This window comes from Acomys minous, assembly GCF_964271855.1.
Source record: "Acomys minous genome assembly, chromosome: 4".
Taxonomy (NCBI): Eukaryota; Metazoa; Chordata; class Mammalia; order Rodentia; family Muridae; genus Acomys; species Acomys minous.
The window spans coordinates 28,904,506-28,976,594 of NC_140486.1; the positions used below are offsets into that span (position 1 = coordinate 28,904,506).

The 72,089-nt window shown below is 41.6% G+C and overlaps 1 protein-coding gene across 1 annotated transcript; it reads right to left on the minus strand.

Annotated features, from left to right (window-relative positions):
• Positions 1-24,421: 24,421 nt before the first annotated feature.
• On the minus strand, positions 24,422-48,349 carry ISOC1 (isochorismatase domain containing 1). Its single transcript, XM_084778805.1, has 5 exons — positions 47,999-48,349; positions 38,250-38,369; positions 37,905-38,108; positions 36,002-36,118; positions 24,422-27,092 (listed from the first exon to the last, which is right to left on the minus strand). The coding sequence occupies exons 1-5, from the start codon at positions 48,302-48,304 to the stop codon at positions 26,946-26,948; spliced, it is 894 nt and encodes a 297-aa protein (XP_084634931.1). The 5' UTR covers positions 48,305-48,349; the 3' UTR covers positions 24,422-26,945.
• Positions 48,350-72,089: the final 23,740 nt, after the last annotated feature.

Genomic DNA, 72,089 nt, shown 5'->3' on the forward strand with positions numbered 1-72,089 from the left:
TACTGATCAACTGAATCTATTAAACTATATTTAGAAGAAACATAATGATATGTCATCATGGCCTTGGGTCAAGCCATGATTTCTTAGGTATGACACCAAGATGACAAATGAAAGAGAGAGCTTGAATAAAGTGGACTGACTCAGTCTAATTGAAAAGCTTTTGTGCCTAAATGGATATCATCAGGAGAGGGAGGAAATGATAGAAGATATTGACAAGATGTATGCCTGAAGTAACTTGTATCCCAAACATATGAAATATAGAACTCAATCATAAAATGGCAAACATCCAGTTTAAAGATAGTCAAAGGATTATGAGCATAAGGAGAATATACAAGTGGCCAATAAGCACACAAAATGTTTTACATGATTGGTTACCAGGAAATAAAAATCAAAACAATGAGACACCACACCCACCAGAATGGCAATGCGTTGGCAAACCTGGAAAAACTGGAACCTGTATCCGTTGCTGCTCAGAATGTGAAGTGTTACAAATAATTTGGAAAACAGCAGAAAGCCCTTTAAAAGGGTAAACATAAACAATTTCATTGCCATGTATATCATCAAAAAGAATTAAAAGCCTGTCCACACAAAGACTTGCACACAAATATCAGTAACAGTGTTTTGTACAATAGGCCAAAGACATAAAGAGCCCACATATCTACCATCTGAAGAGTAAGTAAATGAACTGTGGTATCCGCATGCAGTGGAATGTTACTGTGCTCAACACAGAATGAAGTGGTGACATACGCTATATGAATAGGATTTTTAAATATGTTAAATGAAAAATGCCCAGTCACAAAGCAATCACATACTATAGGCACCCATTTGTAAGAACTTTCCAGAATAGGAATTTCCTTCTTTTATGGATGAAGTGTCTTGTTTATGGAAAGAGAAAGTAGTACATATAGGGACAGAGTAGGGAGGAGGGGGAAATGAATAAAAGGCTTCTTTAGGAGCTATACTAATGTTCTAAAATTAGATAATGAGGCTAGATTCACAACTCTAAGTAAACTAAGTTGTGCACTTACACAGGTGAACTCTTTATTATATAGATTATAGTATAACAAGAATGTTAAAAAAAATTAGGGCCAAGGAGATGGCTCAGCAGGTAAAGGTGTTTGTTGTCAAGCCAGGTGATCTGAGTTTGATCCCTAGATCCCACATTAGAAATAGAACTGACATCCAGAAGTTATCCACTGACCACTACAAGCGTGCCTGTGGAACACCTATACATTCATACTCATGTGAGCATTTTCACACAATATAAACGAAATGCATATATGTAATATATAATATAGTCATAAGAACACACCCATATACCATGCATATTTCCAGAACAGATAATCAATTGCTTTAAATGCATCATACTTTATTGAAAATATAAAAGAAAGTAACTAAAAATGCTGTTGAGTAAGTATAAAATTGCTGAGTGTGTAGGTAGATCCGATTATTCTCTATTTATATGTTAGGAAACTAAGTCATGGCTATTTTCCAGTTTTTCAGATACTTAAGAACACAGAATAAGAATTCAAATTGGGCTGGAGACGTGGCTCCACATATAAGAGCAGCAGCTGCTCTTTCAGAGGACACAGGTTTGATTCCTAGCATCCTCATGGCATCTTATAGCCATCTGAAACTCCAGACCTAGGGGATATTACATCCTCTTCTGGCTTTTGCAAGCATTTCACAAATGTGGTGCACAACATACATACCTATACACATATAAAAAAAAAACTAAAATAAAGTAAGAATTCAGAGACAGTTTCTTTTAGCTTTTATGAAAATAGATCTGTTTCTCACATAATATACCGAATCCAGTTTCCTCTTCCTCTATTTCTCCCAGTTTCTCCCCACCTGCCCTTCTACTCAAAACATGAGAGGAAATGGAGTACACTTATAGTGTTTTTAATCAGTACTTCCTGCAGGCTTCCTACCCTTCCTTTATAGTAAGAGAGAAGTTGCTATCATTTCAAAATTGCTTCTCATAATCAGAATATTGCTTTCACAAACTCAGTGGTATATACAAACATTCACAAGACATATACCCAAACTCTAAAGCAACAGAAGAGATGGCTCAGTAGTTGACAGTGCTGCCTGCTCTTCAGAGGACTCAGGTTGGATGTCCCACACTGCATGGCAGCTCACAACTGTTTGTTGCTCCAATTCCAGGCACTTTGACCCCATCTTCTTGCCTCCAAGGGCACCAAGCATACACATGGTGCACAGACACACATGCAGACCAAGCACCACACACATTACAAAAAAATTAAAAACCAAAAGACAAGGGATCTAAACACAAGGATACAAATAACCTCAAAGGAATATTATGAAACAAAGCATAAAATGAGCTATAAAGGAGCATTATATAGTGGAAAGAGCTATACAGTGGCATCAGGGGAAAAGATGACCACTTGGTGAAGAATAAATAACAATTCTAAGTTTGTATGCCTCACTACTAGACTGCCCAAATATACGAAGTACTGATAAACATAAAGTGGGATATAAGCCTCAATACAGTCATAGTTGGGGTCTTTGACACCCTACTTTCAGCAGTGGTAAAAATCACCCAGAGTCACTAGCAGAGTTAAACTGTACGGCAGACTCCTTGGACCTAAAAGACATGACAGGACATCCCCTCAAACAGCTACAGAAGACACAGTGTTTTCAAGACCACACAGGAAAGTAATCTAGACAGATTATAAAGTTTGTTTACACTGTTCCCTTCTATCTTGGAAGTGTGATTCTTGGTGATTTTTACAGGGACTCACAAGCAAGAGTGCCTTAAGCCTCAGAAGGGACTTTGAATATGTGCTTTGGGAAAACATTGGAAATGCTGACTTTGGGAACTCTTGGACTACATGCTATTTTCAGTATATACAGTGCTGTGGTTCCCTACTGAGGGCACTACTTTTACAAGCTCTGAAAACTTTAGGAGGTTACCTGGAGGTATCTTGTTGCCAGCCCTTCTGCCTCCTATGTCTTTCATTATTTCCTGTCTGCCATGATGTGAAACCTTTGACTACAGAGGGTCACAGCCATGACGCTCTACCCAAGTGCATAGGATGAGCAAAAGAAAGACTGACTCCCGGATGAGGAAAAGAAAGACTGACTCCTCTGAAACCCTGAGCCAAAACAAGACCTCATAGTTGAACCTCAGCAGCCTTGGGTATTTTGGGTCTACTGATAAAGGGCTAGTTAACTGAGATCCTGTAGTTATAGACAGGACACTGAAAAATACTTATCTCCAATAAACATAACTGTACTGACAATTCTGGAATTTTGGGTTTTTTTTTTTTAAACACAGACATATTATAAAAATGTGTTCTTGTTTTAATCCCAAGTATGGGAATATGAAGCTGCTTCCTCATGCTCTAGCAAAGGCATGGTTTTGCCAGCTGCAGATAGTTTCTCTGATTGTGTGATGTTTGGGATTCTGGGAACATTTCAGAGGGTTTATAAATGTAAGAGCCCCTCTAGGTGAAGTCGGTGGTTGTTGGCCATTGGGTGAGGTCGGAGGTTGGTTGTGATTTGTTAATAGTCACGCTCAAAGAAAAAACAAGTAGAAAGAAATTAGATTCGGAGATCTCTATCTCTCTTCTACCTCTCTATTCTTATCTTCCATGAAACCTTGAAGATGTCAGGGAAATACTAAAATTCTGAATAAAGTGTGGTGACCAATAAAAGCAGAGGTGGCAATAAGATTGCTTAAATATGCACTGCAATTTATATATAAATATATTCCCCAGTTATACATTGATAAATTAATAAATTGTTAAATGCCAAGAATAAAATAAATAAATAAATAAATAAATAAATAAATAAATAAATAAATATGCACTGCAGGTAAATTCAATTTAATTTTTAGACAAGAGTATCCTATGCAGACCAAGCAGTCTGTCTTCAAAATCATGATCTGCCTGCCTCGGCCTACTGAATGCTAGGATGGTAAACACACATCACAACACTGGACCACACAGATGAAATTTAAAGGCAGATTGTAGGCAAAATAAATCAGGCACAAAACTGTATAACTCTATCAATATGAAGTCCTAGAACATTTTAATTTAGTTGAATGAGAAGTTGATGGTGACTGCCAGTGACCAGAAAAGGGAGAGATGCTTGGGGTACAAAAAGGCAGTGTAGGCAACTTTTAAAGGCACAGAAATGTTCTATAGCATGACAACAGCCGGGGAACAGCTGCTATGACACCACTGATGTATATTTTTCCCTGACACCTCTCTGTGAGGACCAGTGCTTCCCATTTCTACTACAATAAATCCAATTCTCAACATCCAAACTTCACTGCCCTAAAACTATTCTCCTGTATTTCTCACGTATCTCAGGAAAATCAGCTTACTGTTGCTACATGGGTAAATTGGTACTTTTTGTTTGTTCTTTAGAGGCTGGTAATGCTGCCTTTGAAATTATTGTCTTTAAACTCTTCAAGGATCACAGCCCAACGTGAAAATATGATAAAATGATGTTGCAAACATGTGGTGGAAATAATTGTGACATATTGCTCCAACATTGTACCTCACAGACCTCAGGAAGTCTTCCCCGAGGCCCTGGGAAGTATTTCTAATCTTTTTTTCCCCCATGTTTTATGGGTGGTCAACTTGTTCTGGAGAGAAAATCCACACATTTTACATTGCAAACCTCATTTAACAGAAAGCGAAGTGCCTGCTTTTGTCATTACTCCACATGTTCTCAGCCAGATATTAATTTATTACATGCTGGCAAGAGGAATTTTCTTTTGATTCCACCATGACATTGTTAAGTAAGGATGGAGCTTTAAGGACGTGGGAAAAATCTCTGCACAGGAAGAGGAAGTTGCTCTTCCAAGTTCATATACACAGAGTTTGGCTTACTGTGACACTTGGAAGTGTTTCGCTGTCCAAATGTTCCTATCAGCCCTCGGGATATTTTTTTTTCTTGGAATCTTTTTATATGGTTTTCTTCCCTTTATTCCACTTTCCCCTAATACCTTTAGTAAGAAGCAGCTGGTTTCAATGAGCATTTTCAAAGTCAACAGATTATTCCCAACAGAAATGCTCACCCTTGATCTTGGCCCTTTCTGCCTGTTGCTTTGTGTCTTCTTACTGGCTCTTTCCCATAAAATATATGCATTTGCTTTCATCAGACATATTAAAACAGCAGCAGCAGCAACAACAACAACAAAACAAAAACCTTTTGCCAGAGGTACAACCACCCTCCTAGTCCCCCAGGCTCATTTTGCTAGAACTTTAATCTTTCCTTCCTCTTGTTCTCATCCAATTTATAATCGTCTTTCCAAATCCCCTACCCTAGCCCAAGCTCAGATTACCTCATCTCTGTCCTCTTGAGATTGCTTCCTCTCATGCCTCCATTCACGCCGTGTGGAAACAGCCTGGGAACAACTGCTAAGACACCATTGATGCATCTTTTCTTTTCCTGACACCTCTCTGTGAGAACCTGCGCTTCCCACTTCAGCGAGAATAAATCCAATAGTCAACATCCGAACTTCGCTGTCCTACATCTTCTCTTCTATGTTTCTCACATATGTCAGGAAAATCAGCTTGCTCTTGCATTTCTAAGAGTTTTGCTGTGCACTAAATTTCACATTGAGTTCTCGGTATAACCTTAACAACTAGATTGCCACTGTTTTCACTGTCTGGATAAGGCAACCATGAAACAAGACAAATCGAAGTAACTTGTGCGTTGTTATGAAACAACCTAGATGCTTCAGTACTCTGCCCTCCCACCTCAGCTTCAGATGTCAGCTGTCGGCACACTCTCCACCAGAGACCCTCCTTTGCTCTCTGCTACTCGCACCTCACAGATGATGGTTTCCAGCTGGGGTATACTCAAGGCTCCCTTTTCTGGCCTGACATTTTATGCACATTTGCTTGTGCTTATAGATTACTGAGAAAAGCACTGCTTTAAAACTAGTGTGTGTGTGTATGTGTGTGTGTGTGTGTGTGTGTGTGTGTGTGTGTGTGTGTGCGCACAGTGCCTGGTCTACTGTTTATGATCAATAAAGCCTGTTGAACAAAGAAAAAGTCCCTCATTTTTTAGCAGCCGCTGGCATTACTTTTTTTTTCAATTCTCTAACCAGTCACCTGCTTCTTCTCACTGAGTAAATAGTCAGTAACTATAGGTGCAGCTCACTGTATTCATGTACTGCAGATACAGTCATGTAGAGATGAAGTTTTCTTCTGCAAAATACCTTAAGGATAGTATTTGAGTTCTCCTTCTGTATACTAAAGTTTTCCCCTTTAGTGCGCAAATATGTACAAGTTAGTTTACAACATAAAGCCTTCAGAGCATGGGACGATTTTTCCTCAGATCAAATGAAACCAGAGTTCTTAACATCTTGTAGCGTATGGAAAAGGGACAGGCTTGAAAAGGTACTCAAAGATGTTAATATGTAAGCAATAGAAAATCGTTTGACATTTCTAAGTATACTCTTTAGAACGTTGTCCCTAATGGAACTATCAATGAGAACATGTGTATAAATAGAAAGAAGTAAATAGGCTAGGGAAAGGGTGAGGAGAGAGAGGAGATGGCTTGCTCTAGACAGCACCCCTTTTCATGTCATCTTCCAACAATCTGTTCTTCCTATTGGAGGGTTCCTGTGTAAAGCTGACTTATATCTAAGCACCACATGATTAAGTACATTTTTCTTTTAAAAAATGATGACTATATGTAACACAGCTGGGGTCAGGGATCTGGCCTGTCGAGTCCCACGTCAAAATTCTGACATAGTAGAATGTTACTGACCTTGCAGCCAGGAACCCACTCAGAGCTGCTTTCTTTGTGAACTGATTGCGTATTTGTTAACTGGTGCTACCACCTGCTGGTAAGTTTTCCAATAATTCACATTATAACAGCCTAAAATACCAAAACACTACTCAATAATATTCATTATTGCATGTATATTCATCATCCACATTTTCAAATTATTCTTGTGTGTGTTTTATCTGATTACAAAGACTTTTAAAATTGCCAGATGAATCTTGCAAGGTTAAGTGTCTAAACATTTATGTCCCCTCTTGAGAACTTTGCTTACCATCCAAACTGTCTATATCTGAGAAAACATTTTACTAATTTCTAAATATACACTCTAATAGTATATTTGAATCAATCAATACCACAAGTCAATAATCTACAAACCTGTGCACATAAGAATCATCTGGTAGACTTATTCTTAGACCTGCTTCAGCTCGCCTGCCTGCTCCCCTGCTCCCCTGCTCCCCTGCTCCCCTGCTCCCCTGCTCCCAAGCTTTCCACATCCCTTAGGTACTCAGCCTCTTAGTGAGGACGCAAGGCCACTAGTTCTTCCCTGCAGCATTGTAGCATTTCCTTCTATCCTATCTCCAACTCTCTGTAACTCCACAGACCAAAACAACCTCTCTGTATCAAGAACCCATCGCTGCCACATGAGGTTGGGACTCAAGTAGGGTACCTTCATCCTCCTTCCTGTTCTGACATCTCCAGGTTTACTCTGAGTCATGCTGTGGACCACCAGCAGAAGCCCCTTCTCATAGTCCACAACTACCCTCTAGGGACTCAGCTTCTTCGTCAGATTCAAAGACTACCTCTTTCCCAGCAAATCTTTTAAGCCCATCTCCTTTCCTTTGTGGCTCCCTGTAAACCTGCAGAACAGCTCTTAACAGGGACCTCACTCCTCTAACACATGGCTGGGTATAAGAACTGCTCTCTACCAGAGATCCCATGTGTACCACACTTAGCTGGGAATCAGGGATCTCACAGCCACCACATTTGTCTGGAATCTAGAGTGGGAAATGGTAATCAAAGAAGGGAACATCCTCCCAACAAAGACAAGACCAAATATCTAGACCAAGAAACACTTCAAATGTTGTAACTCTAGATGCTTGGATCCCAGGGGGGAAAACACAAACCTGGAAAACAAAAACACTATATCTCCTCCAGAAGTAAACAGCCCTATTGTAATAGGCTGAGAGAAACGTAATTTAGCTGAATGGAAGAACAAGAGGACATTGAAATAAGAATTATGAATATGTTCAAAGATCTTAAAGAAAATATGAAAAATAACACCTTCATGAAGATCAAGAAAACACAAATAGTTGAATGAAACAATGAAAATGAAATCATAAAACTAGAATTTTTAGAAAGGAACAAAATCAATAAGAAAACCCAAACATAAGTAAAACTACAAGTTAAAAACTCAGGAAGTCAAACAAAGCCCACAGTGGTAAGTCTCAGCAGCAGACAAAAGGCATGGAAGAAAGAAGTTCTGGTCTTGAAGACAAAGTAGAAGAAATGAGTAGTTTGGTCAAAGAAAACATTATGTCTAAAAGACCCCATGCACAAAATCCAGGCAATCTGAGACTATGAACACACCAAATATAGTAATAATAATTATTATAAGTATAATAATAAGTATAGAGGAAAGAGAAGAAACAGGTCAAAGGCACAGAAAATCTTTTCAATAAAATCATAGAAGAAAACACTCCCAATCTTGAAAAGGGTATGCCCACCAGAGTTAGTTTTTAAACCTTTGGTATGTACAATACCCATATTAGTATCCATAGAACCACAGAGATTATATACCTAGTAAGGGACTAGGAGGGAGGAAAGTTCTCCCAAAATAAAGGAAAAATAGAATATATAATCATGGGAACAGAAGGGAAGAAGAGAGTGAAATGGTTAAAATGGGAGGAGAATAAGAGAGATGGAAAAAGGAGGGAATCTGGAGAAGAGACAATTAACCCGAAAGGTTACTTTACAAGTCATATGGAAACCTGCTGTAGAAGCTTGCTAGAATATATACATATAGGAAAAATATAAATAGAGTTACCAAAAAATGGGGAAGGCAATGCATCAACCATAGCTGTCTTTTGTCACAAAGTAAATGTCCAGTGCCAGGAACAAGTTACATCTAGTTGAATCATTGGCCAAAACGGCCCCATGGATATCCCCAAACATCTCATCCAATGCCACGGCTATTGCTTGCTCTCCACAAACTGAAGGTAAGGCTCTATTGCTGAAGAGAGCACTTACATATCCTATTGATCATTGAGAAGCTGAACTGGTGCCTAGCAAGAGCCTTCACCTCTACTAACTAGTGCTCATAATACTAGATTCAAAGAGACAGGAGCTGAGACCTTTGGAATACAAATTACCATCTTCGCTTGGGGAAAAATTTACCTTCCGAGATTAGGGTGATGATAGTGAAGGGTACAGTTCTCAATGTTTTGCAAATATTCTGTGGACTCATCTTACAAAGAATAGGGCAGGAGACAGAAGAAACTGGAATTTGTAGAGCTGATTTATGAAGTGTGATTTATCCCGCCCTTTTCTAAGGCCCCTTAGCTGACAGACGCTTTACTGTAGCCCTTGGGGAGAAAGAATGATCCCTTCATGGGATCTTATTTGTCTCTTGACTTCTGAAAATACAACCAGAGTGGGTGTCTGCATCCTGACCTCATTTTATTTTTTTAAATTTTTAAATATATTTTATTAATTTATTCATATTACATCTCAATTGTTATCCCATCCTTTGTATCCTCCCATTCCTCCCTCCCTCCCATTTTCCCCTTACTCCCCTCCCCTATGACTGTGACTGAGGGGGACCTCTCCCCCTGTATTTGCTCATAGGGTATCAAGTCTCTTCTTGGTAGCCTGCTATCCTTCCTCTGAGTGCCACCAAGCCTCCCCATCTAGGGGACATGGTCAAATATGAGGCACCAGAGTTCGTGTGAAAGTCAGACCCCATTCTCCACTCAGCTGTAGAAAATGTCCTGTCCATTGGCCTAAGCGTCCCTCAGTAGAAGAATGGATAAAGTAACTGTGGTACATTTACACTATGGAATACTACTCAGCTGTTAAAAACAAGGAATTCCCAAAATTTGTGGACAAATGGATTGAACTAGAAATGATGATAATGAGTGAGTTAATCCAGAAGCAGAAAGACTCAAATGGTATATACTCATATCTGGGCACTAGCCCAAGGGGCATGTCCCAAGAAAGTCTTCACTTATCAGGAAAGTGGGACAGAGGAGAGGGCATTCTATTGGACTCTAGGTGAAAGAAGCATGGGAGAATGGGGAAACAGAAGGATCCAGAGGGTCCTGGAAACCTACAAGAAGAACATTATGATAGGTAGATATGGACTCAGGGGTCCTGCTCAAACTATGGCACCAGCTAAGGACAATATGTGCAGTAGCTTCGAACCCCTACCCAGATCTAGCCTGACCTCATTTTAAAAAGAGGACCACAGATTGTAGTGTAGCGAGCTTGAAAAACAGAGTGAAGAATTACCTGCTTAAAGATAAGTACCCACTAACTTGTAAGTACACCTGAAAGAATTGTGGCTGGGGTGAATTAAAATAGACCAGGAAACATATAAGATATAACATGTTTTCTGGCAGGCAGAAAGCCTCCTGTGAGTTTTTCCAATTTGGAACAATGACCAGATGACTTCACAGGGAAAGGTTCACTGGATGAAGAGAAGTCCATAGAACACAGACTGAGGAAAACTGAGCCATTAGTAATCATTGACTTCAATCCTGGCTGTGTACTAGACTTCCCTTAGGGTAGTTCTTTGAAACGTGCATGTCAAGGATAAGCCACAATTAAATCAGGGTCTTCTGGGTAGACCTAGGTATGGGAGATTTTTAAGGACTCTGATGAGACCCTATTGTGTATCAGTGGTTAAGAGCCGTTATCCTGGACTGGAAAGATTGCTCAGTGGTTCAGAGCGCTTGTTGCTCTTCCAGGAAACCTGGATTGGGTCCTCAGCACCCATATCAGGCAGCTTTCGACTGCCTATAACTCCAGCACAGGGGGTCCAGTGCTCTCTCCTGACCTCCACAGACACCCACCCAAGTGCTGCACAGTCACATGGGTAAGACAGCTATGAGCACCAGCAGCACGGAATCCTGGACAAACTGGATGCAGGAAAAGTCAACGGCCGAGCTTTGCAAGGACAACATAGGAAAGTCCTTCATAATACCTGCTTCACAGAAAAGTCAATCAGATATTCTGTCCCAGGAGGCTCCAGTGTTATAGAGAAATCTTGAGTGATGGTCCAGGGGGCTAGCAGTATCTGTCATTTCTATAGTTTTGAAAACTGCATGCTCTATACAACCTGTTTATTCAAATAATATTTATCCTTTTTGGGTCTCTAATAAGGTTGGAGAATAAATAGTTACAGTCTTACAATTAAACTTATATAGTTTAGGATTTAAGAAGATATTTTATGTCTAAAAAGATGTTTTTTGATTGGTAATTCAAGTGAGTTAGGTACAGAACTTTGGACTCATCATGATAGAATAAATAAAGTACTTTCTCCAAGTTTGCCAAATACTAATGGGCTGGGCATTATGAGTGTATTTTTACCAGATAGTATATAGTTTATTGATGTTAGAGAAAAGACTTTTTACTTAGATAAAAGGGAGAAATGTTGCAGGATATTTAATGCCATTGTGAACCCGAGACTGTGAACTGTAAAAACCTGTTTTTTGTTTGATGTGGTTCAGCCCTAACACACACCCTTAATCCAAGAGTGTTCTATGCAGAGGATTTAATGAAGTTAACCCTAGGTCAAGAGGCAGAGCAAGTAACCAGCTGACAGGGACTAAGTAGAAAGAGAGACTTTGAGAGAAGGGTATTTAAGACAGCCTAGAGAAGAAGGAGATTTTTTTATCTCTTTGGCTTTTAGGCTTTTGGCTTTTTTTCTTTCTTTTTTTTTTTTTTTTTTTTTTTTTTTTTTTTTCTTGGGCTGTAGCTGAGCTAGCAAGCTTTTGGTTTTTAACGTTTGGCTTTTTCCTTTGAGACATAAGCTGAGTAGGAAGGTGAGCTCTGTGCTTTCTCTGCCTCTCTCAGCTAGGAGGTTTTCACCCCAGCATCTGGCTCCTGAATCTTCCTTGGTAAAAATCGAACATTTGGGATTATTATTTTGTCATTAAAACAACAAAAGAGAGCACTTGTCAGAAGTTTCCTGTTTCCAGTCAGGTGTCTGACAGAAGGAATGTCATTATTATAGGCCACCAGCAAATCAGTACTGAGGAAATGAACAAGCAAACCCACGTACTGTCGGCATCGATTCCAGACAACCCTCAGTCAATGATGTTTGTCTGAATTTTACCCCTTGTCCTAAAATTCTTTATCATTATTTACGTGTCTGTGGGAGGGTGTTGGGAGGGGGTTCATGAGTGAGCTCAGGACCCACAGAAACTGAAGCACACTTGGGGCTTCTGGAAAAGTAAGACGGGCTCTTAGCTGCTGAGCCATCTCTCCAACCTCTAAAATCCTTTGAAACCTACTGTACTGTGCACTGTTCATGACAAAGCATCTTGTGTCACCGGATGATGGAGATATAAGTATCTTTAAATGAGTTACTTATTTCCACATTTCAGTTAGTCATAATAAATTATACTTTGTTGAACCAAAAATGTTATCAAATATTGACAATAGGCTTGTTGGCACTTTTTTTTTTTCATTTTTCTGTTTTTCAGAACTGTGGCTTGCATCTTAGCTACATAATGTTTTTCCTACCCAAGCCTTCTTTACTTCTATCCGTATTAAGTTTTCCAAAAAAGCTGCTTTTTCAGGGTTAAAAAGAAAATGATAAAACTATTCTGAAAGATATCAAGCTGACCTACACATAGTATAATTTGGAAAATTTCTATGTTTACAGAAATTATAATTTCTTTTTTTAAAATCTGTAAAATATGCTTTAAGAAGTAATGATCACAGGTTCTTCAGTTAATGCAAAGGAAATGATCTCAGAACATGTAGCCCATCTAAAATGGCCCTAAACTAGAAAAAATACTCCAAAAATATAATTTTTAAACTGGCCACCCCTTTGTGTGTGATATTTTTTCTAAGCAGAACAAAATGTACCATCAGCCTTTCCCAGCAGTGCATCTGCCATTGTGACTGTGTTTTGCTAAAACAATTCTGTCAACAGTGTGAAGGGTTCACTGAACAATTACAGTGATCCAGCTTCTCTCCCAAGATTCCATCAACCCCAACAGTAATCAGCCCTGTGGTGATGCATTGCTTAGTTATATGAACGTTCTGGGGTAACATCTTCAGCCTTAAGCAAGGTTTTCCAAAGACCATGCCACTAGCAGTTTTTAAGTGAAGGGAGGGGGTTGTCAACTCATGCAGTAGCCCAGTGCTACCTCAGGAAGGTCACTGCAGCATATACTGGAACCAGAACTCTGCCCGTCACTGCGCGTCTGCTGGACGTCACTTCTCTGTAATCCTTGTGGGTCTGTGGCTCTTGATAGGAGAACCAAGACATCAAGGCTCTGAACACTTTCTACCCAAGTCTTTTCTCAGGGCTGATCTGGTCACTTTGATTGTGCAGGTGACAGCTTCTTTGTTTATTGCTTGGTAAAAATAAACCTCAGTGTTAACCTACTTTCCAGAGGGCATCTGTCTGGCACACAGCTTCACCGCAGTGGATGTGGGAGCAAAGCAATCAGCAGAGAGCTGCCCACTCTGCCCACAGAAACATGCATAACCAGGTCCTTTCTTTTCAATTCAGAAATGCCATGTGTACTGTCAACTTCCACGAAACAGTGGCAGGCTGCGTGATGAGTTCATAAGAAGAAACGTCAAATCCCAGGCTGTCTCGTCTTAGCTTGAAAATACAGAGTTTATCGTTATTAGAAACTGATTTTATTTTAATCACTCAAAACAAAGCACACTACTTTGTGTGAGAAGAAAACACGGAAAGGGCACGTAGAGGAATTTTAATTGAGAACATGGCTGCTCAGGTAAGAGACCACATCCAAGGACCTTCTAGGTTTGCGTGTTCTGTCTGGAATACAGACATGCCTTTAATCCCAGGAGACAGAGACAAGCAGATCTCTGACAAGCCTGGTACAGAGCAAGTTTCAGATAAAGAAGAGCTTATGTCCAGGCATGGTGGTACACACCTTTGATCCCAGCACTCAGGAGACAGAGGCATGCAGATCTCTGAGTTCTAGTCAGTGCTGTCCAGGCGGTTAGCTTGAGGCCAAGTCAAGAGGCAGTGGAATTGAGTTTGTGGCAGTTCAGTTTGTGGAATTCGGAAGCAGTGTTACCGGGACAGTTTTACAGAGACAGATTGAAGAGACAGCAAGCTAGACACAGGTAAAGACAGAAGGAGGCAGAGAATGAGAAGGAGGCAGAAGGCTAGAAGAGATTGCTAAAGTTAGAGGCCAGGCAGAGCAATTCAGTCAGAGACTGAGAGAGAAGCCAGCTTGAATCTGTCAGCTTGAGGAGGAGTTTCAGCCAGAATAACTGAGTTGTACCAGCTATTATGGGTTCAAGAATAGCCTTACACTGACCACCCCAACACAAGGCTCAGATTGATGAGAGCGTTAACACTGAACAAAAACTGAATATAAACCGGACATAAACGGAACATAGACTGACCATAAACTGGGCATAAACTGAACATAAACTGACCAGTCAGAGCCATAATCTGGGTTCGGGAGCCAGACTATGACACTGGCCTGTTTCTAAGGCAGGCTTTTTATATGAAAAACTGTAACCAGGGAACAACCAAATAACCAAGTGGGAAGCAAGCAGCAAGGCAACATTATATCATTTTGATTAGCTAAACACAAGAAGAATTTATTTTATTTTGAGCACAATGTCTCCAGGTGGCTAGACAAAGCATTGTAAACTGGTTGGCTGGGTTTTGGGTAAGGGAGCTCTTGGGGGCTTTCCAGCTCCCTGGGAGTAAGCAAGATAGCAGGATGTTGCAGTGTTAAGTCTCATAGAACATACATTTATCTTTAACCCAAGAATAACATGCATTTATCATCTATTGTTTTATTCTAAGCAGCAAGATTGAACTTCCCTGGTTTCAGGCACATAGGGCCTGAGAACTTGAACTTAATTTCACCTTATAATCAAAATGGAGAATTGGGAGTAAAATGGCTTCTCATATGCTAACAGCAATAGTTGGTGTTAACAGAGGAGCCACAGTTAAGCTAGGAACTAAAGTAGTTCTCAACAGAAGGGCTATAGAGTTTAAGCAAGTTACAACAGCAGCCAGTTTTGAAAGAACTAGAAAGGGTGAGTTTATTCCGCAGTAAGTCTCAGAGGCTGGGAACATTCAAGGCTTAGATTAGATTGTATGGAGGCTAAGTTAGGAGAGGGATGCAGTAAGCCTCCAAGATGACATTTAAAACAGGAGAATAATAGCATATTTTACAGAGGCATAGTGCACACTTCTACTGCTGTTAAGTCAATAAACCCATTATTATTTTGGTCAGAGTTATGTATGTCACTAAATAATCTCACTGACCTTAAACATAATATATAATATATTGAGATATTCCAAAGAACTAAAGGCTTTCAATTTTAGATAAGCATGGAGCTATTAAAAGATAAAATATGCATAAAGTAATTTGTCAAAGCCAGTGACTATTAAAAAGAGATAAAATGAGCTTCCACCACTGAAAGGTTTGAAGTCAGAGGCTGGATAAGTTGAAGGCACTGTTTCTTGCTAAGAAAATTACATGTTTGAATGCAATTCTAAAAAAAAATTAGGAAGTTTTAAATGAGTGACATACTTGACATGTAGCATGTTTGTTTGGCATTTTTGAAAAATTCTCAATGAATTCTCTAAAGAAATTAATGTAAAACTGTAAGTCTTGAGAGAGCAACCAAACTGATTTATCTGAAATAACAGCGAGTGTTGTCAAGTATAACAAGAAAAATATTGGAGGTAATGAGCTCCCACATTGCCCCTGCTTCCAGCACCATTAAGAAAGACTAGCTCAAAAAGTTTCTCCAACATTTGACAGGCTGTGTGGCTCCCAGGCAGGCAGGGTCAGGGAAAATACCTTGCAATAACAGCTGAAAGTCTAGAGTTAATATTTTAACCTTTCTACTTCCAGCCAGCTGGTCAAAGTCGGGCCACCTATTCATTCACTTTAAAGTTTTACTAAATGCCAGACACCCAAAGAACGTTTCCTAATATGAGAACCACTTGTTAGACCTGTTAAGATAAATTTTATTGTTTACAATTTGGTGCATAGGTATTATAACCTCAGTGGAATTTAGACGTGATAGAATTTAATCTGCTTTCTTCATCTTGAGGATAAGAAATCCGCAAATGTAACACTCAGTCTTAAATGAGATGCTTCTATCAAATCCTTCCTTCAGAGCAGGGAACCCCACAGAGGAGGAGGTGGAAAGATGGTAAGAGCCAGCTGGGGTTGGAGGGTACCAAGGCAACAAGGCTGACTGACACACCATGTGTGAATCGTGAAGACTGTGGCAACATGCGCAGGTTCAAGCCAGATGGAGGCCACAGTGCTGAAAGAGGAAATGGACAGAAGCCCCATCCATAACCCAGATGCTACTTCCAATGGATAAGCACTCTCAATGGGAAATTTTTCTCTAACTGAGTCTCATTGGGTATGCAAACCACACTTAAGGACAGACCCCATGGCCAGCAGAGGATGGCCAACACAAAATGAACTCAGTGTTATTTTTGAATGTCCTTTGTCTCATAATGCTTTGTCTGGGCATTATTTTACTTATTTTGTCCTCATACATCTTGTGTGTATACAGTATGGTTTCCAGTGTTGTGATTTCAGTCTGTGCGAGTGTGAGTGTCTCTGTGTCTATGTGAGATGTGTGTGTGTATGTGTGTGTGTGTGTGTGTGTGTGTGTGTATTTTCTTTGGATCTTTGTCTCCTGGTAGGTTGTTTGCTTCACCATATTCCAGTTTGTTTATTTTTATTTTATCTGACTTTATTATCATATTTTGGAGGATGTTTTCATTCTAATGAGAGGATGAAAGACTATGGATTGGGGGGCGGAGTTGAATCAACATAGAGTTGGTAGAAGTTGGGGGAGGGGAAACTGCAATCAGAATATATTGTATGAAAAAAAAATCTATTTTCCATAGAAGTTGAAATTCCCAAGCATTTAATGCTATCAAAAATGATCAGCAATTTTAATGCTTTCAATTAAAATTGCTTGAAATGGCCACTGGAATTTTCTCCAGGTTGGGAAGGGAGATCTCTCTTGCTTGCCTTCCCTATCAAGTCCTTCAGTGATGGAATTTTTTTATTTTGGAGACAAAGGCTGTTGCTAGCCTTTGAAATGCGCTCTTGTTCGTTATTCAGTATTCTATTTTAAATGCCCCTGACTAGCTGGAGGAATAAATTGCTTACTTCACACAGGGCAAAGAGTTCTTGTGTATTATGAAATTACTTGGAAGAATAAAGACTTATACATATGATGAATAATTTGAATTTGAATAGTAGCAAACATGTCCTCATCCTTCATCATCTATCTCATGTACCTAAGTCTTCATTTTTAGGAACAAGGCCTCCAGATTTCCAATATTTCAATGTATAAACAATTTATATTTTTAGTTGGGATTGCCAAAAAAAAAAGTTGTATTTCAAAAACAAAAAATTTGCATTTTGCAGGAGCTCAATTCAAAGCCCCAGGAGGCCAATGTATATTAGCAATGGAAGCCCGTGTGTTAACTATAGGGTCTACAACGCACCACTTCGTTTCTTCCACGCACTGTCTGAGGTGGGAGGAACACGTCAGCAAGGAAACAGCTGCAAGAACAATGAAGAGATCTGAAGCCAGTAAAGTATACAGTGCAACCAACAATTACATCAAGACGTGGAGCTTCATCTATGGCAGGTGTGCTCCGAGTTGACTGCTTGATGCGAAGAAGACTACAGAAAGCTAGCTTAAGGGACACGGGCTGTATTATTAACAGAACAGGCTGTGGGACTCCTGGAAACACACTGGTAGTTAATGGAGAAGAGGCAGGCTTATTCTGCCAACACGGTGCTTTTCGCTTCCTTCCTCTTTTTCCTTCATGATTACGGGATCATCATAATAAGAACATCAGCATAACACTGTCACCACACTATCTGCCAGGCTTTTTTTTTTATGTTAATGATTCCATGACTAACAGGGCAGATGGTCTTAGAATAATTGCAGACATTGCCGACACAAAATAAATGAGGAATGCATGTGTTTATTTATTACTTCATAAACCTGACTGGTTATTTAAAAAAAAACATAAGGACCCCAAGAGGAAAATCCAAATCAATGTATACAAGATACTTGAAGAAAAACTAAAACTGCAAAAACTTTCCTTTCAGAGGGCTGCAGAGATGGTGCAGTGGTTAAGAGCGTAAACTGTTCTTACAGAGGACCTGGGATTGGTTCCCTTATGGAGCAGCTTTTTCTACCTAGAACCAACTTGAGGAATCTAGACCCCTTTTTGAACTCCCCTGACACAATGTGCACATACCCACCGTTGCTGAAGTTCCATCCTAGAGGGAAGCAATGTCTACTTCTCTTCCTAAAATCCCCATCACAAGAAGGCACAATTTTACCCAAAATTCACTTTGGAGAGCCAATGACTTCATTGGGCCTTCTTACAGGGCACAGGAGAGGGTTTATTTACAGTGGTGTGGACAGGCTTTCCCCCCCAACAGGCTACACCTGGAAATCCTTTTGCTAACACTGTTATACCTTAACTGTTAGCCCTAACAGTGTTTGGCCCCTTCTCTTAGTTTTTCCTTACCCTCTACCCTCTTCCTATTGCCTGTTGGATGCCTTGATTGTACAGGGCCTGAGAGGGGTTGGAGTATAAAGCTAGGCTCCAGGATAATTTCACATCTTCCAAAACTCCCAAACTGAATCTGACTGAGAAAGGCTGGATGATATCCTTAGGTTTCAAAAAGGAGAACCAAGGTACCAAGCAGACCCTGCCTCCTCTTTCTGGTCTCCCAAGACAAACTTCCATCTGAGTCCTTTCAGGAAAATAACGATGTTGTGGGTTTCAACAGATGACACCCCCCTACATGTAGGGCACTACCTATGTTTTCTTCTAGAAGTTTCAGTGTTTCTGGTTTCACAGTTATCCCAGCATCATTTATTAAAGATGTTCTTTTCTCCAGGATCTGATTTAGGCATTTTTGTCAAATATTATATGACTGAAGTTATACGTACATATGGTTAAGTATTTAATTATGTTCCATTCATGTATAGGGCTGTGCCAGCATTGTATTGTTATTATGATGATGATTTTGCTTTATATATTAAGATCTGGAATGGTAATGGTTAAGATATGGAATGGTAATCTGGAATGGTAATCCATTCTTCTTTTTTCTCAGGATTGTTTTAGCTATCCTGGGTCTCTTATAGTTTTATATGAATTTTAGGGTAGTTTTTTTTTCTTTTTCTGTTAAGAATAAGACGGGGATTTTTCATTGAGATTGTACTGGATCTCTAAATAGCTTTTGGTAAAATGGTGTTTTTCACAATATTCTACCAATCCATGAGCATGAAATAGCTTACTATTTTCTCACATCTTTCTGTATGTCATTCTTTAGAGGTTAAAATTTTTTATTGTACAGATCTTTCATTTCCTTGGTAAAGTTTATTGTTACATATTTTCTTTAAGGCTATTGTGAATAGAAATATGTCCACGACCTCTTTCTCTGTATGTTCTTTGGTGGTTTATAGAAAAGATTGATTTGTGCACATTGATTCTGTATCCTGCTACACTAAAGAATCTGTTTATCATTTCTAGACATTTTCTGGTAAATTTTAAGGATCTCTAGTGTTTAATATGTCATCCATAAATAGGAATAGTTTTACATCTTTTTCTATATGTATCTCTTTATTTTCATTCTCCTACCTTATTGCTCTAGCTAGGGTTTCAAGCACAATATTGAGAAACAGTGAAAATAATGGATAGTGTTCATTCTTAATTTCAGTGAGATTGTTTTCATAAAATTTCCATTTAGGTTGATGCTGAGGGTGGGTTTCTCACATCTAAATTTTTATTAATATATGCTAGTTCCACATTCTCTAGGACTTTTTCCATAAATACATGTTGGATTTTGTCAAGGCCTTTTTCATATCTATTGAGATGATTGCATGACTTTTAACTTTAAGTCTACTTATGTCTTTAAATTCAATTATGTTTATTAAATTTATTGACTTGTATGTATTTATTTATCCCTACATTTCATGTATAAGGCCAACTTGGTCTCAGTGTATAATTTTTTTGATGTATGTTTGTATTTTTTAAACATGTTTTGTTGAGAAATTTTGAATCTATGTTCATTAGGAATATTGACCTGTAACTTTCTTTTATGTGTGTCACTACCTGGTTTTGGTACTAGAGTACTAATGGCTTCATAGAAGGAGTTTTGTTTTTCTCCTTTTGCTTTTGAATAGTTTAATAAATATTGGCTGTGGATCTTCTTCAAAAGTCTTGTACTATTTTGTGGTGAGTCCTTCTGATCTGGGCTTTGTTTAATTGTAAACATTTTATTACTCTTCAATCCTCCCATCTATTGAACTGCTTAGGTTGTTGATCTCTTAGTTTAATTTTGGTGGTTTGGCTGAATCTAGTAATTTGCCAGTTTCTTTTAAATTTTCTAACTTCATGGAGTATGGTTTATAAAGTATTCCCTTAAAATGCTCTGAATTTCTCTGGTGTCTGTTGATTTCTGATTCTGTTCATTTGGGTCCTCTTTTGCTTAGCTGAGCCACAGGTCTGTCAATGATCTTTATCCTCTCATAGAACAAGCACTTAACTACTTATTTTTTCCCCTAATTTATTAATTTCTATTCTGATTTTATTACTTCCTAGTGTGAATTGGGCTTGGATTTGGATTAGTTTCCAAATTTTTGAGTTGCATCATTAACTCATTTCTTTGCACTCTTTCTGATATTTAATGTAGACACTCAGAGGCATATGTCCTTTTAATATGCCTCAGAGGTTTTGTTGTTGTTTTCCTTTCTATTCAGTTCCAGGCAACATCTTACTTCTTTCTTGATTTCCTTTTTGATCCATTCATCATACAGTAATGAAGTTTTTAATTTCCATAAGCTTGTAAAATTATTAGAGAGTTTTTGCTGTTGATTTTAAGTTTTATTGCATTGAATATGAATATTTCAATCTTTGAATTTATAAATATTTGTTTTGTGTCTCAGGATGTGGTTTATTTTAGAGAAGCTTGTATATGATGCGGAGGAGAATTACTTGGTGTCTGTGTGGGATATGCTATAAATATCCATTAAGTATATTTGATATATGATATAATCCTGATGTTTCTCTTGTATTAATTTTTGTACAAATGACCTGTGTATTGGAGAGTGAAGTGTTGAAGCCACCTGTCTTTAAACCCAGTAGCACACTTTTTATGAAACTGGGTACACACTGATCTGATGCAGATATGTTGGTTAATATCATCTTGTTAACTGTTCTCTTGACTAGAATGAAATGTTCCTCCTTATCTCTTCTGGTTAGTTTTAGTTTGAAGTCTATTTTGTTAGAGATTAAGACCAACACCTGCTCGCTTCCTGATCCTATTTGAGTATTTTTATACTTTGAGACAGTGCCCTAATCTTTAAAGCTAAGACAACATATAGATGGATTTTTGTTTCTTGATCTATTCAATCTTTTGACTATAGAATCGAAGCCATTAGCATTTCAAGTTATTACTGAAATGTGTGCATTAACTGTGGTCGCTGTATTGTTGACTTTTGGTGTTGTGTATGTTCCCAGGGGTCCTTTGTGTCTTAGTAACTACGTTTCCACATTTCATTACACGGTCTCCCGCCTTTGCTCATTCCTCTCTGCAGCCTGATATATTGCTTCCTCTATTTTCTTTAGGTGTGGTTGGGTGAGTATAATTTTTTTTTTAGGTTTTTTATAACATGAGGTTTTCTTTCTCCTTCAACTATGGTAAATTGTTTCACCACATACATTAATGTAGGTTGGTATTCACTGTCTTTTAACACTTTGAACGTACTGACCCAGGCTCTTCTAGTTTTCCAAATTTCCTTTGAGAAATTGGCTGTTCCTTTATATGTGACATGTTTTTTTTTTTTCAGCTTTCAATACACTTTATTATGTGGACTTGTTTTGACTATTATATGCCTTTAGATCTTGCCTATTTTATTTTCTGTGTGTTTCTCACATTATATTTTCTCCTCATGATCTTGTTGAAGATCTGGTCTATGCCACTTGGGATTCTTCTCCCTATGACTGTAATTCAAAGGTATGGTCTTTTCATGATATCTCACCTCCATTGTATGTTCCTTTCCTGTGTTTTCTTAAAATTTTCACATCCCTTGCTAATTTGTCTAGATTCTTTACTTTATCTATAAAGTCTTGATATTCTATCTTATTATTCATTCATTCTTATTGTAAGGCTTTGATTTTTGTTGTTGTTGGTGGTGGTTTTTTGTTTGTTTTGTTTGTCTGTTTTTGGGTTGCTGGGTTTTTCAATTTCATCTTCATTTCAGCTTGAGTTCTTCAGTGTTTCTATCTCTTTCTTGAATTTTATTTTCAAGTCCTTGAATGTCTTCACTATTTTCATGGGCATTGTTTGTGTTTTCTTGGCATCATTCAGACACTTATATTCCTTAATTTCCTGGAGCTCTTGGTGTTTTCTCTAAACTTCTTAAATTCCTAGATGAAGGTTGTGTTTGTTCTTTTAAGTTCTGTGCCCTGGGCTTCATCTAGGCAATTCTTCTTGGCAAACCATTCTACGGGACTGGTAGGTTTGGGGGGGGGGCAGGGATGTTGGGTTACTCTTTCATATTGTTTGTTTATTTGTGACAAGATCTGAGCGTGTGAACTTCTCAGTTATGTGTATGGTATGGACAGAGGAGCTTGGGGTGGAAGAGACGCTGTGTGGGGTTAGGTCTAGGGACTAGACACAGCTTAGGCTGAAGGATGTCAAGTCGAGTGGACAGAGAGGACTAGGCTGCTGAGCAGAATATTCATCCAAGAGTATAGAGGTAGAACTTGTCTATGTGAAGGGCCTGTTGTCAGGGAAGTCAGGGTGGGTCTTAACAGAGTCAATGAGCAGGGCAGAGAATAGGTCTGGACTTCCTGCCAGCCAAGGGAGGAGGAGTCAGGGGAAGAAGTAAGAGGAGTAAGCCCACCAGGAGAGGTCCAAGGAAGATCAGGAGGAAGGAGCTAGAGCTGAGAAAAGCTACAAAGCGTAAGCATTGCTGGGAAGTTTGCTGGGAGTAAGACAAAATAGCATAGAGGGTTAAGAACAGACAAAAACTGCTCAGATTGTGTTGTGAAGCCTTGTATTATGAAAGAGTCTCAATTATTTGTGTGATAGCCAGGTAAAGAAATAAGCTAAAAGAAACAACCTCAGTTTTATATAAATAATTTCAACAAGTGGTCCTTGTGGTCTTTATCCCATGAGACACAATATACATGAAAGAAAAATAAATATAATACTCACTATTTCTCACATATGTATATATGATAAGTTCATGTAAGATCTATTCTCAGTGAAGTTCAAGCATCTGTCTTCTAAAACTAAGTATGCTTGATAAGATGGTCTCTTATTAAGCCATAAACAGTAAATAAAAATAATGTAAAATATAAACAACACATATGTAAGAATTTTATGTGTCAATTCCAAATATTTAAAAATTCATCTCAATTCTACCCAAGTAACTGATATATATATATTGTGATAATTAGTATGTTGATATTTTTAAATCAAGAGTTTAACTGCAACAGAAGTATTCTGTGAGGGCTAAGGCAGCAGTCATATTTTTTACTTGAGGAGAGAAAGAGAGATCTATTTAGAATTATTTGATAATGAAAATAATCACTATTTTCATACTGTTATTCTTTCCCGCAAATCAGTTAGAAAAATATGCTTTAGAGAAAGCTATAGAGAAGATCAGAGGCAGCATGCCTATAATGCCAGCACTCTAGGAGGCAGAGGCAGGCAGATCTTTGTGAGTTCAAGGCCAGCCTGGTCTACAAAGCCAGTCCAGGACAGTCAGGGCTACACAGAGAAACCCTGTCTGAAAACAAAACAAAACAAAACAAAACAAAACAAAAAAACAAAAGACCAGACACTGTTGAATACACAGTGCACAGCACTAAATAGAGAGCACCCCCAAACTGTCAGAGAGCAAGCATACCCCAGGAGCTTTGCTCATCAAAGCAGAACGAGGTTATAAGGATGAGCACAGGCCTTTTCTGTGCTTGACTATTGTTCCTCCACTCTCTGATAACCCCTGGTGTTGCCTAGTAACAGCCCGTAGTATCACCGATGAAGTCACAAGTACAGGACATGGTTCTTCCCCTCCTGCAGGAGTTTGGAAAACCCACCTCTGCTGTAAAACCTGCAGTCGCAGAACCAAAATGATCCCTTTGAGTGGGGCCTTTCTCTCTCCCCAGCTATAATGCCATACTTGCCCAAATCATTTAGAAAGGGTGAAATTAATCCACCAAAGTAGAGAAATATGCTATTTAAATGGCCATAACAGAATATCCAGTTCCCTGGAGGGATAAGTTACTAGTATAATTTTAGATTAAGTTTTCACAGACATTGAACATTTCTATAAGGATCCTCTTGCTGCTCCCAGGTCCCTGGAGAGTCAACACACTGGACCTCTCTTGCTTACATTATTATGTTCTTTATTTATGTCAATGAAAAGAGCTTCATCATCCTACAAAGTCATGGACACTTCCATTTCAAAGCTTAATGTATTACAATCAATTCAGTTTTATTATAATCATAAAGTAAAAGCCTTGCCACCTTCTTGGCATGATTCACAAAACAGAAGAGAGAAGGCAGAGTTCACAATTATTCTGAGCTTCCATGTATTTACATTCCTAGGCCGGATACAATTTAATTCAACGCATATTTACTAACTGATGCCTGTATGAAGAGAACATTCTCTGAAGATACCCATGTCTTAATCCCTGGAGCCTGGAACCGAGCTACATGGCCAAAGGGCGTTAAGGCTGCAGGTGGAAAACAGTTGCTAACTAGGGACCTTAAATCACATGAGATCTTAGGCCAGGCAGAAGAAAGAGAAGTCAGACAGGACCTAAGGACATGACCCACATCTGCCTGAGAAGATGGCAATAACGGGACAAAACAAACAAATGAAACAGCTCCAACCCCCACCCCCGCCATGAGTGGATTCTACAAGTGTGGAACTGTTGGGTACAGATCATCCCCTACAGGCTCCACAAGAAATCACAGCCTTGAAATCCAAGCTTTCATCTCAGCAGTGAGCCCCAGACCTCTACAGAGTTGAGATGAGACAGTGTTGTTTTGAGACATGGTGTCTATGGAGTTTCATTAGGGCAGCCACAGGACACTAATCCAAGGTCACAGAGCTGCCTTCAGCTATGAGAAGGTTTCGTTCTCTTGGTGTCTCACTGAGATGGAAGAGGCGTGGATATAAAAGGAGGGAAACCATTCTAAATTAAATCTTTACTTCATCCAAGTGGCAATGCCTTTTTTTTTTAAATGAAGGGGAAAAACAAAAAACAGCTAGAACCTGTATTTTAACAAGCTTTCCAGATAATAAAATTTTGAAAAACACTAGATTACATTTATTAGAAATTACTTGAAAATGTAGAAAACTATGTGTGATGCTTCTGCTTGGACTCATCTTCTAGGCCAGTTTTCTCCAAATTCCCCATGCTGTGACCCTTTAACACAGCTCCTCATGTCGTGGTGACCTCCAACCATAAAATTATTTTCATTGCTACCTCATAACTATAATTCTGCTAGTGTTATTAATACTAATGTAAATTTATGATTTACATGATATCTGATATGTGACCCCTGTGAAAGGGTCATTTGACCACCCCCAAGGGGTCACAGACAGCATGTTGAGAACAACTGACCACACCAAGAACAGTAGGCTATGGTGTTTTACCCAGGCTCAAAAACAAAACACATTTCTATAATACTAACAGGAAAGCTCTGCAGGAATTCCACCAGTCTGGCGATGAAAAGGATTCTCCTGCTTTTAAAGTTCCCATGAATTGTAAGACCATATATATCAAATCTGTTACCTTTGAAAAATCATTAGAATTTGTTGACTAGTACTTATGGAGCCATGGGAACAGTTTCACCCACATAATACATTTTCTTTAATTTAATACAAAGAGTATATTCCACACAACAACATACTTTAAAAAGTTCTTAAAGCACTAGTAGGTATTAAGTGAAAATAAACTCATTGGTGACCACAGTATTATCCCTATGAGTCCTGTTGATGACATCAGCAGTAACAATGTTTGAAAGGCAAAGAAAAAAAAATACAAAGGGAACTAGGAGCATTTTAAAACTACATTTAACCTAATGTTCACTTCTCCACCAACACTTGTGTATCCCAAAAGATGCACCCAAAAAGACTGTAAAGGCATGATGTTAGGGCATACCTCTGTCAATTACCCAGCACTGCAAATCAGTGCCATGTTTACAAAACTAAAATAACCAATGAGGATATAAGACATTAAGTGGAAGAACATTAGCATAAACCATTAAGCAGAGGAAGAACTCCACAAAGGTGATAACAGAAATGAGAAAGTTAATGCAACTGAGACAGACACACAACATTTGAGATAACTTTCTCTGGTTAAATCAATGCACCTCACTCAGTCAGCAACTCCAACGCTGTGAGAGAAGGAGATACACATCCAGACTCCTATTTGCTAATCCTCATCCAGAACTATTTGCCGGTCAGCCTACGAAATGAAAACACTGGGTCTACACAGACATCACAACAGATGTTTCACAACGATAGAAAAGTCAAATCATTATGGTAGATTTAATTTTATTATTATTATTATTTAAAGTGCACAATTTAAGAAAACTTCACCAGAGGGAGTGCACTTTGGAAAGACACGGTCAGAGTATACAGTGTAGACAAAACAGGCACCTCCATGGTAATTCGTCTTAGTAAATAAAAGCCCATTAGGAAACAAAGAAGAGAAGCAGCACCTGAGGCCTTGACGCTGTCACTAAAATGCTTGTTTGTACCCAGTGGTCTAGCTGGTTAAGTGTTACTAAGAGCTGCAATGGGGGAGCTGCTGTTACTTCTAGTAGAGACATGAGCTTGTCTGGCTTGCAGTCCCATCACCTGGAGGGAGGGCGGATCCCAATCCTTCAAGTAGCCTAGACTTTGGAGAGCAGACCAGACTCTGGAGCGCTGGCCTTAATTAGGTTCTGAATTTCCTTGAATTTCGGATGGTCTTTGTCAGCCACCAACTGGAGGAGAACAGCCTCACTGGTGGTCACAATGATCCCGGTTCGAGCAAGTCGCTATGGGAGAGAAACCAAGACAATAGGTGAGCCAGAAGGTGGAGACTTATTTTAAAATAGCAGAAGCAGCCAGGACAATTACCAGGGTCTTCATCTACAACAATGGTTCTCGGCCATAGCAATAAACTCAGTGATGGAGAAAGGTTTCAAAACCATCTGTATCACAAACCCATCATGGGTATTTCTCAGTATCAATAAAGGGCCAGAAACATGTAAAGGGAAAACAGGAAGCCAGTGTCACCATCCTTAGATGACCAGACTAATCATGGTAAAACATAAGCAAAGAGAGGAGAGAAGATAAAAATCAGATCCCCAAGGGTGTGTGTGAGTTTTGTCATCTTGACACTCAAGCCGGGGTGGGAGGAGGGAAACTTAATTAAGAAACTGCCTTCAATTTGGGTCCAAGGTTCCCACTCAAACTATGGCACCAGCCAAGGACAATACGCGCAGTAAACTTCAAACCCCTACCCAGCTCTAGCCAATGGACAGGACATTCTCCACAGTTGAGTGGAGAGTGGGGTATGACTTTCACACGAACTCTGGTGCCCCATATTTGACCACATCCCCTGGATGGGGAGACCTGGTGGCACTCAGAGGAAGGATAGCAGGCTACCAAGAAGAGACTTGATACTCTATGAGCATATACAGGGGGAGGTAATCCCCCTCAGGAACAGTCATAGGGGAGGGGAGTAAGGGGAAAATGGGAGGGAGGGAGGAATGGGAAGATACAAGGGATGGGATAACCATTGAGATACAATATGAATAAATTAATAAAATAATTTTTTAAAAAGGATAAGAAACTGCCTTCATCAGACTGGCCTCTAGGCAAGTCTGCATGGGCATTTTTTTTTTTTAAATTAATGAGTGATGTGGGAGAGCACAAGCCACTGTTGGCAGTTCCACCCTGATCAGGTGGTCCTAGGTTATGTAAAAAGCAAGCTGGGCAAGGCACTGAGCAGTATTCCTTGGTGGCCTCTGCTTCCGTTCCTGTCCTTGAGTTCCTGTCTTTGAGTTCCTGCCCTGACTTCATTCAGTGATCAACTGTGACATGAGAGTTAAGATGAACTGAACGCTGTCCTCCTTGCTTTTGGTCATGGTGTTTGTCATAGCAACAGAAACCAAACGAGAAGAGTGGTGCTCCGCATGTGCAGAGTTCTCAGAGCTGTAAAACTCCACCTCTCATTCCACGCTACCAAATGGGGACTTCTTTTGGCTTCCAGGTTTTTGTTGTTATTGTATTTTGTTTGGGTTTTTTTGGTTTTGTGGTGGTTTTTTTTTTGCTTTTGGGTTTGTTTTTGTTTTTCAAGAAAGCATTTCTCTTAAATAGTCCTGGTTGTCCTGGACTCCTTTTGTAGACCAGGCTGGCCTCAAACTCTCAGAGATCTGCCTGCCTCTGCCTCCTGAGTGCTGAGATTAAAGGCGTTGGCTTCAAGTTTTGATAAAAGCTTGAGTTTTTATTTCTAACATATTTACCCTGTGCACTGTAATCAAAACAGGATATCACCGAGAATATTAACACTTTTGCCTGGCATAGCTGCCACTTGGTACCTATTTTTTTAAAAAAATTTATCGCTACTGGTGATATAATTAAAGCTATCCAGACTGTTTTATTACTAGTTTGCTATTCAACTATATAAAATAGAAGTTTAATTGCATTCAGAAAATATGGGTTCTTAAATTTTTTTTTTTCTGACTCCAAAAGCAGCACCGGAGGACTTCCTCATAATCTCAGCTCTCTGGTCTAGGAATGACTGGCAGAAGAGAGAGTGGCCTAAAGTGAAGGCTGGGAATCTGCCCCAGGGAATACCGGAACCACCACCTCTTCTGCCATTACCAATTCTTTTAGAATGACTAAATAAGGTTATAAAACCAAGAGCTGTGTGAAGCTCCCCAACAGGACTTCTCCTAACAGAAAGACTTTGCCAAGGTGCTGCTGCAGAACCATAGCAATGCCAGTAGATATCTCAAGGAGGTTGTGGGATGGGGGTGGGGCAAAGGGAAAGAGAAAAGCAAAGCGGAGGAAGTCAGGAGGGCGTGGGCAAAAGAGAATCCAGCAGCAGCGTCCACTCCCTTTGAGATATCAGAAGAACTAACATTGGATTTCAGGGTAAGTGGGACAAAAGTTAAGAAACAGGCCTACAGGAGATAATCTGGCCAGTTGCAAAGAGCAGCACCCACAAGAGATAACATTGCCTAGTGACTGACCCAAAGGGTCCCACTGGAGATAGAGTTGATAAGAGACCTAGTTTTATGGCCACATGCCTTCCTGCTCACCAGAGACAATGGTACCTAACAACCTACCCATCCCATTGGGGAGAACAAAAGAAGTGAAGCCATGGGTGGTCTTGGCGCCCTTTTCTGCTTAAAGACATTGGAGAAGATAAAGGGACCTCAGATCACGGCCTTTGGGGGATCTGGTGCAACCCAGCTCAGAGCTGAATTAAAGACTCCTCTTATATTTTACAGCGGTTTCGTGTGTTTTCTGGTTCTTTTTTTGGTTCAATCTGGGCATAGCACCTTCATAATCAGTTGTCCCAAACTCTAGGGTAAAGTGCAAATACCTATCCTAAGAAGCACCTGCCGCAAGAACCCTGGAAGAGGGTAGGCCTTTTTCTAGTGCTGTATGGGCTTTTGTCCATCTACCCTAATAATTTGTGGTGATGCTACAAGCTGGGTCACATGGGGGTGCAGAGTGTCACTTACCTCAAGATGGAGGGTTTAAAAATAACTGAGCAAAGAACCCATGTGAGAAGGAAGGTGCGGTACAGAAAATGCAAAGCTTTTAGAATCAGACTTGTATGTGTTTGCATAGCCTGCCCTCGCCGACATGGGTGGGAGTGAGCAGGGCAGATAACAGCAGCAGCTTCTGGTGTTCTGTGCACTTCCTGATTGTGTAATCTTCAGCCTAATTTCTCTCCAGAGTTACAATGGGACTCCTTACACTTACACAGCCACTCCAATGGGGCCAATGAAAACAATGCTTGATGTACACACCTAAAACTTCAAGTCAATGATGGCATTCTTAACACATTTCATACACGGACAACATGAAAAACTACCCATCCTTATGGGGCATCAAGGTCAAGAGAGGACATACTCCATCTCTTCTGCAATTCTTCTTCTGAGATCAGACAAACTCAGCCAGGGGCAGGATGCTACAGCAATCCATTATGCAATTTTGGACAATTATTAATTCAAAATGACACTGCCAATAGACAGCAAGGACACAACCAGCGAATAAAGTCCATGCCACAGGCCTGATGCTTGCTAACTTTACTTCTTGCAAGTAAAATAAATTTAAACAGGCAATGTAGAAAAGGATATTCTGACATAGTTCTGCTCAGAGGGAGGAAAGAATGGGAGACAGGCATATTGCTGTTAACTTTCATTTCATACATAAAAAAGTATTTCTGCAAAAACTTTACTGTATGATCTCCACAGGGAGATACGACAGAGGAGCAGCCTACAGCCTGGGAGGCACGGCACACCCTCACCTCACCTCACCTGCAGGCACTGCACACCCTCACCTCACTTCACCTGCAGGCACTGCACACCCTCACCTCACCTCACCTCACCTGCAGGCACTGCACACCCTCACCTCACCTCACCTGCAGGCACTGCACACCCTCACCTCACCTCACCTCACCTGCAGGCACTGCACACCCTCACCTCACCTCAGCTGCAGGCACTGCACACCCTCACCTCACTTCAGCTGCAGGCACAGCACACCCTCATCTCACCTCACCTCACCTCAGCTGCAGGCACTGCACACCCTCACCTCACCTCACCTCACCTGCAGGCACTGCACACCCTCACTTCACCTCACCTGCAGGCACTGCACACCCTCACTTCACCTCACCTCAGCTGCAGGCACTGCACACCCTCACCTCACCTCACCTGCAGGCACTGCACACCCTCACTTCACCTCACCTGCAGGCACTGCACACCCTCACCTCACCTCACCTCACCTGCAGGCACTGCACACCCTCACTTCACCTCACCTGCAGGCACTGCACACCCTCACCTCACCTCACCTCAGCTGCAAGCACTGCACACCCTCACCTCACCTCAGCTGCAGGCACTGCACACCCTCATCTCACCTCACCTCACCTCAGCTGCAGGCACTGCACACCCTCACCTCACCTCACCTCACCTGCAGGTACTGCACACCCTCACCTCACCTCACCTGCAGGCACTGCACACCCTCACCTCACCTCACCTCACCTGCAGGTACTGCACACCCTCACTTCACCTCACCTGCAGGCACTGCACACCCTCATCTCACCTCACCTCACCTCAGCTGCAGGCACTGCACACCCTCACCTCACCTCACCTCAGCTGCAGGCACTGCACACCCTCATCTCACCTCAGCTGCAGGCACTGCACACCCTCACCTCACCTCACCTCACCTGCAGGTACTGCACACCCTCACCTCACCTCACCTCACCTGCAGGCACTGCACACCCTCACCTCACCTCACCTCACCTGCAGGCACTGCACACCCTCACCTCACCTCACCTCACCTGCAGGTACTGCACACCCTCACCTCACCTCACCTGCAGGCACTGCACACCCTCACCTCACCTCACCTCAGCTGCAGGCACTGCACACCCTCACCTCACCTCACCTCACCTCACCTCACCTGCAGGTACTGCACACCCTCACCTCACCTCACCTGCAGGCACTGCACACCCTCACCTCACCTCACCTCACCTGCAGGCACGGCACACCCTCACTTCACCTCAGCTGCAGGCACTGCACACCCTCATCTCACCTCACCTCACCTCACCTGCAGGCACTGCACACCCTCACCTCACCTCACCTGCAGGCACTGCACATCCTCACCTCACCTCAGCTGCAGGCACTGCACACCCTCACTTCATCTCACCTCAGCTGCAGGCACTGCACACCCTCACCTCACCTTACCTCAGCTACAGACACTGCACACCCTCACCTCACCTCACCTCACCTGCAGGCACTGCACACCCTCACTTCACCTCACCTGCAGGCACTGCACACCCTCACCTCACCTCAGCTGCAGGCACTGCACACCCTCACCTCACCTCAGCTGCAGGCACTGCACACCCTTACTTCACCTCACCTGCAGGCACTGTACACCCTCATCTCACCCCACCTCACCTCAGCTGCAGGCACTGCACACCCTCACCTCACCTCAGCTGCAGGCACTGCACACCCTCACCTCACCTCAGCTGCAGGCACTGCACACCCTCACCTCACCTCAGCTGCAGGCACTGCACACCCTCACCTCACCTCACCTGCAGGCACTGCACACCCTCACCTCACCTCACCTCAGCTGCAGGCACTGCACACCCTCACCTCACCTCAGCTGCAGGCACTGCACACCCTCATCTCACCTCACCTCACCTCAGCTGCAGGCACTGCACACCCTCACCTCACCTCACCTCACCTGCAGGTACTGCACACCCTCACCTCACCTCACCTGCAGGCACTGCACACCCTCACCTCACCTCACCTCACCTGCAGGTACTGCACACCCTCACTTCACCTCACCTGCAGGCACTGCACACCCTCATCTCACCTCACCTCACCTCAGCTGCAGGCACTGCACACCCTCACCTCACCTCACCTCAGCTGCAGGCACTGCACACCCTCATCTCACCTCAGCTGCAGGCACTGCACACCCTCACCTCACCTCACCTCACCTGCAGGCACTGCACACCCTCACCTCACCTCACCTGCAGGCACTGCACACCCTCACCTCACCTCACCTCAGCTGCAGGCACTGCACACCCTCACCTCACCTCACCTCACCTCACCTCACCTGCAGGTACTGCACACCCTCACCTCACCTCACCTGCAGGCACTGCACACCCTCACCTCACCTCACCTCACCTGCAGGCACGGCACACCCTCACTTCACCTCAGCTGCAGGCACTGCACACCCTCATCTCACCTCACCTCACCTCACCTGCAGGCACTGCACACCCTCACCTCACCTCACCTGCAGGCACTGCACATCCTCACCTCACCTCAGCTGCAGGCACTGCACACCCTCACTTCATCTCACCTCAGCTGCAGGCACTGCACACCCTCACCTCACCTTACCTCAGCTACAGACACTGCACACCCTCACCTCACCTCACCTCACCTGCAGGCACTGCACACCCTCACTTCACCTCACCTGCAGGCACTGCACACCCTCACCTCACCTCAGCTGCAGGCACTGCACACCCTCACCTCACCTCAGCTGCAGGCACTGCACACCCTCACTTCACCTCACCTGCAGGCACTGTACACCCTCATCTCACCTCACCTCACCTCAGCTGCAGGCACTGCACACCCTCACCTCACCTCAGCTGCAGGCACTGCACACCCTCATCTCACCTCACCTCACCTCACCTCAGCTGCAGGCACTGCACACCCTCACCTCACCTCACCTGCAGGCACTGCACACCCTCACCTCACCTCAGCTGCAGGCACTGCACACCCTCACCTCACCTCACCTCAGCTGCAGGCACTGCACACCCTCACCTCACCTCACCTCACCTGCAGGCACTGCACACCCTCACTTCACCTCACCTGCAGGCACTGCACACCCTCACCTCACCTCAGCTGCAGGCACTGCACACCCTCACCTCACCTCACCTGCAGGGACTGCACACCCTCACCTCACCTCAGCTGCAGGCACTGCACACCCTCACCTCACCTCACCTGCAGGCACTGCACATCCTCACCTCACCTCAGCTGCAGACACTGCACACCCTCACCTCACCTCACCTCAGCTGCAGGCACTGCACACCCTCACCTCACCTCACCTCACCTGCCGGTACTGCACACCCTCACTTCACCTCACCTGCAGGCACTGCACACCCTCACCTCACCTCACCTCACCTGCAGGCACTGCACATCCTCACCTCACCTCACCTCAGCTGCAGGCACTGCACATCCTCACCTCACCTCACCTGCAGGCACTGCACACCCTCACCTCACCTCACCTGCAGGCACTGCACATCCTCACCTCACCAGCAGGCACTGCACACCCTCATCTCACCTGCAGGCACTGCACACCCTCACCTCAGCTGCAGGTACTGCACATCTTCACCTCAGCTGCAGGCACTGCACATCCTCACCTCAGGTGCAGGCACTGCACACCCTCACCTCACCTCAGCTGCAGGCACTGCACACCCTCACCTGACCTGGTGTGGTTACTTTCTCACTTTCAACCTTGATGCTTTAATCTAGGCAGGCTCTTTCTGCCCCTTCTTAGAATGTCTCAGAGCCTAACCAGGGCTCATGGGGGCTCACAGAGACTGAAGTGACAATCGGAGAGCCTGGATGGATCAGAGCTAGGCCCTCTGCATATATATTATAGTTGTGTGATTGGCTGTTCTTGTGGGACCCCTAGCAGTGGTAGTATGGGGTGTCTCAGACTCTTTTGCCTGCTCTTGGGACCCTTTTCCTCATATTGTGTTGCCTTGTCCACCCTTCATATAAGAGTTTGTGCCTAATCTTACTGTAGGTTGTTATTCTGTGTTCGGTTGACATCTTGGGAGGCCTGCTCTTTTCTGAAGGAAAACAGGAGCAGTGGATCTGGGGGAAAGCCAGGTGGGGTAGTGAAACTGAGTGGGGTGGAGGGAGGGGATACTCTGGTCAAAATGTAATGTATAAGAGAAGAATAACATAAAACTCATATGAATGTAAAAGAAAAGTTCTGGAAATATCTTCACAGAGAACAAGGTTTTCGACCATTTGGTTCCTCTGAAATACTTTAAAGTCTTGTTACTACCATGACAATAAAGTTTCAATGTGAAAGTACATGAAGACAGCTGCCTGTGGAGAGAAGGCTGACCTGACAGTGGACCTGTGCCAAAACAAAACAAAACAAAACAAAAACAAAAACAAAAACCAAAATTCCAATGGGGATGAGGGCATTAAAAAACAAATCAAAAATTAAAAATGTCTATCTATCATTTCTGCTTCTTGCCCCAAGCTTCTGGGGTCTTTGAGGAAAAGGGGATGGAAAAATTGTAAGAGTGGGAAGTGGCAGATAGCATCAAGGAAGCAGCATTTTCTAGACACAAAAGGGCAAATGCATATGTGAACTCAGACCAATGTTAACGCCACACAAGACCTCTGTCAGCTCCAGACAAAATCGCAGCACAGAAAGGCAGGTGGACACATAATCCCACATCTAGCTGAGGAGCTACTGGCGTTTACTAGGTACTGGAGGAAGTTGAGTTGGTTTTATGAGGCCTGACAGGCTATGCACACTGCAGGGCTGGGGCCCAAACCCAAGACCAGATGGGTAATCCAAAACTGGGCTTGATGGGGAAGGGACTTAAAAATAAAAATTAAAAAAGTACTCTCAAACTTAAGAGGGGAAGAGATGGTGACGATGGCGGTAAGGGGAGGAGTTAGAGGGGAGCTGAACACGCTCAAAATGCACTGCACGAAATTCTCAATGAATGAATAGAAATATCGCAATAAACACACGAACAGCAAACATCTACCCATAATCCCAATAGGGGTTATAATCTTTTGAGAAAAACCAAGAAGTGAAGCCGGCCAGGTTTTGTATCAGTTATTGCTACTGGGAGAAAGGTGGCCTGTCCGTCCTCCACCCTCTCCATTTGCACTCTGGAGGGCACTTCAGGCTGCAGCGCTGATGCAGTCCCAACAAAGAACAATGCCCAGGGCAGTCTGCACCCGGGGCACTGGATGATCTCACAACAACAACAAGCCCTCTGGCATTTCTTTACAGCTGTTTTAAATTCCTACCCTATTTATTATTAATGTGTGCGTGTTCATGTGATATGCTGAGGCCAGCTTAAGTTTAAAAGGCAAATCGTTCAGTGCTGTTAAATATGCAAGACTCCTAACTTTTCAGGGAACTTGAGGAAGAGCGTATTTTTATACAGAACGAGTACCTCAAGTGCAAACATCCTGTCCATCATGCTCCGTGAAGAGGTGGCATCAGCAACGATGTGCACTTCAACGCCTCGGCCAACCAGCTCCAGGGCAGTTTGCTGGATACATACATGTGTCTTGTAGGAAAGAGGAATATCACATGTAAGAAGATGGGAAACTGCCTTGGCACTATGTGTCTAAAAAGGGTGAAAGGGGTCGCTGCAAAGCTTTGGTCCGGCTCTCAAGATGTAGGTGAACTCCAGCAACGTCAGCATCTCCAGAGACCAAGAATTGTCTTTTATAGCCAGAGGGTGGTGGAGCACGCCTTTAATCCCAGCACTCAGGAGGCAGAGGCAGGCGGATCGCTGTGAGTTCGAGGCCAGCCTGGTCTACATAGTGAGTCCAGGACAGCCAAGGCTACACAGAGAAACCCTGTCTCAAAAAATAAAACAAAACGAAACAAAACAAAAAGAACTGTCTTTTATCAACATTTCTTGTGGTCACATTGAATTTACTGTCAGAATAGTGTGAAATAGCTAATGACTTTCCCCCAATGTCCTCTGAGTGGCCTTGAGAAAGCTCAGTATCACCACTCAGGTGTAGGGCCACTTGCCTTCAGGTTTATGTCTGCATCCGTATCCGATGTGTACCTCAAAAGAATAAGGCCCAGGACTGAGGAAATACCGGGGCAACTGAGTCATGCAGCAGTAAAGACAGGCAAGGGTAAATACTTTATGCAGGCCCCAAACCACAGACATGTTTTACAGATTTGCAGGATAGCCGGAAAGGATTGAAGCTGAAGACCCCTTTTCATATTTAGTGTAGGCTCTGGTTAGCCAGGTACGTCTCGAGCATGAATCACTCTGGCTTTGGCTTATTCATGTGAAAATCAGAGATCACCCCGTGTCCATTGCCAACAACTGCACTGTACAGACCCCGTCTTTGCAGACACTGTCTTATAGCATTGCCTCAGCAGAGGACACAAAGCAAAAAACACCCTCAAAGAATTAACTATGATAAATAAAGAGATGTGCAAAAGCCACCGCATTTGTACAACACATTTATACAAACAAGCTTCCTCTCTGTCTTAACTGAACTAAAAACATAAAGATTAATTAATGGACATTTAAAGTTAAGATTACATCTTTCTATTATGAAAACCTATTATGAAAAAAGCCTTATTATCAAACTACAATCATAATTAAGTTAATGGTGTTTTTTTCATAATTTTTAAATTTCAGGATAACAGTGGTTTAAAAATTAGAAATAAGCTGAGTATGGTTGCACAACCTTGCAATTTCTACACTCAGGAGGCAGCTATACAGGAGGACTGCTATAAATTTGATGTCAATCTAGGTTACATTATGAACTCCATGCTACGTAACAAGACTGTACCTCAAAAAATATATAAAATAAAATGTAATAAATCAACTAAAATTGGCACTAGCAATCCAAGAGTTTGTTTGTCCTTCATAAGGCTATGCACTGAAACCTATCTGAAGGACAATGAACTGTACAGGGCTGGGGATGCTGTGAGGTGGGGTACAGCACAAAATGTGCCCCGATCACGTCCAGTAACATATAAACAAAAACAATGCATTTGGGGGAAATGTCTTTCAAAGCAGGAAGCAGGTGGTTCTCACAGGCGGAGATTCAAATGCAGCCCAGCTGGCTCACTGGCTGTCTGCCCTTGGGCAGGGTACCAACATCTCTATACCTTAGTTTCTCATCTGTGGCGCTGGGAGACACAGGATGCATCATCGCTCACAGGGTTGTTAAGAGGGTTCAGGGCATTTCATCAGTTCTCTGAAGGTGGAGAACACGTAACAAGTGCTGGCCATTTTCCCTCAGTGCCACTCACCTACCAGCGTCCTACAAACAAGGCTGCGATCTGGGATGGCGCGCCTCCAAGAGGGTACTTACTTCTACTCCAAACAACACAACACTCCGGACGCCAGGAATCTCCGCTAATGCGGCTTCGACTTCTGGTAACACCATAGAAAACTTCGTCTTTGGAAGAACCAGCTTTACTCCTGTTAAGTCAATTTCTTGAACGGTGCTGCCAAGGCCTTTGGGGTACTGTTCTGTTATAATAACTGGAATTCCTAAGATCCGAGCTCCTTGCAACTGAAAAGAAGCACCAAAAAAAAGTGTAAAAAAAAAAATATATGTGTGTGTGTGTGTGTGTGCGCGCGCGCGCGCAGTGAGTAGAGATGTGAACGCACACTGTGCCTCAGCAAAGTGGAACAAACAAATACGGCAACGTACCAGTCTCTGCCCCACACTAATGATGTCTCCAAAATACTTGATGGCTGGTCGGAACCTTTCCTGCATGTCACAGCAGAAAAACACAGTGCTCTGAGGTGTGAGGTTTCCCAGGGTCGTAAGCTGAGGAGAAAAGAGGACAAGACTGATCTACCATCTGTATTACAATGACATTTATTTCCAGTGGATGTCAATGCAAAAAAGAAGAATGTTCCTATATTTTGCCTCAGTAAGTAAACTCACATGACTAATGCTACAAGAAAAAAAAATTTGGATTACGCCCCCTGCAGCGGGTAGTACCCACAAAAACATTCTCCAAACTACATTAGGTAAGGAACGGGGAAATAAAGCAAAGACCAGCATTACATAAATGTTTAAACGAATTTTAATACTTTTGGAAAGAAGAAACATTTGAGCCAATTGAAAATGTGTACGTATGTGTCAAAGAATTTCTTCCCTCTAAGGAGGAATACTTATATAATATTAATTTTTGCAACAGTACACTTGAATAGCAACTCAGTGTAAAAATATGAAGGAAAAGAAAATATATTTAAAAATTTAGCAGGTAGTTATATAATTTGAGTATTTTATCTCCTTTTTTAGTGTATTTAAAAGCATTTGATGAATTCTATTGCAAATATGTTACCTTCAAATCAGAAAAAAAATTTTATTTGTTAAATACAAATATGATAGTGGTATCATGCACAGAAATTAAGTTAATCTAATTCATATAAAGAAAGTAAAAATTTAAAATTTAACCTGCAGTAGAGACTATGAAACAGAAAAGAAGATAATTCATAGTAAGTACAAAATCCTTGCTATCAAGTTAAAAATGCAAAGATGTCACTTGCAAGTGTGACTTCTGAAGTGCAGCAAATGACACATGGGAACTGCCCTGTGCTTGGGAAGGAACACACTGAAGAGTAAATTCTTAAACATTATCAGGAGTGGGGAAATTAGTGAATTTGGAGGAAAGTAAGGTATTAAATTTCCAAGCTTTACATCAGCTGCAAGTAGCCTATACCAACAGTCTGGGAACAGTGGGGATCTACTAAACGTGTAAAATTTCACATTGAATGCTGGGAATTTAACTTCCCTGGATGCTTAAAAGCCCAGGGTGCTTTACTTTCCACCTTGCAAATTAAAGAAAGCTCTCCAAAGAAAGTGGTTAGCCTGGTCATTACTCTTCCTAGTCACCCACTAACCCCTGCCTCGCCTCCCAATTATCCTGTTTAGGTATCAAGTCTGTGTCCCAATTACATGGGTGTAGCCTCCGGAGCAGCTCAGCTCTAGACTCAGCCTTACTGGCTCTGTGTGCAGCAGACTCTGGAGGAGACAACTCCTCCATGGTCCAGTGGAGCCACTGAAATCAATCTTGTAGCCCAGTGCTGTGGCTATCCCAGCTGCTATATGATTGCTTCTGTCTGTGTTCCAGTTGGAGACGCTATTGTTGTCATCTCCCGCTGCAGGTGAGGCTACGGCACGCACTTACTCACCCTTGGCAATCCAGGAGCAGATTGCACTGGAAGCTCAGAACCATCCGTCATGTAGCACAAAATGGAAGGAGTCTAACTTACCGATAAAGCAGATTAAAATAAGTGTTCAAGTGCTTTGGCTGTTTCCTCACTCTGTTTTTAAGTTATACCTTTTTTTTTAAATTTTAAGTTTATTTATTTAGCATCTGTGTGTCTGTGTATGTGTAAGCTCCAGGATTTACACTGGACAGACAACTGATAGCCGACTCTCTTCTTCTAGCTCATGGCCTGTGGGATTAGATCTCAGGTCTTCAGGCTCGGCAACAAGCTCCTCAATCGGCTGAGCCAGAGTGCCTGCCCAATGCCTACCCAGTGCATGCATTTCAGTCACTTTCAAAGCAGTGACTGTGATCTATGCACGAAAGCCAGGAAGACCAATTTTTGTGTCTCCAGGATGGTATTTCTGAAAACAATCACTATTTATGACTTACACACTGTAAAATCCCAGTAAACATTAAACCGTAGTTCCCTACACTCAAAAGCTATGTTTTTCTTTTATAAATTTAAATAGTAACTATCACAGTGCTACTGTAATTTGGGTATATCATATAGAACAGCTTACTTACAAGTAGCCTGCTTGAAATTACAATAATACAACTCTGCCTAACTTGCCATTCCACTAGGCAGCAAGACTGAACAGGAAACTTCTGGCAAGTATGCAAGTGCGCTGACAGTCAAGCCCCGACACGCTCCCCGCTCACACATGCTCACAGCTGACACGAGCTTACAGCCCCAGCTCTCACACACTAACTCGGTCTACATGGTCTAATACTGCAGGTCCCACCCGAGACTGGCAGTCTGCATTCTAAATTCACAGAAAGTTAGAGTCATCAAAAACGGGCAACAATGATAGAGGCAACAAATCAGCAGCGGCAGGAACCAACCCAGGAAGACGGACAAAAAGCCCCCAAGTACCAGAAGAGCACCCCAAACTCAGTTCCACTGGAATCTGGGAGGTAGCAGCACATGGTTCTAAGGTAGAAAAATGTCATTCTGGTATTCATTAAGAGTGTGTAAAAGAAAGAAAGGAAGGAAGAAAGGAAGGAAGGAAGGAAGGAAGGAGGGAAGGAAAGAGAATAAAGAATGTGTCAAATAGTATACTATTTTAGAGCAACTACAAGATAAATAAAAAATGATGAAAATATTAAGTGATCAAATGTAAAAGAAAAAAAAAAATAAAATCCTTACTTAACCAGAATCTGGATATATGTTCTGTGGGCAGAAGAAAAACAGCCCTCAAGCTGTCCTCACCCCACAGTACTGCACTAAATAGAGACTTTCTTTCTTATAAAGATGGAAATTTCTGATTGTGTAAGTCCCTCAGACACTTTTGCCATACCCTTGAATGTGGCTGCATCTGGCAAAATCTGCCTGAGGTAGTGTGAAGGCAGGAGAAATGACTACCTGACTCAACGGAAAACTGACATATAAGTCAGCTACCAGGTCCTCACTCACGCAATCAATAACTCACAGGACAAACCATGTGTGTACCCAAGGTGAGAATGGCCTTCCTGAGTCCTCATAGTCACATGATCTCAGTCTCTTCCTAAGAAAAATGTTGCACACATGGTAACTGAGGGTACCCCACCAAAACATTGACTGGTACTTCTCAATACTGTCAAGGTCACTGATAAAAATCAAAAGCAGGGAAGTGGATTTAACTGTTCCCAAGACTAGATCATGGATAAGGTCATCCTAAAATACAAGTCTGAGAAGAGACAGAAAGTAAAAGCTAGTTAAAAAAAAAAAAACAGTGTGCAAGGGTAGAGAAATGGCTACGTGGTTAAAATCAAATATTGCTCTTCCAGACCCCCAGGTTTATTCCCAGCATGCACTGGATAGCTCACAGTCGCCTGTAACTCCAGGTCCAGGTGATCTGACACAGATACACATGTATAATAAAATATTTTTAAAAGAATAAAAACAAGGCAGGCGTGGTGGTGCATGGCTATAATCCCAGAACTCTGGGAGGCAGAGGCAGGCTCATCTCTGTGAGGTCGAGGTCTACAAAATGAGTCCAGGACAGCTAAGGCTACACAGAGAAACCCTGTCTCAAACACACACACACACACACACACACACACACACACACAAAGAAAAACAACAACAAAAACTATTCTAACCATGATATCTACCCAAACCTGTTTATTTCCTATTCCTAAATCCATATAGAATTCAACACGATGGCATAACAGTTCAGTTCAACTCTAATTCAGTCACTTTTTCTTAATCCTGACTCACAAATTTTAATTAAAATGAAATTGTAGGTACCCACAATGGCCCAACATATACATGTTACAACTGCAGTATGACCAATGCTGCCATAACAAAAGCAGATCTGACCAAATATTTTCAGAAACAAAAATTTAGCATTTACAGATCACTGCAGATTCAAGAAACACAAATTACTTATCCATAAACAAAAACATACATGCTTAAATACAAAAGGTTGATTGTTGTGATCAATGACTTCCTGAAACAAGAGTTCAGGAGACAAAATTTAAGTGCGAAATTCTTGGTCCATTTCCTTTAAACCTTCCACACCGTGGCATTGACCTTAGATTGCATATTGAATAGAATACCTATAGACTTTTCCCAGGAAAACTTTGATATTCCTATTAACCTAGTCATGTGATCATCTTACAAAATGGCCCCTAGCTGGCCACTAGAGAAAACAAAAAAATGGCTGGCCTACCTTAATGATACACACCAGTTCACAGAACAGGAGTCATACATGGTGTCCATTGAACAGTGCCCCTACCCCCTTACAAAGCCATACTTGGAATTCCTAACCCTAGTGCCTTTGACAATGACCTTCAAGCTGGACTCACTGCAGATGACTTGACATAAGGTTAAAATCACCCACTGAAGTAAGGTGAATAAGTAACGGAAGATGACTGGTGTCCATATGGAAAGGAGAAGCTTATACAGAGAGATGGACAGACAGACATACAACAAGAATGCCTTGACCATAAAAGCAGAGACTGGAAGGATGGTCTCCACAAGCCTTTGTCTGCCGAGAACTGGAGGCACTGAGAATCAGGAAGAGATTGTTTCTCACAGCCCTCAGAAGGAACCATCCCTGCCCACATCCTAGGGCTCGAGCCTCCAGAAACACGAGAAGGTCTGTGTTGTTTCAGGCCCACAGTTAGCAGAGCTTACGATAGCCCCAGTGACACAGGGAGGAATCTGTACATGTTTATGACGGGAAATGTTTTAAGATGGGTGATTTTTTTTCCCCTTTAAGATTGGTAGCCTGATCCGGGTGTGGTGGTGCACGCCTTTAATCCCAGCACTTGGGAGGCAGAGGCAGGTGGATAGCTCTGAGTTCGAGGCCAGCCTGGTCTACAAAGTGAATCCAGGACAGCCAAGATAACATAGAGAAACCCTGTCTCAAAAAACTGCCACCACCACCACCACCAACAACAACAACAACAAATCAGTAGCCTGTTACAGTTACAGTCACAAGATAAACATGACTTACTTGAGTAAAAATCTGAAGGGGATCTGGGTAAGTTTTAGGTCTCAAACTGAGGACAAATGGCTGAAGTGCCTATTAACATATCAAAGTGGACCTGGCTGCCAGCTTTTCCCAGCATCCCTCAGTCCCTACCTGTTCCAGAGTATGGCTGTCATATCCTGCACTCTACCCTTCAATCTCTGCAGTCCAAGAGTTCCTCCCTATATAATCCTTCTTTTACCTTTTGCCCTCTTGACTGTTGCACTTGGCTCTCTTCTCTCTCTCTCTCTCTCTCTCTCTCTCTCTCTCTCTCTCTTTCTCTTCTCTTCTCTTCTCTTCTCTTCTCTTCTCTTCTCTTCTCCTCTCCCTTCTCTTCACATGCATGGCTCAGGGTCAAGTCCACTATGGACTCTGCCAGATGTGTCTCTGCATCTGGCCATTCTCCCTCTTTTATCTACAGTAATCATTCTCCTCCACCAAATCTAGTAACAGTCATGTTTTTCCTTCTTATTTCTATTTTCATTCAGTATTTAAGTCCTAATGTTTCCAGTGCAGTCACACAGCCTCAGAAGGAAGGCCCTGACTCAGTATCAGCTCATTGCAAACGAGGGCTTCCTCACTCCACATACACATAGCCTTCAGGGATTCCAGACATAGCCCAGGCCTGTGGGCATTAGAACCTGAGTCCAAACCTGTTTCACTATGTCAAATTATATAAGTTTAGGTAAATCGTTACCATCTTCTAATATAGTTGCCTCATCTTTAACACAGTAAGAAAAACAGCATTTTTTCTTCGCTGTGGTGATATCCTGCAAAACAAACACCTGAGTCAGCACAGGTGGGGATGTTCTCTAATGAGGTTAATGAAGATTTACCATTAAGATCTCTCTAGAAACATCACTGTGCCAATGCAGTGTGCAGAATTAAGAAACTCATTCATAAAGTGCATTTCCAGACACCACCAAGAGGCTCATCATCGTATGATTTATTTTTGGCAAAACAGACTCTGAGCCTTTTCATTTAGATGGCAAGAGGCTGTCTCGCTTTTGCTTTCACAACATATATACCCACTCTGGGCAGTGATGCCCCTGGTATAGCCTTCCCCCTGCATCTTACAAACTCTGAGCTCTCTGACTCCTCAGGGAAGGTCAGCTGTGCCCACCCACTGAGAGCTGAGACCGGGAAGGATCTCTTAAGACTGTGCCTCCGACTGGGATGAAGGTGAAGATGGGCTGAGGCAAGAGCACACTGACATTTAAATCTACATCAAGACTCCCCATGGTTAACTAAATGTAATGAAAAAAAAAAAATCTCAAATGCAGGTCCCGGCTCCCACTCTCAAATACAGTTTATTTATAGGTAGCAGCTAATTTACACACAAGGGACAAAAAGATCCAAAGTTTGGGGCATTACTCTGCAAGACTGAAGGTTTTTAAGTGGCCCATACACCACTATAACTGTATATGCCATAACCTCCTCTGTCCATCAAAACAACAAGCTGGAGACAACACCCCGAAGTCCAGATCTAGGCATTTCATCTTAGTGTGCCCTAAAAAGCACTCCGCACCCCAGACGCGCAGGCTGAGCCTGAGTTTTTCCTGAGGCACCCCTACAAGCAAATGTCTGACAGCCCCATCTCTACCTTCCAGCTAGCAAGCCACGAGCAAACCCTGTCTCTTTCACTCTTCTTTCTCTATCTGCCTTTCTCCTGTTCTGATCCAGAACTGAACTGTCTCTCCTAGTAAAATGTCTGTGCACCACTCTCAGACGACAAAAAAAACTAACTAGAACACAAAAGCTGCAGCCAAATAGAAATCTTCTCTCCCGCTTAACCACCTCAGGAACAGGTCAAAGTAACCTGCCTAGGGAAGCTTGTATCTCCTGCTCTCAAAAAGCTGCCAAAGCCTTCCCTTCCGTCTGGCCAGCATGCATTGCTTCCTGTCTTCTGCTTGGGTTCTGCCTGCCCTGAGAAAGGTCATGACGTGTCCAGCGTTGCATGTCTCCGTCCTGCAGACTTGAAACCCCCCCCTTTTTTTTTTGGAAACTGTACACAAAAGTCATAAAAAGACCTTCATTTACATTGTCTCCTATGCCTCAAAATCTGTCAGACTCCAGACACACAAGCCATGAATGCAGCATGAGCTCTGTCTTCAGCTACCTGAGCTGTCAGCAGACATTCAGTCACCCTGACAGGATATATATATATATATATATATATATATATATATATATATATATATATATATATATATATATATATTTTTTTTTTTTTTTTTAAAGGAAGGCTGAAAAAGCTATAGCACACTAGTACTGGCAGTGAAGGGGGTCTTTCAAGATCAAGTCCCAAAGAACTGCTGCCAACCACTGGGGCAATATGGCACAAGCGCACAGAGTTCCACAAGGTCACTCGCTACCCTCAGCAAACAGGAAGGGACGGTCAAGAGTTCATTCTAGAAGGAGACTCTGTGAGCCAGGAGCCACAGAGGCTCCTGGGCCTACATATGGAGAGATGCTGACATACTATTCAAACAAAGGATTGCACCCAGAGTGCACAGTCTCTGCTCCTGAGTCAAAGGGATAAAGGCTTACTACCTCCATCAGTCCCACAAGCCCAGAGGCCACCTTGAGGCTTTCCAAGTGATGGGTGTTCCTGGTAAAACAACAGGGAGCAGCATCAAGAGAAATGAACAAACAGCAGATTTAATCTGGAGACGTCTCATGGCTCTCCTCCAACATGGAAAGGAAAACAGTCCTGTCTCGGCAGATGTTCAGACATTCACTGAGGCTCCTTCAGGTTTTGCTAGCTGGGCCATTACAGCTGTGTGATCGGAGGCGGTTTCCTAACCTTCCTACCTCTCAGTGCTCTGCTCCTCAGAGAAATGAACGATATTACTATCTCCAGCAAGGACTGGATGCGGGCTTGCATCTAACCACACAATGCATTCAAAATGCCCCTTCAATGTGGAACGACCTCTTCTGGACACAAATCCCCCACGTTAGTGGGGCTTATCCAGACATGCTCCAGAAAATATAGTAGCAGTAAAAACAAGTATGTGTCCTGAAAATATATCCCCACACATAAAAACACATGTGTACACATGCAGCATCTCATATACTATGTAAAATATCCTCTCATATTATCTACAACTATGCTGGGAGAAGCTCAGGGTTGAAGGAAAGTATTACAATTACTAAAGCGAGAAAAAGAAAGTTATATATAAACAGATCTAGCTGATAAGCTTAAGGATTCTTGTGTTATTCAGTGAGGAATATTACTCTTTGTTAGTGGGTAGAAAGAGTACTGCAATTACCATAATGATTACTTTATTGGGGAAAGTATTTCAAGTAGTAAAATGAGAATATGAAAGTATTTGTAAGTACTTCAAAATATAGACATATTTAACCAATAGGCTTTCTTGGATGATTTAATGAAATACTGTTTGTTAGGATAGAAAAAAGTATTGCTTTTGTTATAGTGATATTTTAAGCCTCATTACAAAAAAGTAGATCACACAAAATATTTCAAAAGCCACAGTGACCTTACTTATATATTGCCTTCTCAGTATGTTTACATATCACACACACACACACACACACACACACACACACACACACATTATTGATTTTCAGACTTAAGAGTTGAATCATGTCTTGTAATTTCAAAATATAAAATTCCTACCCCAGCACACAGAAAAGCAAAAGCAAACTTAAACATCTAAAGCTTAGTTTTAGTACAGCAGTCACAGGTAGGAGCCTCTCTCTCTCCTGAGAATAACAGGAAATGGTAGACAAAGAAGTCTGGCCTTGTAATGGGTTTGTCAAAGGTGCACCCAACATATTGAGTATTTGGCAGCGGCAATCTAAACAGATGGCTGTAAGACTCCTAAGAGTCATCATCTGGAACTCTTAAAGAGATAAAAAATGGTGAATCTTAAACACTGAAGAAGGCAGCTCTGCATTGGGGCAGCAGGGCTGATCACTCCGCCTACTCCAGCCTCTCTGGCAGTTACCCCATGAACTCTGTCCTCCGAACATATGAACTTTAATCATGTTAAAGTTCTCCCTTTGGAGCCATAGATGCTGGGGGGAGGGGCACCATATCTAGTCTGTCTCTGACTACAGACAAAAAAACTACGGGACAAGCCTCTCAAAATGGTACTTGGATATGAAAATTCCTTTTACCCTCAAATGCCACATTTCAGTTCGTCTTCCACAGAGAAGACAGAAATTCTACACGTACAGAAAAAAAAAAACTATAGATGGTGTAGTGCCTACACTACACCGTATCTTCTTTCCTCTCAAAAGCATACATTTCCCAGAGAATCCTCAGATTTTAGGATAGCAGACCGTCCCGTATTACAGCACGGCTTTTTAGCAATATAAAAATTAATGAACTCTAACCCTTAGGTACAACTTCCTCAGCCTAGGAGTCACAGGCTAGCGTTAAGCTGTCTATTTAAGAGGCTATGGGCAGTTCTCTCCCTATGTAGGCACCAGATTGACTGTCACTAAAATGAAAGAAGAGAGAGAGAGAGGCGCGGTGAAGTTTGCATGTCTGCAACTGGTTACCAACAACTCCGAAACAAACCCCTAAGGCTAACACTCCCCACGATCTGCAGGACCGTGGAAATAAGACCCGCGGCGGCAGCGGGGTTAAGCAGGCGGCTGCAGCACAAAGCCCTGGGGCTCTGGGGACCACACACACTTGGGGGCGTGAGCGGCCCGCGGGGACCGGACTCCGCGGGGGCGGGACCCACCTGGATCTGCAGCGGCACCAGGCGCAGCTTGCAGCGCTCGCTCACCGCGAAGCCCTTGGGCAGGTCCACGTACTGGCCCCACTCCTCGGCGAAGAGCTGCACCACGAATTTGCGGTGCATGTCCAGCTGGTCGCCGTACAGGCTCAGGAACTTCTGGATGAGCACATCGTAGCCCGCACCGTGGGGCACCGACGCGGGCCGCGCGAACACCGAGAAGCAGAAGAGCACCGGCACGCCGCCCGACGGCGCCCCCGAGCCCACACCGCCGCCGGCCAGCGCGGCCACCGCGGGCTCCGCCGCCGCCATGTTCCCCGCGCGTGCGCGCCCGCCCGCCTCCGCGCGCCAGGCCGAGGGGCGGGCCCTGGACGCCGGAGACCCGCCCGCCCGCCCGCGCCTCCCCGCGGGGCTCGGCGCCACCGGCTGCAGCAGACACGGTCACCTGTGGCTCGCTGCGCACCGGGACCGCAGCCTAGGTGGCTGGCTACCGACAGGCCGGCGGTCGCAGGCCTCTGCAGAGCACCAGACCAGGCTGCAAACGACCGTCTTCCGACCCGCAGTCTCGCGCTAGTTTTCTGAGACGGCTCCGATTGGGAACTGGAGAGCAAAATCGGAACTTCCTGAAACTGAAGGTTTTCATTTTTGAATCGGTACAAACCATCACCTTCACAGTGAAGCGACCCCAGGCGCACTACAAGGTGTACCAATTCACAGCCATCAGAGCAGGATCCTTGACGTCAGATCCTAGGGACGACAGGCTCGTGAATATAAGCATAACATTATATATGAGATAGTTGGCTTAGTCTTATAGTGTTTTTGTTTGACAGATTTTTTCGGCTACAGCTGTTGATTTGGAGCCGATGGTTCAGTTTGTTCAAGAAGCTAAGTGCATTTATTAAAAAAAAATACATAAAATACATAAAATTCATTTATAAAATGTATAAGGGCTTTTTTTTTTTGAGGGGCGGGGTAGGAAAAGCAATTTTCATATCCATTGTGCTAGACTAGCTTTTGGCCGCCTAACGTAGCAATCCAGTTTGTATCAATAGCAAACACGATATCACATTCGGTAAGGCAGAGTTGAGGCAAGCAGTACCTCACCGTAGTAGAAAAAGAACATGAACGCCCCACTTCACTGATGAATTATTCTCAATAATCTATCATTAGAGTAGTGATTGGATCAGCTTAAATAAATGGTATTGGAAGGAGCCAGTGAATAGGAACCCCCTAAATGGACATTCAGGTGACATACAGCATACAATTACCGTAACTTCAATACCACTATTGCGGATAAATGCTCACATTGATTTCAGAGAGGACTCTCAGGAACATAGCTAATTATGAGCTAAGCACTTTCAAAATTCACATTCTGAGCCACTCAAGAGATTAGATTACACAGCGTTGATTAATATGTTAATATGCTTCAGAACACACACACCCGCAGTGTATTAATACATTTTCCTATTAATCAGCAACACTTGACTCCCTGATTACTTTTTTATTTTTGGAGCCATAATCTTTACTCCATCTCTTAGGTGATAGCATAATCTTCATATTTCCCTCTTGGACTTACTTATAGGCTCTTTTCCTATATTCCTCTTGCTGCTCAAAACTCTAACCCAGTGTTTTTCAATTTTCCTAGTACTGTGACCCTTAAAAGCAGTCCCTCGTGTTGTGGAGATCCCTAACCATAAAATTATTTCATCATTATTGTCCCATAACTGTAGCTTTGCTACTGTTATGAATCATAATGTAAATATCTGATAGGCAGCCACAGAGGGGTCGCGACCCACGGGTTGAGAACCACTGCTCTATTTCCCTGAACAAAGGTTTACATGTTTCTTAAGACCCCTGTCTTTAAATATCATCCATGCACCTTTGGCCTCCAAGCTGACATCATAAATATCGCCAGTGCTGGACTCCAACACAATGGAAAAGTATCTATTGAGTATCTTGAGTTGGGAGCTAAGTAGATATCTCACACTGAACATGACAGGCAGAACTCTTGATTTTTACCTCTTGTTAAACATTTGCCTCCCTTGTTATTTATAGACAGGGGATAATTATAGGTTATTACTTAATTGTCTTCCGTTTCTTTCCCTTCTCTAACCTACCGGTGAGACCTGATACCCTGAATCCCAAGATGTTGTATCCATATCAGTGCTACCTGCACAAATCAAACCATCATTCCTTCTCTGTTTGTAACTCATCACAAGTGGTGACGTCATTCCTGTTTGCGTCAGTTACCACATCCCATTTGTTTGCATGCAGCACTGATCAAAATCCTCTGGTGCACAGAAATGGACCTCAAGAAATGCAGGTGATGAAATTAAGAAAACAGAACATTAAAGGAGCTATAAGTAAATTTAGGAGATTGGAGAAAAGAATGACGGCAAGGAAAGTGATAGGGAATATCAACAAGGGAGAATTATTTAAAAAGAAAAGCCACCTAGATTTTTAAAGGTAGTATCCAATGTCTGGAATGAATTGCTCCGGGGTGGTCTGAACATAAGATAATAGGTTGCAGGAAAAAAAATGATCAATAAAAGACTAGCAGACACTACCCAAAGCAAAGAACAGAGGGTAACCTGTATAAGGGCAGTTTGGGTCACTTGGGAGGCAATATGAAATAATTTACCCGGTGTCATTTGGAATTCACAAGAGAGAAGCAGACAGAAGGTCAGGCAGCGCTTCCCAGTAAATGCTCTGTGCGCCACTTTTTATGCAGCAGGGCTTTGGAGAGAGATGGCCCACCAACAGGCTGACAGTGAGCACCTCTACCAGTCCCTGTGTATATACATTTAATTACAGAATTCATATATAAGAGGAAAATATGGAGGCTGGAAAGATGGTTAAGAGCACTGTCTGTTCTTCCTAAGGTCCTGAGTTCAATTCCCAGCAAGCACATGGTGGCTCACAACCATCTACAGTGAGATCTGGTGCCCTCTTCTGGCTTTCAAGCGCACTTCTTCTTCTTCTTCTTCTTCTTCTTCTTCTTCTTCTTCTTCTTCTTCTTCTTCTTCTTCTTCTTCTTCTTCTTCTTTTTAAAGAGGAAAATATGTAATAATTTTCTTCTTGATCCTGGTTCATTTTTCTTAACATAATGGTCTAAAAGTCTATTTGTTTTCCTAAAGATGTATAGAATCCCAGTGTGGTTGTGTGTGTGTGTGTGTGTGTGTGTGTGTGTGTGTGTGTGTGTGTGTGTGAGATGTCTTCTTTATTAGCTCTTTTTTTTAAAATAAAAATTCAGATTCATTCCATAGCTTGGCTATTGTGAATAGTGTAGCAATAAACGTGAATATACACATATCTCTATATGAATCTAGTCTCTTCAGTATTTAACCAAGAGTGGTATTGCTAGAACATATGGGAGTCAGCCATATTAAAAGACAGCACTAAACTATGGCAAGCCTAATGCATGAATCACAATCCAGTACTACTGGTTTTGGAACCAGACCGTGCCATTAATCCTCAGAGCATTTATATTGTGTTCATAGCCCATCAAATGGCCATGCACAAGGTACCACCTATCCTGAGATGATTTCACCAGATGTACCAAGAAGATATGAACTTGGACCAGGCCTGAAGAAGACCATAAAAAATAGAAGTGGTACACTTGACATCAAGCACAGGAAAATAAAAAGACTACATGTGCATGCAGCCTATGATTAGGTAACCTACACACACGTGCCATCCACTACTGTCCCACCAGTCCCTCTCCCTGAGGTCCTAAAGGGATACATCATTACCAGTTGATGGGAAACATGTGACCCTGTATACAAATGTATAGGCTCAGTGTGTTTATGTAAGTCTTGAAAGATAGGAATAGGGGGGGTATTCCTCCCAGTATCCAAGGCTTTGGGAAGTGGCCTGGTCATATAGTTCATGTGGGAAGAAAAGGTTCCTGATCTGAGATGATGTGTTACACACTCATAGCCACTGACAAATGGCTTGGCCAACTGGTTGGACCTGCCAGGGGACACAAGAGCAGATAAGGGACCAAAGAGGCCTTCGACAGAGGCATGGGAATGCACACATGGGAACGGGAACAAAGCACAGCAGTTTCTTGTGCTTCGTGGTCACGATCGCCAAAGAGAAACTGCTACAGAAAGCATCCCATAGCCAGAGAAACATCAGAGTACATGGCTAACTCCTACAATTCAATAGTAAGAGACAAGCAATATAATTGAAACTGGGTGAGACATTTGGGCCCTTGACAAAAGGGAGATAAATGTGCAAAAGATGCACAAAAAATGTGCTTAACACCAGTAGATGTCAGGAAGGCACAGTGTTCTACTTCATAGTCATTAAAGCAGTTAAAAGACAAAACACTACATGTGGGATCCTGCTCCTTTTGGATCCTGGAGCCCTGGCTAGGGGCAGCGAGGGGATGAAGAGGGGACAGACACAGACACGTGTACAGTGAAACTAAAATAAGATGGGGTTCTGGAACCTACTATTCTGACCAGACTCTCAGGGTGTTTGTGTTTATTGGGTACAGCACAGCGGGAGGAGGTTAGCTAGCCTCCACAGGAGGTCTGCAAGTAAATATTCCCTCAGTGCTATTTTGCCACAGCGACAGAAAAGTAACTAATATAATGCTCATCAATATACAAGCCAGTGACTTATCTTAAAATCAGAACATAAAGGAGTTAATTGACTGTTAATAATATCTTTCTGTGACACATACCAATATACTATTTTAAAATGCTCCTGTCTTCATGTCTTACTGTAGTGTAGTCATCTGTCACTGGGTTCAAAGCAGCTATAATTCTGTCCTGTTCTGCTATTCCTAGCTGTCATATTTCATTTTCAAAGAATTTGCTTTCAGAGACACATTTCTATTTTAGTACATTCACTTCTCCATGATCATCCTTTGAGGATAGAAAGTTTTATAATTTATTGTGTTTTGAATTTCAACATTTCTGTGTATTGCATCAGGATGTTTCTGTCTAGCACTGAGTCTGGTTCGTTTTTCAATAACTGGCCTCCTGGAATGGGAAGGGGAGAAAAGAGCCAACTTATAAACTCTTTCCTAACCTGGAAGATCCTGTTGTCTATGAAATTTTTCTTAAGATCCTAAAATTGCCCACCTTCTGGCAACTTGGGGACACCACCACTCATCATTATTTGCTTGCATGCAATTCTTAGTCACTGTGCTGTTTCTCAGATGTAGGTGGGCGTGTCACCTTTGACAAATGTCATTTATGATTGTCACTCTTTGACAGGAGATTAGCAGAGCCTTTGACGTCAGCTCAGCACTCAGTATCTATATGTCTCCTCCTGAGAAGTTGGTGCTATCAGAGAATCCATTTGAACTACAGATCCACCACTATCACCACAGACACCCACTACCATCACCACAAACACCCATGACCATCACCCAACCACATCTCCCCACAACCTTTGTTTTACACTCACCCCACCTTTTCACACAATGTCTCCTTCTCTACTGGATTTTTCTCACCAGGCATTGTCTCTTCCAGTGAAGTCTTTGTATTCAATTACAGGAGGTGATAAGGTATCCTGTCTTCTTTTCCTCCAAGTCTCAACATGTTTCTAGGCTCCTCAAAGAAAAACTTTCAGAAAATGACTCCATTTCTTTTCGTTTGTAGTTCAGGTCACTCAAATACAGCAGCCTTCCCTGGTTTACTTGCATCACTCATGTCAGTAACTTGTGGTCCACTGAGTGTCCAGTGGTCAGTAACTTGTGTCCATGGCCAATTGCCAGCTCTGTACCCAGCTTCCCAAGGTTTCCACAGGCATTCAGAACATCTCTGGGCACTCATGTTGTGAACACGTTATGTCACAGCTTCCATCACACTGTAGCCTTCTGAGTTCCCATCCCATTGTTTCCACCAGGTTTTCTTTTCTTCTTTACCTGTCTTCCGTTATCTGCCTTAAATGTCAACAATGACAGCACCTGTGTGAGTCTCTTCCGCTTTCTTCACTCTCTAACATTTTGAGACATGATGGAGTGCCATAACTCACCTGCCACGACCACCACATTTCCTCCTTCGTGAACTACACACTCCTAAGTCCAACTTCACCCTTCACCCTTCTCTCAGAGATCTCTCTAGAACTTCGCAGATGTACCATGTTCAAAGCAGAGCTGTGAATGTTTATCGTCCAAGCCTTCCTCATGTTAGAAGGTAGTACCACCCACAACGAGTGAGCCATCTGGAAGATGCTGAGTCAGCTTGGTTTGTGCCTTTCACAGTTCATACATCAGCCAAGTCCGTCGTTTTTCCCACCTGTTTTCCTCCGTGTTGTTTTTCTCTAACTCACTGTGGCCAGTGTCCTCAATGCTTGTCCACTGTCTCTGGACTACTGTGAAGTGGTTTCCTCTTTGAACCCCTGCCTTTTAATCCACACGCAACACAGCAGAACAAGCTGTTGGAAACATGAATGAGAGCAACCCACTTCTCTACTTCAAGTCTCTCCTTTGCTTCCTACTGTTTACAGCAGAAAGCAATGTGGCGCCCTACCTTGACCTGCAATGCAGGATAAGGTCCAGCTGCCCTTTCCCTCCTCTTCCTCTTCCTTTCCTTCACTTGTAGATTAGTCACAATGGTGTCCTAAAAAACTGCCCCATTCCAAAGCCCTGCGCATACTCTTCCAGTAAGGCATTTCCCAAGATTTTCCTACACGAGGCTCCTTCGCAGCCTTCAGGTTTGCCTAGAGTAGATTCTTTTCATTTAAAATTATTATATTTATTTTCTCTTAGCACTTGCCATTCACCATTCGACTTTTTCATGAGCTTACTTGTGTGTACACAGGCCAGGACAGAAAGTTGTCTAACTCTTGTAGCTAAGCATCCCTCGCAGCTCCATGCCTCTTAGCCAATAGGAACCTAACAAATACTCATTGAACAAATGAGTTCATGTGTAGAGTCAATTCATTTTAGTTTCAGCTTCAACCCTTTTCATTGTTTTGGTTGAGTAATTTGAAACAATATCTAGTTCTATAAAAATAATGTATATCTTACAGTCTGCCATGTAAACATACATTATTGACCATCTGAGTTTATTTTTATATGTTGAATCAGTTACCCATGCAATTCTTTGCAAGAAACAGAATTTCTGGTAGGGGAAATGTTGTGTTTTGGTTGTAGTTAGAAGCCCACAGGAGGGAGAGATAGGTGGCCCCAGAAGGTAGGGACAGCAGCTCAGCACTGCCATACCCATGGGTCAGTAGCTCTCTAGTTCATCCGACTCTTTCTCTGAGCCTGCAGGATCCACTGAAACTCCAGGCATCACGCAAGTGTACTCCCTGTCCACAGGCAGAGAAACACAAAAGAAGGACCCTTTCGTCATCACTACTGGACTGAAAATACCTCTTGGGTAAGCCTCTCTGCAGACTGTTCCTAATGTGTGGCCAGACGCAGGTCACATGTTCATCCTGCTAGTTACAGGTAGAGGGAGGACCCGTGCTCCCACTCTGTGGGTGCTCTCAGTAGCTAGTTCCATAGCGCTCACTAAACGTTAGAGCCTAGCCATGAAGAGTTTAAATGATTTCTGGTAATTTCCTTTCTGTGTTTAAACTTGGCAAAATAAAGTTTCATTGTTACTATGTCTTTGATGCTAACATCTACTTTCATAGTCAAGCTTTTTTTTTTTTTAATATCCAAACGGAAGCTTAGCAAGAATTGATGGGATCATCCTGCTTCTCTATCATTTTTCTTTTGAAGAAGTCACCCCAACCCGGCCACACTGATCACACAACGCCCCAAACTCTGTGCTGCTGGATTTTAAGCATTAAAGAGCAAATAGTTACAGGAGCTGGGGCAAACAGAAAACCCAACAGAGCACATTGTGCACAAAAGCTGTGCATTTGTTGGCCTTTAAATCAATTGCCTACTAAGCACTCTAGGCTTCTAGCAACCTTAGCGCTTCAGATTCATCTTTCTTGACCGTTTATCAGTAAGGAGGCCCAAGTCTAAATTCCTTCATGGCTTATTTAATTTAATCTGAAGCAATGATGGCATCTTAAATACGTCTGTACACACTGGGGAGGGGAGGGGAGAGGGAGCGAAGATTGAAGCTAAGGATGGCCCATGGCACACCTGGAATTATATAACTTGAAGTGCTTTGTAGACACTCAGGAAGGAGTCATCTTACTTGATTTCGAAGGCTGTTGTTCACTGTCTCAGACTGCTTTCCCTTCCATGCCCGTTTTAGGCTTTGGGAAGCTAATGTTAGCTCTAGACACAGTTTGGGCTGTTGTTCTAAAGGTTTTTGTGAATGTCTTACATAACCCTGCCAGGAGCTATATTTCGTGACATATAAATCAGATACTTTAATTAAACAGGAGGAAAGAGACTCGGAGGTTGCTGTGTTCCTCTAACACTGCACTGATCCTTCGACCTTGTTTGATCATTCGAAAAAAATCAACCAATAGAAGATGGAACATCAAATTGGCATGTATGTTCCCTTCATGTCCCTCATGAGGTTAGCGTCTATGCGAGACGCCTGCCTGTGTTTTGGTAGTTAGGTCCCCCTGAAAATACAGTTAATAGTCCACGTAGTCCATGAGTCTTTCTAGTTCTCAGTACTGAAGAGTGGGGAGTGCTGGCCACTTTCGTGAAACAAGAAAACAAGCACCTAAGAGCTTTCTGGCATGGGTCCAGATGCTAGAATCTGTTTTCTGTACTTGTTCCTGTACTGTATTATCTGGGTAACTCAAACACAAAGGAAATTGCTTCCCTCCACCTGAAGATGTGGAGCTCGACCACTTCTGTAAAGACGTGTTTCCGAAGTAACACACAGTCAACAGCCCTGGGGAGCTGAAAGTCAGCCTTCTTCCCTGTTAGAGACTGTGGTGGATTGAATAGGAATGACACACACACACACACACACACACACACACACACACACACACACACAGACTCATGAGATGTGGCACTATTAGGAGGTGTGAGTTTGTTGAAGTAGGTGTGGCCTTGTTGGAATAAGTGTGTCACTGTGGAGTTGGGCTTTGAGGTCTCATATGCTCAAGCTAAGCCTAGTGTGGTACCCAGTCTCCTGTTGCCTGTCGATCACAATGTAGAAATCTCAGCTCGTTCTCCAATACCATGTCTGTCTGCACCCTGCCATGTGTCCTGCCATGACAACAATGGATTAAACCTCTGACACTGTAAGCCAGCCCCAGTTAAATGTTTTCCTTTATAAAAGTTGCCGTGGACATGGTGTCTCTTCACACCGATAGAAATCCTAATTAAGATACATACCTATAACTCAATCAAATAGCCACTGGCTTTGTATTGTGCTTCCTCCTATTTGCTGAAAAGGAAAGTGACACAGGGTATTGTCACACAAATTGCTCAACAGCACATGGCTGGTAAACAGCAGTGTCTGTATTTGAGCTCATAAACTCTGTGTGACGTTCAAAGCCACCTGTCACTGGGGGGTACATCAAAACAAAACAAACAAACAAACAAAAAAAAAAAAACAGAAGCTTATATAGAAGAATTCCCATATGGTGTACCAAAATAAAAGTCAACTGAAAAGAATTTCGTCTTTAAACCACTCCTCTGAGGGCATGGAATTCCATCACTTTCTTGCCGTTGGCAGGACTTCTTGTCCTATCGCTTACTTGTACACAGAACCACTTTAAGTGCAAGGCTTTTAGAGTGATACAGGGAAAGTGTGTTGTATAAACTGTGTGCACTTAAGGTGTTTGGTGAATGAATGGACTTTCAAGCAATCCATCAAAAGTATGCCACATTGGAGTTGGCAACAAGCAGGGAATGAGCCTTTGCAGCTATTTCTTGTCCATTTTTACTTATAAACACAAATCCTTCTAGAACAGTTTGGTAGATTCTTCTACCCCAATATTCAGCCTTCTTAAGACTTATTTAGCCAACCCTAGGACCTAAAAAGGGTTTTCTAAACTACACAGCCTATGATTCCAAACTTCTAAAGTTCCTACCAGAAAGCCCACATCTTTTTTTTTTTTTTAGTTTTTGAAATATTTTTAAATACTACATATTTAAAACAAATTTTCAACATATAGTTTTTTAATTATACAATGAATTTGCTTGGTTATAAAAACTTACAATAAGCTTTGACTTGTAAGTGCTTAAAAAAAGGTAAGGCAAGAGGATCAAGAGTTCAAAGTTATCTTAAGCTACATTGTGAGTTTGGGGCCAATCTGTCTCTAAAATCTTAAAGTAAGTGCCAGTCTTAGTGTTGTACTTAGTCTGTTTTCTCTTTCTGTTTCATAAATATGGTAGGAAATACTTGCTGGTCAATATTTGCCTTATTTTAGAATCTAAACTGATTTGTATTCAAATTAATTCCCTAGTAATAGGTTCATTATTTCAGTGGCCTCAGGAATCAAAACTATTAGAAAGAAAGGGAGAACCCATGTAAATGAACTTTATAAAAACACAACACAGAGAAACTGTTACATATCCTGAGTAAAGGGTGGCAGATCAGTGGGGAGTCATTGTGCTGTAGGTTTTAGTTCTTGGAACAAAGCCTTTTGGACTTACTGACTCCTTTTTATGTTGCACAGAATGCCCTGCTGTACCCAGAAGGCATGCTAGTAGGACGAGGCCATAACTGCCATGGGGTCACTAACACTAACGCTTTGCTGATGCGTTCACTGTCTATTCTGCATGAGCCTGTTGCTTTTGATCACCATCTCAATTACTATGATAAGGTCAATCTCTGATAGCTTTAGTGTTTTTATAATAAAGGCATGCTTTCTTTATCTACAGGTGCTGCTGTTTTTTCAAATGAAGGAAAAGGAAAACCATGCAACGTCACAAATGACTGGACACAAAACGTTGGGGAGTTACTTACATGTTCATATGCTGTCTCGTGATTAAAATCATCTCTCTAGTGACCACATACATTTTTAAGGACTCACTCTTGAAACAAAATGCCACTTTTCCATATTTCATTTTGTGGTTGTCTTACATTCATTTTCTCCCCTAATTTAACTTTATGGAAGCTTTAAGATTTCATCAAAACTTGAGTGCTTTGGCCGCCGTTGACTGGAATGGACCAGTGAAGTGGTGTTGATGAACACAGTCCCACAGGCCATCTTCCAGAAGCGTTTCTGCTCTAGAAACCAATACAGGTGTCCACGTGTCAATTAGTTGCACCTAATTTGATTTTTTTATGTCTTCATAATCAAACAAGAAATTTCTTCCCTATGAATAGTGCAGGAGAAAACAATTGCCCAAATATTAAAAGCAACTTTTTTGAACAGTTCCTATTTTGTGACATCTGCATTGATTTCAGTAAGACTGATGGTACTGTTATTCATGAATCATATAGCCATTCTCTGTGACGTCATGGTACAGTCACTGCCCAGAGGTACCAAGGAAAAAGCATTATGGGATTGGCAAGCAGTGGCGATAGATTAATCAGAAGTGTGGGAAATAGGAGCTCGGCAAGCTCACGTATTTTAAGCTAAGGACCCCTAAAGCCATCTGTTCCTTTTTGCTCTGTGCATCTTGCTCCTTGCTAAGGCCAGACTATTTTATCAAACAGCCTGTGTTTGTCAGCATGCACTGGGGGCTGTTGCTGACAGCTCTGTGATGACAACTATCCCTGGGGGGTGATATTGATGTTATTTGTGCTAAGCCATGTTCTCGTTTTGCTCCACAAAAATTCATTCTCTACTTTTCTCAGAATTTTCTCAAAGAATTTTCATAATCCTTCATTTTAAGACTTTTTAGGGCTGCATCTCTCGGTCTGTAAGTCACATATGCCTTTTATATGACTCTCATTTTACGAAGTTGGACTAGCACAGCTTTGATATGTGTCTCTAGGTAGAACCTGAAGGCAACTCACCAGTTGTGGGGTACTCATATTCTTAGTGTTAAAAAATACTGTGCAGATGTGTTCAGATAATAACATTGTATCAAATAATAAGCCAAATAAAAATGTTACACGTTAACAGATAAATGACAAATTTTGTCATGTTTCTGATAAGCATGTAAACAAATATAGTCTTTACAAAAGGCAACCTGAAATTATACATTAAGAATCCTTTAACATATATAATTATGAACTCTGTGGTATAGGTTAGCTAGACTAAAGGGTTGTAAGTCACTTATCCAAATATGTAAATTGATCTAAATACAGTAGAAGTTTATCTCTAGGAAACAGCACTGATCAAGTGGATTTTCTGATGTACTGATTCAGAGACCAGGGTTTATCCTTCTAGAGCTTTGGCCTCCCCTGAGTCTTCCTCTTCACATGTGTCTGGTAAAGTGACGGGGAAGAGCCCAAAGGAAGCCATGCTCAACACCATTATCCACAAGTAATACTCATCAAATAACACTCAACAAAGAACCCCTCATAGTCCACTGGTGACAACACATCACATCACACTCATAACTAGTGCAAGGGGAGGACCTTGGACTTAGTCTAACTGTATGTCCTGAACTAGGATCTTGTCTTTGATTTATTAACTGTCTGTGCTGTCGAGTCTTCAAAAGAAATGAGCCTGAAAATAACATATGATTATAATATAGAATATGATATAGAAAACATATAGGCCCAGTACCAAAAGAACACAGACTTCAGTTAAAGCCAGTTGATATGGGACTGAATGCTGTCTGGCCTTCATAGATTGGTATTCTTGAAGTGTTACAAATTATTTCATCTTACCGCTTCAGGCTGTTGAGGAAAAATTCACACATTCAACAGAATACACTAGAGCCACTGAAGAGCTAAATATACACAATACTACAGGAAAGAATTCTAAAATATAAGTTTAAAAACACACAGAACATATACAGAATACAAATTCAACTTGTTCAATAGAAATTTTGATTAGCCATTGTGGTTTTCCTGTTTTTTTTTTCTTGTTGTTGTTGTTTCTATTATTGAACCAAGGGGTTATTTTGCTGTTTCCACCTGATTGTCATGTTTAATACTTAAAGCTTTATTAAAATAATAAAATATTACAGATAAACTTGAAATCCTTTTTTAACTTTCATGTGCTGTCCCAGAGAAAGCCATTCTTGAATTTATGTATATTCACACATGAAATAATATGCTTTTTAGAATGTTAAAGATATTTGAATAATAACCATATTTTGTTTTTTTCTATGAACTTTATATGCTCAATACATATACATATTGATCCTATAGATCTATTTAATCTAGTGATTCTCAACCTGTGGGTCACAACCCCTTTGATGGTCAAACAACTCTATCACAGGGGTGGACATATCAGATATTCTGCATATCAGATATTTACCTTATGGTTCATAACAGCAGCAAACTTATAGTTATGAAGTAGCAGTGAAATAATTTTATGGTTGGGAGTCATCCAACATGAGGAACTGTATTAAGGATTTGCAGCATTAGGAAGGTTGAGAACCAATGATTTAGTTTGTTTATTTTAGCAGTTCCTTAACCTTTAATTGAATGAATATAATGCAGTTCGTTCATTCATTCACCATATGAATACTAATCGGCCTGTAATTGTCTCCTAGTACATAAAATGCTGTAGTGATCATTTTAGGACTCCTAGAGATTTATGTGACAGCATCTCTAGGTTTTATATCAGGAGTAAAACATCTCGGTCACAGGAGAATACTGAATGTGATGAAATTTTGTCACATCAGCCGCCTACTAGGATTATTTTAGTCAAAATATACAAGATTAAAATGTGTAAACCTTGGTACCACTTTTTAAAACCTTCACATTTTTGGCCAACTGTATGGCAGTAAATGATTTTCCCCTACGGTCTCAGTTTTCTTCTTACTAACAAATTATAAGAATAAGCATTGTTCATATTTATTGAATTCTCAGATTTTATTTTACATTAACTGCACATAGTGTTATTTATTGCTAAAGTAATATCACATGTAGCATAGTATATGGTCAAAAATTGGATTTATTTTTAAATATAAGTAATTCAACTGCCATTGTCTATTTTGATATATTGTATAACAAGTAAAGAAAAACAAGCTGATGTTTGGTAACCCTGATGAGAAATACTAATTTTTTTTCCTGGATAATTTTGTTGTGGATAATATATGTGACTCCCCAAAGTAAGCGCAAGAAAAAAATGTGAATTCCACAGATCAAAGAATGACAAACAACTAAGCCTCTGACAGTTCACCTTCCCTGCAGCTGAAGACGACATGCTGCCAACTGCCGGGCTTTTATGCTGCTCATCTAGGCTTAAATATCTGCTAATTTAGATAATGGCTGCAGTCCATCAGTTAATAGTATTTACAACGAAAACATATGGCTAGGACTTGGAAGGCCAGTCATTAGCTAATGTGAGTCATTCCCAAATGACACAGAGATGATTCATATTGTCAGGATGAATTCTCTCTGAGTGGCATGACATCTGCCAGAATTAACCTTAAGAACAGATAGCAGTGGCTATTTATGTACTGATTACTTAGGAGCCCTGCAGCCTGCTCATCCGTCACAAGCACCAGGCATGGGCAGAGACTGAAACACACACTACAGCTTGAAGCAGCCAAGGAGAGTTGACAGAGAGGGAGTCACAAAACACTAGATCTGCAGAGACTGAGTCGATTTTGCATAACTCAGAAGAGGCGTGCAGTTGTGTTGCAATAATAAGAATCTGTAATAATAACTCTAATTATCCCAAAGAGTAACTCAACATTTTTGGTTGCTTATATTTTATAGGCAGCTCCGGTCGTAAGACACCCTTGTCCGGGGCAGTTTTTTGGAAGATAAAATGAGTACCATGCTCATGATCCTTACTTAGTTGTCTAAATCATATCTGATTTCCAATTGTAGTTTTAAAAGAATTTGAAACTGAAAATGTTCAATGATGTTAAAGAAAAGAGATAAATCAAAGATACGTAGAAAACAGCAGAGTGGTCACAACATATGGCTTCAATGGGCCCACATTCTCAGACCTGGGCACAGGGACACCTTTCCTCATCCCTGGGAAGAGCACCCCTGAATCCAAGCCATGGTAGTAACTTAACACATGGAGCTACTGTGTTAAACTCATCCCGTTCTCACTTTGTTTGTGCCACTCTTGACACAGAGACCTAGCAGCAGGAAGAAAAGTACCATCCAAAACACACACACACACACACACACACACACACACACACACACACACCACGTAATCATGACATCTCTAACAGCAACAAGAGATTATCTCAAGAATAGCTATTTAAGTTTCATCGCTATTCTTGTCTGTTTTTCTGTGAGACTTACTAATAAATGGGGTCTGGACACCACCTAACATTTCATTCATTCTATAGTACATTTTGGTTAATACCTAGAAAAGAGAGACACAGCAACACTCTCTTCAGGTGCTAAATTAATACTGAGTTAACAGTCCACACAGCACACAGTCAGTAGCACTGGACAGCATCTGCGTTAATCTCACACTTATTTATTGGAAACTAGGCTTGCAAAATTGGACAAGCAGTTTGATAGCTGTGATTCTGACATCTACTGTTTTATGCCAATTGAGAATCCTCTCTACAGAAACTAGTTCTGCAAAAGGAAAAGGAACGTTATTTTTATAAAGTTGGAAAATGTTGGTTGAAGGAAAATACCACAACTTTCCCAGTAACTAATAACACAACTGCTGAAAGATGACCCTGAGTGAGAGCATGTAGGTGAAGAGCTTTTAATATGTAGATTATACTTTAGAGGAAATAATATTGTAAAATAATGAAGTAAGCTAGTTCATAGAGCAGCATACGTTAAAGACAATAAGCTGTTGAAAAGAAAAATGCTAATGGATTTTTAAACAAAGATGAGACAAGAGAAGCTAAAATTGGCCTGTATGCCATTTGGGATGTGCTGAGAACCTGGGTCCAGAACTATAGCATATTCCATTTAAAATTGAAATAAGAATCAAGTTATGTTTGATTGATATGAATTTTATGTTCTTTTCTGTAATGATTTTAATGAACAGAATTTTCCCATTATAATGCCACAGTTGATAAATCTGCAACCAATCACTACATCTAAGTCTAAAGATGTGATCCATAGGTATTTCTGTACATTTATGATAAGCTGTACAATTATGATAAATTATTTTCCACAAGAATGTGCAATATGGAAAAAGTATTGATTAAAGAAATAGTACCAAGAAAACTGGGATATGCATACACAGAGAAATTAAATGTATCCTTTACCAAGTTATATAAAAATCAACTCCCAAAAGACTTATATGTAGTGGAAGTTTTGGTTTTTTAAAACCTCAGTTATGTTATATAAATATGTTTTTGTTTTGATCCCAAGTGTGAGATATGGGACTACCTTTGTTTGTCTCCTGTAGCTCAGAGAGGGGCGTGGTCTTTGTCAGCTGGAGTTAGTGTAATTCTGAGGATTCTGGATGGATATAAATAACAGAGCTCAGAGAGAGGAGAGGGCTTCCAGAAGACAGATGGAGGAGGAAGAAGTTGCTGGTTCTTCTTGCTTCTGGGTTTGCTGTTTGCTATGTGCTATTTTCTGTTGTTAAACTGCTGGATATCCTAATGGCAGAGATTGGTATTTTCCCCAAAGAACCCGATGGCCCTAACCATCTGGAACTAAGTCTAAAGAGGTCTACATTCCCTTTCCCTTCTATCATTTTTTCTCTCCTACCTAGGAGTTGGGAATTGGAAGGGAGGTAGAGGTATTAAGGAACCCCAAGTAAAATAGAGTTTAAAAAGTTGCTCTTACACTTACATATAAGACAGGAAATATCAAAGATTTTAGAACAGAACAGAGAGGGAAAATCCCACAACAATGACCTGAGAAACACAAAGCACAAACATTAAGGCATAAGCAACAAAACCAAACCCAGATAAATGAGATACATGCATTAAAATTGCTGGTTGTTAGCCAACCCATGAGGTAAAAAGAGATATTTTCAAACTGTGTTTCTAAGCAACTGCCATCTTGTGGAATTTATCTCTGTCACTTTGCAAAAGGAGCATCCTACCTGGGATTGTTGACTGTTTGTGCCCCTTCACAGATGGGTAGGGAGGGTGGCGAATTCCTTACCTGAATATCCACCTGTTGCATGCAACTCTGTCTTCATTGCTGGTGGCCTGAGGGAGGGGCTAGAGTAGAGCTGGGAAAGGCTAGACAGAGAGGCTCCATCTATGTGGCTACAGGGAAGCCCTCATCTCTGCTGGGGAAGCCTTTCCAGATGCAGCCTATTGGAGGAAGGAGCACCCACACCGCAGTATGTACCCCTTACCTATGCTCTGCAAGGAAGCCCAATAAGCTCATTGGTTTCCTAGAGCGTTGTTTGGAAGCATGCCTTGGATAGGATGTTAGGAAGAAGTCCCATTGCTTATATCTTCCTCTGGGAAGGAATTTTAGCAACAGCAGCTAAAAGCTTAAATATATAATAAGTTTAAACAACTCAATGGCAAGAAAACAGCTAAAGGATCAACATAGTACAGTGCCATTAATCATCAGAATAATTCAAATTAAAAGAATGACACTGACAGCTAGGAGAATAGCTACAATAAAAAAAGATAGACAACAAGCATTCAATAGGATGTGGAGAGAAGAGAATCCTTCTAGACCGTTGGCGGAAACATAAGTTAGTATAGTGAACACGAGTAGAAATGAAGGGCATGGTGCTGAGTGAAATAAGCTAGATATGTAAGCACGAATGCTGCATGATCTTACATATGTGTGGAAGTAAAATAATCAACATCACAGAACTTGAGAGTGGAAATAAGGGTACAAAGGTTGAAGGGAGTGGGAAGAAAGTGGGACAGGGGAGATGTGCATCATGGAGTACCAGGGCTCAGATGGGTAGAGTATGTTTTAGTGACTATTGCACAATAGAATGACCAAGGATGATGATAATAATGGTGTATTATATATTTCAGAATTGCTAAAGGCACAAATGTTCCAATAGCCTCATTATAAAATATCATAAGTTGTTGAGATTATATATGTGTTAATTACCATATTTAAATCAATGTTGTATGTATGGGTCAGAATAGCACACTTCACACCACATCTTATAATTGTGCATAATTATTTGCCAATTTAAAACAAAAATTTGAAGAGATTTTATTTCATCTGTAAATATGTGTGTGTGTGTGTGTGTGCGTGTGTGTGTGTGTGTGTGTGTGTGTGTGTGTGTGTGTGTGTGTAATCTAAGCTGCCAGTAGAGGGTTCTGGATCACTTGGTGCTGGAGTTTCAGATGTTTGTGAGCTTCCTGCCATGGGTACTGAGGTCCAAACTGAGGTCATGACTTCCAAACTCTGCCTTCATGATTGGCCAGCAGGTTCTCTTAACTGCTGACCCATCTCTCAGTCCTAACACAAACTTTTAAAACAACAAATTGTGCATTTTAAATGTATAAATATATTTGAATGCCTATTATATATCAATAAGCTGTTAAAAACAAAAGCAAAACAAAAAAGAAGTAGAAGAAGGCAAAACAAAGGGACAGAAAGGGCACAGAACATGTTATAAACAAGTGACAGAAAATTCTAGATTCTGAATCAAATTAATTATATGTTGATTTTAAATGTACTTTGTGCTACAGTTGAGGTCTTCAAATCTTCTCAGGTTATCCTACAGCCTCTGCAAAGCTGCCACTTTTCCAGTTCATTTTTGTTTCTATAAGCCTGTGGTTCTCAACCTTCCTAATGCCATGACCCTTAAATACTGTTCCTCATGTTGTGGTGCTTTCCAACCATGAAATTATTTTCATTGTCATTTCATAACTATAACTTTGCTACTGTTATGAATCATAATGTAAATATCTGTGTTTTCCGATGGTCTTAGGTGACCCATGTGAAGGGGTCATTTGACCCCTCAAAATGTTTTCTGGACCACAAGTTGAGAACCACTGCTTTTTGAGACCTAATCTAAAGCACTGTGGATTTATAAGAATGCTTATAATAAATAGGTTAGCTTCTGCATCATGAATAAGAATTCTCTTAGTAGTCCTACTCAGTATTCCTGAGTTATCAAAGACCCCAGAATAGAAGAAACCCAATTGCTTGATTTAGTTTTTGTATTTTTTTCATTTCATCCAATAAGTCTTTATCACCTTAAGACTCTGACCTCTTCAAGTACACTTAATACATATTAGTTAGCATACCATAATAAGGTAATTTCACACGACATTTTCATTTTAAAAAATATTCAATCGTGTCTGCACTCACCATTTCCTCTTGTTCCCACCTTCCCTCCAGCTGGTGCCCTTTCCTTTTCCAAATAGCCCTGCCTCTAATTCCAAGTATTTGCATAAGATTTTATATATGAGAAAAACAGGCACTACTTACGTTTGTGAGACTGACTTCTTTTGTTTAACATGGTAATCTAGTTCATTTTTTTTTTTTTTAGATAGCATGCCAGGATCCCTGTGTACATGTAGAACATTGTCTTCTGTTGATGGGCATCTAACATGTTTCCATAATTTGAGTCTTGTTACTAATGCCACAGTGAAAATAGGTGTGCAGGAATCTCTATGGTTTGCAGGTTTAGATTCCTTCAGGTATTTACCCAGAAATGGTGAAATTTACAACACATTTTGCACAGGCTCTCTAATTTTCTTGGTTGGAAGACTGGTTCAAATACTCAATTTACTGCCACGAGTAGAGGCAACTTCTTTGTAACACATGCATAAGGACAATTGTAGGCACCATTTTAACAGCCCTTCCAACACCACAACACCGCATAGGAGAGAAAGAAGGTTAGTGGGGAGAAGGGGCGTGGTTCTCTTTGGCTACTTCTTGCTGGTTAGGGTCATTGGGTTCCTTGGGGCAAGTCCAATCTTCATTTCAGGATATCTCTGACTTCTCATCAAACTGCATCAACAGCAACTAAGAGCAGCAGGGGCAGCAGCAGCAGCAGCAGCAGCAGCAGCAGCAGCAGCAGCAGCAGCAGCCTTCTTCTTTCTCAGAGCCCCACCCACCTCCCTGGGCTCTGGCATTTATTTCCTCTCCAGAGTCCTCAGAATTAAACTATCTGCCACTGACAAAGAGCCTCTCTCAGAAACCTCACGAGGCAAAGAGTGTGCTCTTTTGGATAATCTGAATCAGTCCCGTATCCCACTCCTGGGATTAAAACAAAAACATATTTACATAACATAAGACACAAAAACTTTCCACTGCAGACAGTCATTTTGCCTTTTTCTAACATAGCTAAATGAGTTATCCAGTTATTACATTTTTAAAAACTAATTTTAATAAACAGTAAAATATAACATTTAAAGCCACTGGACCTCATGATTCAATCCATTGTATCATACTTACAGTTTCCATCAGTTAATTCTATGTATTGCAACCAAACCCAACCCCACAAACATGTGTATTGTAAAAGAGTGCTTAATATCAATGCCCTTAGCCAGCATAAGCCCACAGAAAGTGCAATAATAGGAACAGCACGAAGAACATCCTACATATGCATTCCAGACAGACCCGGAAGCCAGAAGGAAGGTGCAAGAGCACCATGAAGCTGAATGGAAAGTGAGGAAATGACAGTGGGTACGCAGAAAACAAATCCCTCTTTTTTTTTTCCCCCTCAGACTTTCCTAGGATTCACTCTGGCTTCCTGGATCTGTTATGACAGAGCTGGCAGCTGTCCTAGTATGCAGATCATGTGGAAGCTGGAGGCTAATGTGACTGTTCTTCCCATCTCAGTTGCGCTCTCTTATTCTTGATAATGAAAACAGAGCCAGATGGCAGTGAACACTGAGACAGCTAGCAGAAATAAAAGAGGGTTAGCCTTGAGTGATGCATAGGATTTCTGTTGCTTTGCTTCGAATGAAACACATGAGAGATGGATGTGGCCACTTTTAACACCTCAAACTTTGTGTGATGCAGTTTTGTGCTGAATCCACCAAGAGTGGGGAGACCCTGAGGATAAAGATGGAGGTCGGTGTGACTGTTGAATACGAAGCATGAAATTTCAAGGCATCAAGGGGTGTTGATGAACCATAAGACAGGGAGACAAGAGGGAGAGTTTTAAGGCTCTGTCAAATAAGAAACTAGAGAGCTGCTTTGATTTGAGTGTTTAACTAGAAAAATAATGATGGGATTCATTGTGGTCAGGAATGTAGTCAGCTGAGATCTCGGGAGACTCTAGTATGTACAAAATAAAGTGGAACTTTGAGAAAAGTAAGTACTTTCTTCCTCCCTCCCGCCCTCCTTCCTCCCATCCCTCCCTCCCTCCCTCTTCCTCCCTTCCTTTATTCCTTCTTTTCTTCTTTCTTTCTCTTTTACAGAAGACAATCAAAGACTGATAAATGCCAAGATTAGTATGAGGACCGCTACGGGGCAAAATTTCATAATTATTTCAGAAATACATATGAGAGAGATAAAAAAAATCCCTCTCAGAATGTAGCTGGCTATAAAACTATGGAACATTATTAACCACAGAAAGCAGCAAGAGTTTCTTCTGAAAAGTTTATATATGAACATGTTTGCAGACAGTTGGCTGTGTAGATGAGGCACAATCACATTCCTAATCATACAAGGTATTTTGATTCAGCTACACTCTGAAAGCTCAAAATTAATTTTTAATTCTGATGTAATTGGCTAATTTCCATAGTCACCCACAGTGGAGATTAAACGAAGATGAATTAATTTTTTTGAATAAGTTCAACAAAAATGAGAAGAAAGGATGGTATATCCAAGAGTGTTTAGATGATAATTATGGGTTTAGAAGTAGTCGTTAACGCTCCACAGGGCTGGAGTTACCTATGTACTCACTCAGGGACAGTTGGGGTTTGGCCTAAAGTGAAGACAGTGGCTGGGATACCTGAGATGTTAGAAGTCAAAGAGGACAGTCCTACAAGTATGATACAAAATAGTAGATAAGAAACAACCTTTGAGATAGACCCTAGAATTCACTGTGAATGGGCTTCCCAACTGTATTGTTCTTTGCAGTGTAGACAGAGATTTCATATCCTTTCTGTCCATAAGGGTCTTGAAGGTCGCAATATCATTTAGTGCTTACTCTCTGGCTGTCTTCAAGTTAGGAATACCTTGTTGAAAAAAAATTGAGAAAGGTTGTGCTGGAGTTGAGTGAGTGGGTTGAGTTATATTAGCTAAGAAAACTTTAGGTCTGAGTACTGTATTCATTCATGTTTGTTCTAAGATACTCCTAAACAGCACATCCTGCTTTACTGTCTGTGGACTTTGATGATCTTCCTTTTGAGACTATAGTAAATTAACTGAAGCTGAATTGAACAGGATGGTTAAAAATCTAATCGTTAGATAAATGCCTAAGAGAGTCATAAACTTCAGAGTTTTTCCAAAGCCTCCCAGTGGTATCTAGGCAATAAATAAATAAATGAAAATAAAAAAGCCTGTTCACAAGGAAGATGTTTTTATTTGTAGACACAAAAGGACAGGGAAGATATATGAGTCATTTATTAAGGGAAAAGGAGAAAAATTGAATTTTCACCTTTCCCCCTGTAATTACTTTGCCTTCCTGCTCTCTTCTGTCTCTTTGTCACTCCTGAAAAGGATCCTTTCCAGTAGAGCATTATGAAAATCGACAGGAAGCCCTCTGGGTAGAGCTAGAGCTCAGTGGTGTGAGAAGAACTCAAAGCGCTTGCTGAAACACACTCCAGGGGCAGCCCTCCAGTTTCCTACTCTGTAAGTGCAGAAAGAAGCCTGGGAGGTGAGTTACAGCAACTCTTCAGTGATGCGGATTTTCCTGGTCCAAAGCCACACCTGAGAACCATTGCCTGACTATAGGCAGCAGCCAAAAGTGTTCTGTGCGCACTAAACATGGATTCATTGCTCCCCACCACCCAGCCTCCCAGATGCACGATGAATGGAGACCAGCACTAAAAGGCCAGGTCACTCCCAAATAGCTTTTCTAGAGCCTCTGGGGAGGAGTTGAGCATTAGGCCAGAATGCTCATGAAGGACCTGGTCACAAATCTAATCAGTTACTAGTTACCGACTCAATGTCCACGTGAACCAGACAAACAGGATTGATGAAGACATTTCCTGCAGTTACAAATGCAAATTCTGGATACCTGCGAAGTCCAGAACCTCACTCACTGTGTGGAACATCATTGTCCCGTGGTCTCTATGTCTGCTATGTCTGTTCACACCTAGTTATTAATATCTGTTGTTTAAACACGAGTGTTTAAGTGTAAGATGACTATAATCTTCCATTTGATAGGTCAATTAGTAAAAACAAATATTAAACTATAATTCTTATTTTGTGATTCTTAACTTTTAGTGAGGGGTGGACTTGCTTTGATAAACTAGACTAAGCCATGGACATTTTTAGGGTAAGTTAATAAGGCTTGAGGAGAAATATGTGTACCCTGAGGCACTTGGTTTCCAAATTCAGAACCTCTTGTTACGGCTGTAGTTTCTCTAAGTATTTTATCTAGAGCAAACCAACCTGGAAAAGTTCACATTGCAATTACAAGAAAAACACTAACCCTTATCTTCAATGTAATCATTGCATAACAATCTTCTGAATTACTGTATCTGATTATACAGAAGTATATATTTTATATATGTGTGTGTGTGTGTGTGTGTGTGTGTGTGTGTGTGTGTCACTGATACTTTACATTGATTTAACCAATTGGGCAGTGGTGGCACATGCCTTTAATCCCAGTACTTAGAAGGCAAAGGAAGGCAGATCTCTGTGAGTTCTGGTCTACAGAGCAAACTCCAGGACAGCCAAGGCTACACAGAGAAACTCTGTCTTGAAAAACCGAAGGCCAAAAGCCAAAAATAGCAACAACAAAAATGTTTTAGAATCAAACTTAAATCCCGTGCTTTATTGTATAGTTCAGATATATAATTTGCTAATGAGACAGATGGCATTCATGTCAGACATTTTTCACAAAGAAATAACGAATTCTTTTTCCCAACCATATACATAAAAGCTGTTAAATGTAACAAAGGTGGTGACTGTTGAGTCACACTCAGGTGCATAGTCCTGGATTTAGCCCTTGGTCAGTGTGATGTCCTGACTCTTTCATCTGCTGGGTTACAAGCATCACCCTGGGTCACTGCAGCTGATGCTGAAGTTTTGGGTTGTGTTCTTTCCCGGCTACTGTGGCCCTGTAGGAGGCTTGAAAAACACTTAGCCCAACTCCCAAACGTTTCTGGCATCAGAATTTCTAGTTAAGATCCGTTTTGTCTAGACCCACCAAAGGCAATTCCTCTCAT

Coding starts and splice junctions, on each gene's coding strand:
- ISOC1 (XM_084778805.1), bottom strand. CDS start 48,304: ATGGCGGCGGCGGAGCCCGCGGTGGCCGCGCTGGCCGGCGGCGGTGTG. Junction 38,370..47,998: donor TGGTGCCGCTGCAGATCCAG/GTGGGTCCCGCC, acceptor TTTTCTCCTCAG/CTTACGACCCTGGGAAACCT. Junction 36,119..37,904: donor TTGTGTTGTTTGGAGTAGAA/GTAAGTACCCTC, acceptor CTTTCCTACAAG/ACACATGTATGTATCCAGCA.